Here is a 72,089-nt window from a genome sequence, read left to right on the forward strand (position 1 = left end):
GTCCACCCATAATTCCTGAAAAATGGGCAAAAAAAAGGTGTGAATGCCCAACCATACATCATCAAAAGCAGGAGCGGATGTGTTCGGCTACAAGAAGGTGTGACAGTCCGACCATGGTTTGTAAAAAGCCGGTAAGAAAAGGTGCGAATGTCCGACAATGTATGATCAAAAGAGAGAGCGGAGGTTTTCGGATACACGAAAGTTTGAATGTCCTACCATAGTTTGTAAATAGCGGGTAAGAAAAGGTTCGAATGCCCGACTATACACCATAAAAAGCGGGAGCGGAGGTGTTCCGCTGTAAGACGGTGTGAATGTCCGACCATAGTTGGTAAAAAGCGGGTAAGAAAAGGTTAAAATACCCGACTGTACACAATCAATAGCGGGAGCGGAGTTGTTCGGCTACAAGAAGGTGTGAAAGTCCGACCATGGTTTGTAAAAAGCAGTTAAGAAAAGGTTCGAATATCCAAACCAAACATAATCAAAAGCGGGAGCAGAGCAGTTCGACTGCAAGTAGGTGTGAATGTCCAGCCATAATTACTCACAAACGGGGGAAGAAAAGGTAGTATTGCCAGACCATACATGATCAAAACAGGGAGCGGAGGTTCAGCTGCAAGGTGTGAATGTCTGACTATAGTTTGTAAAAAGCGGGTAAGACAAGGTGCGAATGCCCAACAATGTATGATCAAAAGAGAGAGCGGAGGTGTTCGGCTGCAAGGTCTGAATGTCCAACCATAATTTGTAAAAACCGGGTAAGAAAAGGCTCGAAAGCCCGACTATACATCATCAAAAGCGGGAGCGGAGGTGTTCAGCTGCAAGAAGGTGTGAATGTTCGACTAAAGTTTGTAAAAAGCAGGTAAGACAAGGAGCGATGTCCCGACATTGTATGATCAAAAGCGGGAGCGGAGGTGTCCAGCTGTGAGTAGGTGTGAATGTCCGACCATAATTGCTGAAAAATGTGTTAGAAAAGGTAAGAATACTGGACCATCAAAAGCGGGAGAGGTGGTGTTCGGCTGCAAGAAGGTGTGAAAGTCCGACAATGGTTTGTAAAAAGCGGGTAAAAAAAGGTTCGAATGCCCGAATATACATCATCAAAAGCGGAAGCGGAGGTGTTCGGATGCAAGAAGGTGTGAACGTCCGACCAAAGTTTGTAAAAAGCAGTGAAAAGCGAGAAAAAGCATTTCGTGAGTTTGCATGATTTGGGATTTTGCTTATAAAATGCATTACTTCACTCAAACTATTTTAAAACTGATTTGTCCTTCATATTTACCATGTCTAGAAATATTTAAACAAAAAAACAACGTTGTACTTTGCAGTAAAAGAAAGAGCAAATCTAAAGTTTCAGGAATCCGAGTATAAGCCTGCTTTCATGAGTTCTGCACGATTTCGGATTTTGCTATAAAATGAATTGCTTTGCTCAAACCAAGTTAAAACTGCTTTGTCCTTCCATATTCATCAATGATCGACTTCAACAAGTACAACATTGGACTTTGCAGTAGAAGAAGTTGAAATCCATCTACACATTGATAAATATGAAGGACAAAGCAGTTCCCACTTGCCCATAAGAAAATAAGCTTATTCTCGGATTCCTGATCCTTCAGTGTTGCTCTTTCTTCTACTGCAAAGTACAATGTTGTTCTTTGTTGAAGTCGATCTAGACATTGATAAATATGAAGGAAAAAGCAGTTTTAACTTGGTTTGAGTGAATGAATTCATTTTATACATAAAATCCGAAATCGTGCAGAACTCATGAAAATAAGCTTATTCTCGGATTCCTAAAACTTTTGATTGGCTCTTTCTTTTACTGCAAAGTACAACGTTGTTTTTTTGTTTAAATATATCGAGACATTGATAAATATGAAGGTAAAAGCCGTTTTAACATAGTTTGAGTGAAGGAATTGATTTTATAGATAAAATCCCAAATCATGCAGAACTCCTCAAAAGGGGCGTATGGCTTAATCACAAGTTTGGTTCTTTCTCATTCAGGGTAGTATGAGGAAGTTTATGCTTGAAATATATGTAGAAATGGGTACATATGAAGGACAAAGCAGTGTTAACTTAGTTTGAGTGAAGGAATTCATTTTATACATAAAATCCCAAATCATGCAGAACGTATGAAAAGAAGCTTATTCTCGGATTCCTAATCCTTCAGTGTTGCTCTTTCTTCTACTGCAAAATACAATGTTGTTCTTTGTTGAAGTCGATCTAGACATTGATAAATATGAAGGAAAAAGCAGTTTTAACTTGGTTTGAGTGAATGAATTCATTTTATACATAAAATCCGAAATCGTGCAGAACACATGAAAATAAGCTTATTCTCGGATTCCTAAAACTTTTGATTTGCTCTTTCTTTTATTGCAAAGTACAACGTTGTTTTTTTGTTTAAATCTATCGAGACATTGATAAATATGAAGGTAAAAGCCATTTTAACATAGTTTGAGTGAAGGAATTAATTTTATAGATAAAATCCCAAATCATGCAGAACTCCTCAAAAGGGAGGTATGGCTTAATCACAAGTGTGGCTCTTTCTCATTCAGGGTAATATGAGGAAGTTTATGCTTGAAATATATGTAGAAATGGGTACATATGAAGGACAAAGCAGTGTTAACTTAGTTTGCGTGAAGAAATTCATTTTATACATAAAATCCGAAATCGTGCAGAACTCATGAAAATAAGCTTATTCTCGGATTCCTAAAACTTTTGATTTGCACTTTCTTTTACTGCAAAGTACAACGTTGTTTTTTGTTGAAATCTATCTAGACATTGATAAATACCAGCCGAAACTCTGCTGCCGCTTTTGATAATTTATGGTTGGGCATTCTTACCTTTTCTTACCCGCTTTTTACAAATTATGATCTTACATTCACACCTACTTGCAGTCGAACACCTTCTCATCCACTTATGATCATGTGCGGTTGGGCTTTCGCACCTTTTCTTACCCATTTTTCAGTAATTATGGGTGGACATTCAGACCTTCTTGCACCCGAAAACCTCCGCTCCTCTTTTGATCATACATTGTCGGGCATTCACACCTTGTCTTACCCGCTTTTTACAAACTTTAGTCGGACATTCAAACCTTCTTGCAGCTGAACCACCTCCGCTCCCTGTTTTGATCATATATGGTCTGGCAATAGTACCTTTTCTTACCCGTTTGTGAGTAATTATGGCTGGACATTCACACATTCTTGCAGCTGAAGACCTCCTCTCCCGCTAATGATCATGTAAGGTTTGATATTCGAACATTTTCTTTCATGTTTTAAAACAATTATTAATGGACATTCACACCTACTTGCAGCCGAACACCACCTCTCCCGCTTTTGATGATGTATGGACCGGCATTCTTACCTTTTCTAACACATTTTTCAACAATTATGGTTGGAGAATCGCATTTGATGGTGTATAGTCGGGATTTCTCACCCTTTCTCATCAGCTTTTTGCAAATTATTCTCTGACATTCACACCTACTTGCAGTCGAACAGCTCTGCTCCCGCTTTTGATTATGTTTGGTTAGATATTCGAACCTTTTCTTAACTAGTTTTTTACAAACTTTGGTGGGACGTTCACACCTTCTTGCAGCGGAACACCTACGCTTCCGGTTTTGATAGTGTATATTCGGGCATACAAACCTTTTCTTACCCGCTTTTTACAAACCATGGTCGGACTTTCACACCTTCTCTTAGCTGAACAACTCCGCTCCCTCTTTTGATTGTGTACAGTCGGGTATTTTAACCTTTTCTTACCCGCTTTTTACCAACTATGATCGGACATTCACACCGTCTTACAGCGGAACACCTCCGCTCCCTCTTTTGATGGTGTATGTTCGGGCATTCGAACCTTTTCTTACCCGCTTTTTACAAACCAGGGTCGGAGTTTCACACCTTTTAGTAGCCGAACAACTCCGCTCCCGCTATTGATTGTGTACAGTCGGGTATTTTAACCTTTTCTTACCCGCTTTTTAGCAACTATGGTCTGACATTCACACCTTCTTACAGCGGAACACCTCCGCTCCCTCTTTTGATGGTGTATGTTCGGGCATTCGAACCTTTTCTTACCCGCTTTTTACAAACTATGGTGGGACATTCAAACCTTCTTGTATCCGAAAACCTCCGCTCTCTCTTTTGATCATACATTGTCGGACATTCGCACCTTTTCTTATCCGCTTTTTACAAACCATGGTCGGACTTTCACACCTTCTTGTAGCCGAACACATCCGCTCCCGCTATTGATTGTGTACAGTCGGGTATTTTAACCTTTTCTTACCCGCTTTTTACCAACTATAGTCGGACATTCACACCTTCGTACAGCGGAACACCTCCGCTCCCTCTTTTGATGGTGTATGTTCGGGTATTCAAACCTTTTCTTACCCGCTTTTTCCAAACTATGGTCGGCTATTCACAGCTTCCTCTCCACCATACTTGTATGGTTGGATATTCACACTCACTTGCATCCAAAGACCTCTGCCCCAAATTTTGTTGATATTTAGTCGGACATTCGCACCTTACCCGCTTTTGGCAAACTATGGCCTTCTTGCAGCCAAACACCTCTGATCTCGCTTTTGATGATGTAAGGTTGGGCATTCAGACCTTGCTTCACCTGCTTTTCACCAAATATAGTCGGACATTCACATCTTCTTGCAGCCGAACACATCCGCTCCACCTTTTAGTGTTCTATCACACCTTTTTTTCACCGCATTTTATACATTATGGTCGGAAATTTTCAACCACTCTCATCCGAAGACCTCTCCTCCCGCTTTCTTTAATATATTTGAACTTTAGTCGGACATTCAAACCTTCTTGCAGCTGAACCACCTCCGCTCCATGTTTTGATCATATATGGTCTGGCAATACTACCTTTTCTTATCCGTTTGTGAGTAATTATGGCTGGACATTCACACCTACTTGCAGCCGAACACAACCTCTCTCGCTTTTGATGATGTATGGACCGGCATTTTTACCTTTTCTAACACATTTTTCAGCAATTATGGTCGGACATTCACACCTACTCACAGCCGAACAACTCCGCTCCCGCATTTGATGATGTATGGTTGGATATTCGAACCTTTTCTTAACTGCTTTTTACATATTTTGGTTGGACGTTCACACCTTCTTGTAGCCGAACACTTCCACTCCTGCTTTTGATGATTCGAACAACTCCGCTCCCGCATTTGAATGTGTATAGTCGGGCATTCTCACCCTTTCTCATCAGCTTTTTGCAAATTATGATCTGACATTCACACCTACTTGCAGTCGAACAGCTCTGCTCCCGCTTTTGATTATGTTTGGTTGGATATTCGAACCTTTTCTTAACTGCTTTTTACAAACTTTGGTTGGACGTTCACACCTTCTTGTAGCCGAACACATGCACTACTGCTTTTGATGATGTATGGTTGGGCATTCGCACCTTTTTTTTACCCATTTTTCAGGTATTATGGGTGGACATTCACACCTTCTTGCAGCTGAACACCTCCTCTCCCACTTATGATCATGTGTGGTTTGATTTTCGAAAATTTTCTTTCATGTTTTCTAGCAATTATTGATGGACATTTAGACCTTCTTGCAGCTGAACACCACCTCTCCCGATTTTGATTATGTATGGACCGGCATTTTTAGCTTTTCTAACACATTTTTCAGCAATTATGGTTGGAGATTCACAACTACTCACAGCCAAATAACTCCACTACCGCATTTGATGGTGTATAGTCGGGCATTCTCACCCTTTCTCATCAGCTTTTTGCAAATTATGATCTGACATTCACACCTACTTCCAGTCGAACAGCTCTGCTCCCGCTTTTGATTATGTTTGGTTAGATATTTGAACCTTTTCTTAACTGCTTTTTACAAACTTTGGTCGGACGTTCACAATATCTTGCAGCCGAACACCTCCGCTTCCGCTTTTGATGGTGTATATTCGGGCATACGAACCTTTTCTTACCCGCTTTTTAGAAACCAAGGTCGGACTTTCACACCTTCTCTTAGCTGAACAACTCCGCTCCCTCTTTTGATTGTGTACAGTCGGGTAATTTAACCTTTTCTTACCTGCTTTTTACCATCTATGGTCGGACATTCACACCGTCTTACAGCGGAACACCTCCGCTCCCTCTTTTGATGATGTATGGTTAGGCATTCGCACCTTTTCTTACCCATTTTTCAGTAATTATGGGTAGACATTCACACCTTCTTGCAGCTGAACACCTCCTCTCCCGCTTATGATCATGTGCAGTTTGATATTCGAAAATTTTCTTTCATGTTTTCTAGCAATTATTGATGGACATTCAGACCGTCTTGCAGCTGAACACCTCCGCTCCCACTTTTGATGGTGTATAGTCGGGCATTCGAGCCTTTTCTTCCCCGGTTTTTACAAATTATGGTTGGACATTCAGACCTTCTTGCAGCCGAGAACCTCCACTCCCTCTTTTGATCATACATTGTCGGGCATTCGCACCTTTTCTTACCCACTTTTTACAAACCATGGTCGGACTTTCACACCTTTTAGGAGCCGAACAACTCCGCTCCCGCTATTGATTGTGTACAGTCGGGTATTTTAACCTTTTCTTACCCGCTTTTTAGCAACTATGGTTGGACATTCACACCTTCTTACAGCAGAACACCTCCGCTCCCTGTTTTGATTATGTATGGTTTGACATTCGCACCTTCTCTCACTCGCCTTTTACTATGGTCGGCCATTCACAGCTTCCTCTCCACCATACTTGTATGGTGGGATATTCACACCCACCTGCATCCGAAGACCTCCGCCCCCACTTTTGTTGATATTTAGTCGGTCATTCGCACCTTACCCGCTTTTGGCAAACTATGGCCTTCTTGCAGCCAAACACCTCTGATCTCGCTTTTGATGATGTAAGGTTGGGCATTCAGACCTTGCTTCACCTGCTTTTCACCAAATATAGTCGGACATTAACACCTTCTTGCAGCCGAACACTTCCGCTCCACCTTTTAGTGTTCTATCACACCTTTTTTTCACCGCATTTTATACATTATGGTTGGAAATCTTCAACCACTCTCATCCGAAGACCTCTCCTCCCGCTTTTGTTAATATATTTGAACTTTAGTCGGACATTCAAACCTTCCTGCAGCTTAACCACCTCCGCTCCCTGTTTTGATCATATATGGTCTGGCAATACTACCTTTTCTTACCCGTTTGTGAGTAATTATGGCTGGACATTCACACCTACTTGCAGCCGAACACAACCTCTCTCGCTTTTGATGATGTATGGACCGGCATTCTTACCTTTTCTAACACATTTTTCAGCAATTATGGTCGGAGATTCACACCTACTCACAGCCGAACAACTCCGCTCCCGCATTTGATGGTGTATAGTCGGGCATTCTCACCCTTTCTCATCAGCTTTTTGCAAATTATGATCTGACATTCACACCTACTTGCAGTCGAACAGATCTGCTCCCGCTTTTGATTATGTATGGTTGGATATTCGAACCTTTTCTTAACTGCTTTTTACAAACTTTGGTCGGACGTTCACACCTTCTTGTAGCCGAACACATGCACTCCTGCTTTTGATGATGTATGGTTGGGCATTCGCACCTTTTTTTTTACCCATTTTTCAGGTATTATGGGTGGACATTCACACCTTCTTGCAGCTGAACACCTCCTCTCCCACTTATGATCATGTGTGGTTTGATTTTCGAAAATGTTCTTTCATGTTTTCTAGCAATTATTGATGGACATTTAGACCTTCTTGCAGCTGAACACCACCTCTCCCGATTTTGATTATGTATGGTCCGGCATTTTTACCTTTTCTAACACATTTTTCAGCAATTATGGTTGGAGATTCACACCTACTCACAGCCGAACAACTCCGCTACCGCATTTGATGGTGTATAGTCGGGCATTCTCACCCTTTCTCATCAGCTTTTTGCAAATTATGATCTGACATTCACACCTACTTCCAGTCGAACAGCTCTGCTCCCGCTTTTGATTATGTTTGGTTAGATATTCAAACCTTTTCTTAACTGCTTTTTACAAACTTTGGTCGGACGTTCACAATATCTTGCAGCCGAACACCTCCGCTTCCGCTTTTGATGGTGTATATTCGGGCATACGAACCTTTTCTTACCCGCTTTTTACAAACCAAGGTCGGACTTTCACACCTTCTCTTAGCTGAACAACTCCGCTCCCTCTTTTGATTGTGTACAGTCGGGTAATTTAACCTTTTCTTACTCGCTTTTTACCATCTATGGTCGGACATTCACACCGTCTTACAGCGGAACACCTCCGCTCCCTCTTTTGATGATGTATGGTTAGGCATTCGCACCTTTTCTTACCCATTTTTCAGTAATTATGGGTAGACATTCACACCTTCTTGCAGCTGAACACCTCCTCTCCCGCTTATGATCATGTGCAGTTTGATATTCGAAAATTTTCTTTCATGTTTTCTAGCAATTATTGATGGACATTCAGACCGTCTTGCAGCTGAACACCTCCGCTCCCACTTTTGATGGTGTATAGTCGGGCTTTCGAGCCTTTTCTTCCCCGGTTTTTACAAATTATGGTTGGACATTCAGACCTTCTTGCAGCCGAAAACCTCCACTCCCTCTTTTGATCATACATTGTCGGGCATTCGCACCTTTTCTTACCCGCTTTTTACAAACCATGGTCGGACTTTCACACCTTTTAGTAGCCGAACAACTCCGCTCCTGCTATTGATTGTGTACAGTCGGGTATTTTAACCTTTTCTTACCCGCTTTTTACCAACTATGGTTGGACATTCACACCTTCTTACAGCAGAACACCTCCGCTCCCTGTTTTGATTATGTATGGTTTGACATTCGCACCTTCTCTCACCCGCCTTTTACTATGGTCGGCCATTCACAGCTTCCTCTCCACCATACTTGTATGGTGGGATATTCACACCCACTTGCATCCGAAGACCTCCGCCCCCACTTTTGTTGATATTTAGTCGGTCATTCGCACCTTACCCGCTTTTGGCAAACTATGGCCTTCTTGCAGCCAAACACCTCTGATCTCGCTTTTGATGATGTAAGGTTGGGCATTCAGACCTTGCTTCACCTGCTTTTCACCAAATATAGTCGGACATTCACACCTTCTTGCAGCCGAACACTTCCGCTTTTAGTGTTCTATGAGGCATTCACATATTTTTTTTCACCGTATTTTATAGATTATGGTTGGAAATTCTCACCCACTCTCATTCGAAGACCTCTCCTTCCGCTTTTGTTAATATATAGTCGGGCCTTCGAACCTTTTCTTACCCGCTTTTTACAAATTATGGTCGAACATTCACTCCTACTTGCAGCTGAATACTTCCGCTCCACCTTTTAGGTATGTATGGTTGGCATTTGCACCTCTTTTTATACTGATTGCTGAAGATTAAGTTGTTCTTTCTCAAACTACAAATTTTTTTTAATTGTTGAAACTTGATTTGAAGTGGATAAATAAGGAGGACAAACAGTTTTAAGTCAGGCCGATAGAAGGAATTAATTTTATAGCAAAATCTGTATTTCGTCATATGTCGAGAGATGCTTATTTCTGAAGAAGTTCTTTCTCATTCTACAAAGTACAACGTTGTTTATCGTTGAAACTTGATTAGACATGAATATATATGAAGGACAAAGCAGTCTTAACTTGGTTTGAGTTAATGAATTCTTTTTATAGGAGAATCCGAATTCGTGCATAACTCATAAAATAGAGCTTATTTTCGGATTCCTGAAGAATGAGTCTGGTTCTTTCTCATAATACAAAGTTTGTTGTTTATTGTTGAAACTTCATCAGAAGTGAGGAAATAAATGAATGCCTATCAACAAATGTGGGATCTAAACTCTAGTGCTTCCTCTAAAATAATTTCCTTTCTCAATTTAGAAATGTGTGTGTGTAAGTCACAACACCCGTGACACCAAAACGGCTTTCTTTTCTCTACACTCTGCACTATGAGCACACACACCAAATCAGAAAGGCTTTTTTCTCTCTTTTCTACATTATGGACTGTGGGGACACAAAACCGCTCTCTCTCTTTTTTTTTTTTTATCGTGTGCCAGGGCGTTGTCTCACGTATTAGATTATGCTTAAGATACGAATGGGTTTATCAGTCACATCAGAATCCATACATACTGATCGTCCCGTAATAAAATGGTCGGATCTTATCAAACACACTTTGTTTCTTGTGACAATCAAGTCAGCGAAACAGCGTATACACGTCAAGACACTGAATCAAGTTTGCCACAAGAACTCATAAGTTTGGCAGTATTGCTCTGCCGTCAGCAATCATACACCCATTTTATTTTCGTGAGACATGTGCAAACACCTGTTCATCTACTGTTCTATCACTATGAATTAGTGATCTATTATCAATAAGGATACTTCTACAACTACTATCAAAGTATGTCCGGACTTCTTATGTTGTCAGTTGCTATATATGAATAAGTGGGTAGCTACTGACAAGCATTAAGCATGTCACACAGCCCAAACATATAACATTTCAGGACACACCACACAGTTAACAACCACAGTGAAGTGTCAAAGCCCAAACATGTAATGAAAAAATGAAAGGTATGACCTTTTAGAAGATATACAGCTTTACATGCTAGGGCAAGTACCTTTAGTTGTAGGAGGGGATTTTAACTGTATCTTGAGCAGGAAAGATAGAAAAAGAGCAGGGGTAGATTTTAAAGTGGATAAGACTTCGATTTTACTTCAGGGCATATGCAGGGATTTTAAGCTTACTGACTGTTTTAAAACCATGCATCCCAGAGAGGAGGGCTTCACCTGGTTTAGTCATGATGGCACCAGAGCCTCTCGCATTGATTATTTCTTTACTAGAGATTGCCCACCCACTGATGTTAGATTAACCCCTGTTTTCTTTTCAGACCACCTTATGCTCTCCTGCACCCTTTCACCCCCTTCTGGTGTGACGGTAGGAAGTGGTCTGTGGAAACTCAACTGTTCCCTGTTGGAGGATGAAATCATAGTCAGTCAGTACAGGGAATGTTATAAAGAGTGGCAGACCCTTCAAGACCTCTACGAAACACATGCACAATGGTGGGAAATGGTGAAGGAAACGACCCAGACTTTTTTTAAACAGCAAGGTAAACGTAAAAAAAGGAAAGAGAATAGATGTATGATGGGACTACATAAACGCTTACAGCGCTACTTTAAACTAAATCAGTGTGGCATAGACTTTAAAGAAGAAATCAAAGATGTCAAAAAGGAAATGTCAGTTTTAGCAGAAATAAAGAGTAAAGGAATTTTTGTAAGAAGCAGGGAGCAGGAAATTGAGGAAGGTGAAAAAGAAAGAAAGTTATAAATAAAAAGGAGTGTATTCAAAATCTAAAAAGAGAAGATGGGTTTTTAACAAAATCCACACAAGAGATGATTGAAACTGTACATACCTTTTATAGTAACATGTACAAAGAGAAACCAGTGCACTTGGAAACATCGGCAGAAATCTTAAAATTCGTTGACAAAACCGTAAAAGAGAATGCACACTTGACACAGAATTTTACTGCTTTAGAGTTAAAAAAATGCCTAACAGGTTTTAAGAGAAGTCGAGCTCCGGGTTTAGACGGGCTTCCTGCAGAATTCTATCTGACCTATTGGGACCTTTTATCATCAGACATTTTAGATGTTTTTAAAGATTTTGAAAAACTCGACCGACTGCCTGACAGTTTTAGAGTGGGAATAGTGACTCTACTTTATAAAAAAAATGATAAGACTGACCTAAAGAATTGGAGGCCCATCACACTTTTAAACTTTGACTGTAAACATTTTAGCAAGGTTTTAGCGACACGGATGTCCTCTGTTTTAGAGGAGGTAATTCACCCAGACCAAGCTTGTGCCATCTCAGGGAGACAACTCACCGACAGCCTCGTACTGATTCGAGACATCATTGATTACGCTAGAGACAGAAACACCCGGCTTGTCATCTTAAATTTAGACTTTGAAAAAGCATTTGATCGGGTCTCGCATCAATATCTCTTTCAGGTGTTGCAGCCATCGAAAAGGGCCCGATTGTTCCTACTTGGTGAGCTTTGCTTGGTTGAGACGCTTGCCCCCCCCCCCTGCTCCTCGGCTGACCAAGTAGAAACAATCTATTCGATGGCTGCCTTGTCTTTTACTCTGTGCAAAAGACAAGGCAGCCACAAACACCACAGGAACACCGTATTGAGGCTTTGTTCTGACCATTCATTCGGTGTCGCGTTTCTTTCAAGCAATTCTCCCGGTTAGCCCGCACTCGGCTCGCTCCCAGAGCCGTGTTAAAGTCCACTTCGCATTCACTCTCTTTTCTCAGCAGATTAAAAGAAAGTTTCATCTTGGGCTCCCTGAAACTTCCATCCTACACCGCTGTTTGCTTTTTCACAAGAGCAGAGGAGAGCGCACCGTTCCCAGCGGCACTGCAGTACCGGGTCGAGGCTTGGAGTGAACGGAGCAAGCTTCTTTTTCAACTCCTATTCTTAAAAATCCATTTAATATGTTGTCCTCGTATAGAGGACATATTAAACTGATAAGAACAGATACTACACTTGATCTTAGCCAAAAGGCCGAGAAGCGATAACTGTCCACTGTTTCAGGTCCGAGGGCCCTTGCTGGCACAATGCGCACTTGTAGCAGTGTTCTTTTTATGGCCATAGGTGGCCAGAGTGTCACGTTGCACCTCCGCCCACCCGCTGCACTGAGCACTCTTCAGCCCTTTTAAATGGTATAACTTTGCACTCCCGCATGCTCCAGCAAGCACCATTCAAGCAACAACTTTGCACTCCAGCTTCGAACATCGGCACAGTCGCAACAAGTAAGGCGACTCTACTCAGAGAAGTCACTCTGCAAAGTAGCAAGATTTCTTTTGCACAGACAGAAAGGGCTTCACCCGCAAAGGTAAAGCCTGCCAATAATAGAAACAACTCATTAGTGCTGCTCTCCACGGAAGTCTTTAGTAAAAGGCGAAAGACTTGTATGTTATGAAGAGAAACCAGAGTACGATTATCCGTCACTGCGGGAGCAGGGCATCAGGCGTGGTGAGCTTTGCTTGGTTGAGACGCTTGGTTGAGTCGATGGCTGCCTTGTCTTTTACTCTATGCAAAAGACAAGGCAGCAACAAAAACACCACGAGAATCCCGTATTGAGGCTTTGTTCTGACCGCTCATTCAGTGTCGCGTTTCTTTCAAGCAATTCTCCCGGTTAGCCCACACTCGGCTCGCTCCCATAGCCGTGTTAAAGTCTACTTCGCATTCACTCTCTTTTCTCTCTTGGGATTGGGATTGGGATTTTATCTATAAAATGAATTCCTTCACTCAAACTATGTTAAAACTGCTTTGTCGTTCATATTTACCATGTCTAGAAAGATTTATACAAAAAAAACAACGTTGTACTTTGCAGTAAAAGAAAGAGCAAATCTAAAGTTTCAGGAATCCGAGAATAAGCTTACTTTCATGAGTGCTTCACGATTTCGGATTTTGCTATAAAATGAATTCCTTCACTCAAACTAAAATAAAACTGCTAAACCGCTAATCTGTTACATGTAAGGCAGATGTCAAATTCACCGAAATAGGATCTAAGGGTATTCGGCCAATCGAGCTGTAGCAGCTTCGGTAAAAGAGTATAAGTTGAAGAGTTTGTGAATAAAGGTGTGCGCACACATAGTGAACTGTAGGAAAATAGGCAGGGAGCAATGCCGGCTGGGGTATATGTTCTTGTATGTTGTCTGACTGTTTGATTTGAATGTGTTGTGTAAGTGTCCTGTTGAATGTTTGGGCTTTGACACTTCACTGTGGTTGTTAACTGTGTGGTGTGTCCTGAAATGTTATATGTTTGGGCTGTGTGACATGCTTAATGCTTGTCAGTAGCTACCCACTTATTCATATATAGCAACTGACAACATAAGAAGTCTGGACATACTTTGATAGTAGTTGTAGAAGTATCCTTATTGATAATAGATAAACTAATTCATAGTGATAGAACAGTAGATGAACAGGTGCCTGCACGTCTCACGAAAATAAAATGGGTGTATGATTGCTGACGGCAGAGCAATACTGCCAAACTTATGAGTGCTTGTGGCAAACTTGATTCAGTGTCTTGACGTGTATACGCTGTTTCGCTGACTTGATTGTCACAAGAAACAAAGTGTGTTTGATAAGATCCGACCATTTTATTACGGGAGGATCAGTATGTATGGATTCTGATGTGACTGATAAACCCATTCGTATCTTAAGCATAATCTAATACGTGAGACAACGCCCTGGCACACAATCAAAAAAAAAAAGAGAGAGCGGTTTTGTGTCCCCACAGTCCATAATGTAGAAAAGAGAGAAAAAAGCCTTTCTGATTTGGTGTGTGTGCTCATAGTGCAGAGTGTAGAGAAAAGAGAGAAAAGAAAGCCGTTTTGGTGTCACGGGTGTTGTGACTTACACACACACATTTCTGAATTGAGAAAAGAAATTATTTTAGAGGAAGCAGTAGAGTTTAGATCCCACATTTGTTGATAGGCATTCATTTATTTCTTCACTTCTGATGAAGTTTCAACAATAAACAACAAACTTTGTATTATGAGAAAGAACCAGACTCATTCTTCAGGAATCCGAAAATAAGCACGAATTCGGATTCTCCTATAAAACGAATTAATTAACTCAAACCAAGTTAAGACTGCTTTTTCCTTCATATTTATTCATGTCTAATCAAGTTTCAACGATAAACAACGTTGTACTTTGTAGAATGAGAAAGAACTTCTTCAGCAATAAGCATCTCTCGACATATGACGAAATACAGATTTTGCTATAAAATTAATTTCTTCTATCAGCGTGACTTAAAACTGTTTGTCCTCCTTATTTATCCACTTCAAATCAAGTTTCAACAATTAAAAAAAAATTGTAGTTTGAGAAAGAACAACTTAATCTTCAGCAATCAGTATAAAAAGAGGGCAACAAAAGGTGCAAATGCCAACCATACATCACTAAAAGGTGGAGCGGAAGTATTCAGCGTCAAGTAGGTGTGAATGTTCGACCAAAATTTGTAAAAAGTGGGTAAGAAAAGGTTCGAATGCCCGACTAAATATTAACAAAAGCGGGAGGAGAGGTCTTCGGATGAGAGTGGGTGAGAATTTCCTACCATACAAGTATGGTGGAGAGGAAGCTGTGATTGGCCGACAATAGTAAAAAGCAGGTGAGAAAAGGTGCGAATGTCAAAACATACATGATCAAAACAGGGAGCGGAGGTGTTTGGCTGCAACAAGGTGTGAATGTCTACCCATAATTAATGAAAAACGGGCAACAAGTAGGTTCGAAATTCCAACCATACATCATCAAAAGCAGGAGTGGATGTGTTCGGCTTCAAGAAGGTATGAATGTCCATCAATAATTGCTATAAAACATGAAAGAAAATTTTCGAATATCAAACCGCACATAATCGTAAGCGGGAGAGGAGGTGTTCCGCTGCAAGAAGGTGTGAATATCCACCCATAATTACTGAAAAATGGGTAAGAAAAGGTGCGAATGCCCAACCATACATCATCAAAAGCAGGAGTGGATGTGTTCGGCTACAAGAAGGTTTGAATGTCCGACCATAGTTTGTAAAAAGCGGGTAAGAACAGGTTTGTATGCCCGACTGTACACAATCAAAAGAGGGAGCGGAGTTGTTCAGCTACAAGAAGGTGTGAAAGTCCGACCATGGTTTGTAAAAAGCGGGTAAGAACAGGTTCGTATGCCCGAATATACACCATCAAATGCGGGAGCGGAGGTGTTCGGCTGTGAGTAGGTGTGAATCTCCAACCATAATTGCTGAAAAATGTGTTAGAAAAGGTAAGAATGCCGGTCCATACATCATCAAAAGCGGGAGAAGTGGTGTTCGGCTGCAAGTAGGTGTGAATGTCCAGCCATAATTACTCACAAATGGGCCAGGACGAAAGCCACACTGCATCTCCTGAATCCGAGGCTCGATTATCCGACGGATCCTCCTCTCCAATACCCCCGAATAGACCTTACCAGGGAGGCTGAGGAGTGTGATACCCCTATAGTTGGAACACACCCTCCGGTCCCCCTTTTTAAAGAGGGGGACCACCACCCCAATCTGCCAGTCCAGAGGCACTGTCCCCGATGTCCACGCGATGCTGCAGAGGCGTGTCAGCCAAGACAGCCCTACAACATCCAGAGCCTTGAGAAACTCAGGACGGACCTCATCCACCCCCGGGGCCTTGCCACCGAGGAGCTTTTTGACCACCTCGGCAACCTCAGCCCCAGAAATGGGAGGCCCTGTCTCCGAGCTCTCCGACTCTGCCTCTTCCGAGCACGTGTTGGTAGGATTGAGGAGTTCCTCGAAGTACTCCCCCCACCGACTCACAACATCCCTAGTTGAGGTCAGCAAAGCCCCGTCCCCACTGTAAACAGTGTTGACTGTGAGCCGCTTCCCCCCCCTGAGACGCCGGATGGTGGACCAGAATCTCTTCGAGGCCGTCCGGAAATCGTTCTCCATGGTCTCACCGAACTCCTCCCAGGCCCGAGTTTTTGCCTCAGCAACCGCCGAAGCCGCAGCCCGTCTGGCCTGTCGGTACCTATCAGCTGCTTCCAGGGTCCCACTGGCCAAAAAGGCCCGATAGGACTCCTTCTTCAGCTTGACGGCTTCCCTCACCACTGGTGTCCACCAGCAGGTTCGAGGGTTGCCGCCACGACAGGCACCGACCACCTTACGGCCACAACTCCGATCAGCTGCCTCGGCAATGGAGTCACGGAACATGGCCCATTCGGACTCAATGTCCCCCACCTCCCCCGGGATATGGTTGAAGCTCTGCCGGAGGTGGGAGTTAAAGCTCCTTCTGACGGGGGATTCTGACAAACGCTCCCAGCAGACCCTCACAATACGTTTGGGCCTGCCAGGTCTGATCGGCATCCTCCCCCACCAGCGGAGCCAACTCACCACCAGGTGGTGATCAGTTGACAGCTCCGCCCCTCTCTTCACCCGAGTGTCCAGGACATACGGCCGCAAGTCCGATGATACAACCACAAAGTCGATCATCGAACTGCGGCCAAGGGTGTCCTGGTGCCAAGTGCACATATGGACACCCTTATGTCTGAACATGGTGTTCGTTATGGACAGTCCATGACCAGCACAGAAGTCCAACAACATAACACCACTCTGGTTCAGATCGGGGGGGCCGTTCCTCCCAATCACACCCCTCCAGGTCTCACTGTCATTGCCCACGTGAGCATTGAAGTCCCCCAGCAGAACGAGGGAGTCTCCGGTAGGAGCATTCTCCAGTGCCTCCCCCAGAGACTCCAAAAAGGGTGGGTACTCTGAACTGCTGTTTGGCGCATAGGCACAAACAAGTCAGGACTCGTCCCCCCACCCGAAGGCGGAGGGAGGCTACCCTCTCGTTCACTGGGGTAAACCCCAATGTACTGGCACACAGCCGGGGGGCAATAAGTATGCCCACACCTGCTCTGCGCCTCTCACCACGGGCAACTCCAGAGTGGAAGAGAGTCCAACCCCTCTCAAGAGGACTGGTTCCAGAGCCCAAGCCGTGCGACGAGGTGAGTCCGACTATATCTAGCCGGAACCGCTCAGCCTCGCGCACCAGCTCCGGCTCCTTCCCCAACAGAGAGGTGACATTCCACGTCCCAAGAGCTAGCTTCAGTAGCCGAGGATCAGACCGCCAAGGCCTCTGCCTTCGGCCGCTACCCAGCTCACATCGCACCCAACCCCCTTGGCCCCTCCCACGGGTGGTGAGCCCGTCGGAAGAGGGGGACCCACGTCATCATTTCGGGCTATGCCCGACCGAGCCCCATGGGCACAGACCCGGCCACCAGGCGCCCGCTGCCGGGCCCCACCCCCGGGCCTGGCTCCGGGGGGAGGCCCCGGTGTCCCATATCCGGGCAAGGGATCACGAGGTCCAAATTTTTTGTTCATCATAAGGGGTCTTTTGAGCTGTTCTTTGTCTGGTCCCTCATCTAGGATCTGTTTGCCTTGGGTGACCCTACCAGGGGCTTAAAGCCCCGGGCAACATAGCTCCCAGACTCATTGGGGCACGCAAACTCCCCCACCACGATAAGGTGACAGCTCAGGAGGGAGAATCCCGACTATACACCATCAAATGCGGTAGCGGAGATGTTCGGCTGTGAGTAGGTGTGATTCTCCAACCATAATTGCTGAAAAATGTGTTATAAAAGGTAAGAATGCCGGTCCATACATCATCAAAAGCGGGAGAGGTGGTGTTCGGCTGCAAGTAGGTGTGAATGTCCATCAATAATTGCTTTAAAACATGAAACAAAATTTTCGAATATCAAACCTTACATGATCATTAGCGGGAGAGGAGGTGTTCAGCTGCAAGAAGGTGTGAATATCCACCCATAATTACTGAAAAATGGGTAGGAAAAGATGCGAATGTCCAACCATAAATCATCAAAAGCAGGAGTGGAGTTGTTCAGCTACAAGAAGGTATGAAAGTCCAACCATGGTTTGTAAAAAGCGGGTAAGAAAAGGTTCGAATACCCGAATATATACCATCAAAAGCGGAAGCGGAGGTGTTCGGCTGCAAGAAGGTGTGAACGTCCGACCAAAGTTTGTAAAAAGCAGTTAAAAAAAGGTTTGAATATCCAACCGAACATAATCAAAAGCGGGAGCAGAGCTGTTCGACTGCAAGTAGGTGTGAATGTCAGATCATAATTGCTGAAAAATGTGATAGAAAAGACTAGAATGCCGGACAATACATCATCAAAAGCGGGAGAGGTGGTTTTTCGGCTGCAAGTAGGTGTGAATGTCCAGCCATAATCACTCACAAACGGGGGAAGAAAAGGTAGTATTTCCAGACCACACATGATCAAAACAGGGAATGGAGGTGGTTCAGCTGCAAGGTGTGAATGTCTGACTAAAGTTTGTAAAAACCGTGTAAGACAAGGGGCGAATGCCCGACAATGTATGATCAAAAGAGGGAGCGGAGGTTTTCGGCTGCAAGGTCTGAATGTCCAACCACAATTTGTAAAAATCGGGGAAGAAAAGGCTCGAAAGCCCGACTATACACCATCAAAAGCGGGAGCAGAGGTGTTCAGTTGCAAGAAGGTCTGAATATCCGACCAAAAATTAATGAAAAATGGGTAAGAAAAGGTGCAAATGCCAAATAATACATCATCAAAAGCAGGAGCGGATGTGTTCGGCTACAAGAAGGTTTGAATGTCCAACCATAGTAAGTAATAGGCGGGTAAGAAAAGGCTCGAATGCCACACTATATACCATCAAAAGCGGAAGCGGAGGTGTTCGGCTGCAAGACGGTGTGAACGTCCGACCAAAGTTTGTAAAAAGCAGTTAAGAAAATGTTCGAATATCCAACCAAACATAATCAAAAGCGGGAGCAGAGCTGTTCGACTGCAAGTAGGTGTGAATATCAGATCATAATTTGCAAAAAGCTGTTGAGAAAGGGTGAGAATGCCCGACTATACACTATCAAATGTGGGAGCGGAGTTGTTCGGCTGTGAGTAGGTGTGATTCTACAACCATAATTGCTGAAAAATGTGTTAGAAAAGGTAAGAATGCCGGACCATATATCACCAAAAGCGGGAGAGGTTGTGTTCGGCTGCAAGTAGGTGTGAATGTCCAGCCATAATTACTCACAAACGGGTAAGAAAGGGTACTAATGCCAGACCATATATGATCAAAACAGGGAGCGGAGGTGGTTCAGCTGCAAGAAGGTTTGAATGTCCGACTAAAGTTTGTAAAAAGCGGGTAAGACAAGGTGTGAATTCCCGACAATGTATGATCAAAAGAGGAGTGGAGGTTTTCGGCTGCAAGAAGGTCTGAATGTCCACCCATAATTACTGAAAAATGGGTAAGAAAAGGTGCGAAAGCCCAACCGCACATGATCATAAGTGGATGAGAAGGTGTTCGACTGCAAGTAGGTGTGAATGTAAGATCATAATTTGTAAAAAGCGGGTAAGAAAAGGTAAGAATGCCCAACCATAAATTATCAAAAGCGGCAGCAGAGTTTCGACTGGTATTTATCAATGTCTAGATAGATTTCAACAAAAAACAACGTTGTACTTTGCAGTAAAAGAAAGTGCAAATCAAAAGTTTTAGGAATCCGAGAATAAGCTTATTTTCATGAGTTCTGCACGATTTCGGATTTTATGTATAAAATTAATTCCTTCACGCAAACTAAGTTAACACTGCTTTGTCATTCATATGTACCCATTTCTACATATATTTCAAGCATAAACTTCCTCATACTACCCTGAATGAGAAAGAGCAACACTTGTGATTAAGCCATACGCCCCTTTTGAGGAGTTCTGCATGGTTTGGGATTTTATCTATAAAATTAATTCCTTCACTCAAACTATGTTAAAACGGCTTTTACCTTCATATTTATCAATGTCTCGATAGATTTAAACAAAAAAACAACGTTGTACTTTGCAATAAAAGAAAGAGCAAATCAAAAGTTTTAGGAATCCGAGAATAAGCTTATTTTCATGAGTTCTGCACGATTTCGGATTTTATGTATAAAATGAATTCATTCACTCAAACCAAGTTAAAACTGCTTTTTCCTTCATATTTATCAATGTCTAGATCGACTTCAACAAAGAACAACATTGTATTTTGCAGTAGAAGAAAGAGCAAAACTGAAGGATCAGGAATCCGAGAATAAGCTTCTTTTCATAAGTTCTGCATGATTTGGGATTTTATGTATAAAATTAATTCCTTCACTCAAACTAAGTTAACACTGCTTTGTCCTTCATATGTACCCATTTCTACATATATTTCAAGCATAAACTTCCTCATACTACCCTGAATGAGAAAGAGCCACACTTGTGATTAAGCCATACGCCCCTTTTGAGGAGTTCTGCATGATTTGGGATTTTATCTATAAAATCAATTCCTTCACTCAAACTATGTTAAAACGGCTTTTACCTTCATATTTATCAATGTCTCGATAGATTTAAACAAAAAAACAACGTTGTACTTTGCAGTAAAAGAAAGAGCCAATCAAAAGTTTTAGAAATCCGAGAATAAGCTTATTTTCATGAGTTCTGCACGATTTCGGATTTTATGTATAAAATGAATTCATTCACTCAAACCAAGTTAAAACTGCTTTTTCATTCATATTTATCAATGTCTAGATCGACTTCAACAAAGAACAACATTGTATTTTGCAGTAGAAGAAAGAGCAAAACTGAAGGATCAGGAATCCGAGAATAAGCTTATTTTCTTATGGGCAAGTGGGAACTGCTTTGTCCTTCGTATTTATCAATGTGTAGATGGATTTCAACTTCTTCTACTGCAAAGTCCAATGTTTTTCTTTGTTGAAGTCGATCTAGACATTGATGAATATGGAAGGACAAAGCAGTTTTAACTTGGTTTGAGCAAAGCAATTCATTTTATAGCAAAATCCGAAATCGTGCAGAACTCATGAAAGCAGGCTTATACTCGGATTCCTGAAACTTTAGATTTGCTCTTTCTTTTACTGCAAAGTACAACGTTGTTTTTTTGTTTAAATCTTTCTAGACATGGTAAATATGAAGGACAAATCAGTTTTAACATAGTTTGAGTGAAGTAATGCATTTTATAAGCAAAATCCCAAATCATGCAAAACTCACGAAAAGCTTTTTCTCGCTTTTCACTGCTTTTTACAAACTTTGGTCGGACGTTCACACCTTCTTGCATCCGAACACCTCCGCTTCCGCTTTTGATGATGTATATTCGGGCATTCGAACCTTTTATTACCCGCTTTTTACAAACCATTGTTGTACTTTCACACCTTCTTGCAGCCGAACACCACCTCTCCCGCTTTTGATGATGTATGGTCCAGTATTCTTACCTTTTCTAACACATTTTTCAGCAATTATGGTCGGACATTCACACCTACTCACAGCTGGACACCTCCGCTCCCGCTTTTGATCATACAATGTCGGGACATCGCTCCTTGTCTTACCAGCTTTTTACAAACTTTAGTCGAACATTCACACCTTCTTGCAGCTGAACACCTCCGCTCCCGCTTTTGATGATGTATAGTCGGGCTTTCGAGCCTTTTCTTACCCGGTTTTTACAAATTATGGTTGGACATTCAGACCTTGCAGCCGAACACCTCCGCTCTCTCTTTTGATCATACATTGTCGGGCATTCGCACCTTGTCTTACCCGCTTTTTACAAACTATAGTCAGACATTCACACCTTGCAGCTGAACCTCCGCTCCCTGTTTTGATCATGTATGGTCTGGCAATACTACCTTTTCTTCCCCCGTTTGTGATTAATTATGGCTGGACATTCAAACCTACTTGCAGTCTAACAGATCTGCTCCCGCTTTTGATTATGTTTGGTTGGATATTCGAACCTTTTCTTAACTGCTTTTTACAAACCATGGTCGTACTTTTACACCGTCTTGTAGCCGAACAACTCCGCACTCGCTATTGATTTTGTACAGTCGGGTATTTTAACCTTTTCTTACCCGCTTTTTACCAACTATGGTCGGACATTCACACCGTCTTACAGCGGAACACCTCCGCTCCCGCTTTTTATGGTGTATAGTCGGGCATTTGAACCTTTTCTTACCCGCTATTTACAAACTATGGTAGGACATTCAAACTTTCGTGTATCCGAAAACCTCCGCTCTCTCTTTTGATCATACATTGTCGGACATTCGCACCTTTTCTTACCGGCTTTTTACAAACCATGGTCGGACTGTCACACCTTCTTGTAGCCGAACACATCCGCTCCCGCTATTGATTGTGTACAGTCGGGTATATTAACCTTTTCTTACCCGCTTTTTACCAAGTATGGTTGGACATTCACACCTTCGTACAGCGGAACACCTCCGCTCCCTCTTTTGATGGTGTATGTTCGGGTATTCAAACCTTTTCTTACCCGCTTTTTCCAAACTATGGTCGGCTATTCACAGCTTCCTCTCCATCCACCATACTTGTATGGTGGGATATTCACACCCACTTGCATCCGAAGACCTCCGCCCCAAATTTTGTTGATATTTAGTCGGACATTCGCACCTTACCCGCTTTTGGCAAACTATGGCCTTCTTGCAGCCAAACAACTCTGATCTTGCTTTTGATGATGTAAGGTTGGGCATTCAGACCTTGCTTCACCTGCTTTTCACCAAATATAGTCGGACATTCACACCTTCTTGCAGCCGAACACTTCCGCTCCACCTTTTAGTGTTCTATCACACCTTTTTTTTCACCGCATTTTATACATTATGGTTGGAAATTTTCAACCACTCTCATCCGAAGACCTCTCCTCCCGCTTTTGTTAATATATTTGAACTTTAGTTTGACATTCAAACCTTCTTGCAGCTGAACCACCTCCGCTCCCTGTTTTGATCATATATGGTCTGGCTACTACCTTTTCTTACCCGTTTGTGAGTAATTATGGCTGGACATTCACACCTACTTGCAGTCGAACACAACCTCTCTCGCTTTTGATGATGTATGGACCGGCATTTTTACCTTTTCTAACACATTTTTCAGCAATTATGGTCGGAGATTCACACCTACTCACAGCCGAACAACTCCGCTCCCGCATTTGATGATGTATAGTCGGGCATTCTCACCCTTTCTCATCAGCTTTTTGCAAATTATGATCTGACATTCACACCTACTTGCAGTCGAACAGCTCTGCTCCCGCTTTTGATTATGTTTGGTTGGATATTCGAACCTTTTCTTAACTTCTTTTTACATATTTTGGTTGGATGTTCACACCTTCTTGTAGCCGAACACTTCCACTCCTGCTTTTGATGATGTATGGTTGGGCATTCACACCTTTTTTTTGCCCATTTTTCAGGAATTATGGGTGGATATTCACACCTTGCAGCTGAACACCTCCTATCCCACTTATGATCATGTGCGGTTTGATTTTCGAAAAGTTTCTTTCATGTTTTCTAGCAATTATTGATGGACATGTAGACCTTCTTGCAGCTGAACACCTCCGCTCCCGCTTTTGATGATACATTGTCAGGCATTCGCACCTTGTCTTACCCACTTTTTACAAACTTTAGTCGAACAGTCACACCTTTTTGCAGCCGAACACCACCTCTCCCGCTTTTGATGATGTATGGTCCAGCATTCTTACCTTTTCTAACACATTCTTCAGCAATTATGGTCGGACATTCACACCTACTCAGAGCCGAACACCTCCGCTCCCGCATTTGATGGTGTATAGTCGGGCATTCTCACCCTTTCTCATCAGCTTTTTACAAATTATGATCTGACATTCACACCTGCTTTTGATAACGTATTGTTAGGCATTCGCACCTTTTTTTTTACCCATTTTTCATGAATTATGGGTGGACATTCACACCTTCTTGCAGCCGAACACCTCCTCTACCGCTTATGATCATGTGCGGTTTGATATTCGAAAATTTACTTTCTTGTTTTAAAGCAATTATTGATGGACATTCAAACCTTCTTTTTGATGGTGTATAGTTGGGCTTTCGAGCCTTTTCTTCCCGGTTTTTACAAACCATGGTCGGACTTTCACACCTTCTTGTAGCCGTACAACTCCGCTCCCGCTATTGATTGTGTACAGTCGGGTATTTTAACCTTTTCTTACCCGCTTTTTACCAACTATGGTCGGACATTCACACTGTCTTACAGCGGAACACCTCTGCTCCCGCTTTTGATGGTGTATAGTCGGGCATTCGAACCTTTTCTTACCCGCTTTTTACAAACTATGGTGGGACATTCAAACCTTCTTGTATCCGAAAACCTCCGCTCTCTCTTTTGATCATACATTGTCGGACATTCGCACCTTTTCTTACCCGCTTTTTACAAACCATGGTCGGACTTTCACATCTTCTTGTAGCCGAACACATCCGCTCCCGCTATTGATTTTGTACAGTCGGGTATTTTAACCTTTTCTTACCCGCTTTTTACAAACCATTGTTGGACTTTCACACCTTCTTGCAGCCGAACACCACCTCTCCCGCTTTTGATGATGTATGGTCCAGTATTCTTACCTTTTCTAACACATTTTTCAGCAATTATGGTCGGACATTCACACCTACTCACAGCTGGACACCTCCGCTCCCGCTTTTGATCATACAATGTCGGGACATCGCTCCTTGTCTTACCAGCTTTTTACAAACTTTAGTCGAACATTCACACCTTCTTGCAGCTGAACACCTCCGCTCCCGCTTTTGATGATGTATAGTCGGGCTTTCGAGCCTTTTCTTACCCGGTTTTTACAAATTATGGTTGGACATTCAGACCTTGCAGCCGAACACCTCCGCTCTCTCTTTTGATCATACATTGTCGGGCATTCGCACCTTGTCTTACCCGCTTTTTACAAACTATAGTCAGACATTCACACCTTGCAGCTGAACCTCCGCTCCCTGTTTTGATCATGTATGGTCTGGCAATACTACCTTTTCTTCCCCCGTTTGTGAGTAATTATGGCTGGACAGTCACACCTACTTGCAGTCGAACAACTCCGCTCCCGCATTTGATGATGTATAGTCGGGCATTCTCACCCTTTCTCATCAGCTTTTTGCAAATTATGATCTGACATTCACACCTACTTGCAGTCGAACAGCTCTGCTCCCGCTTTTGATTATGTTTGGTTGGATATTCGAACCTTTTCTTAACTTCTTTTTACATATTTTGGTTGGACGTTCACACCTTCTTGTAGCCGAACACTTCCACTCCTGCTTTTGATGATGTATGGTTGGGCATTCACACCTTTTTTTTGCCCATTTTTCAGGAATTATGGGTGGACATTCACACCTTGCAGCTGAACACCTCCTATCCCACTTATGATCATGTGCGGTTTGATTTTCGAAAAGTTTCTTTCATGTTTTCTAGCAATTATTGATGGACATGTAGACCTTCTTGCAGCTGAACACCTCCGCTCCCGCTTTTGATCATACATTGTCAGGCATTCGCACCTTGTCTTACCCACTTTTTACAAACTTTAGTCGAACAGTCACACCTTTTTGCAGCCGAACACCACCTCTCCCGCTTTTGATGATGTATGGTCCAGCATTCTTACCTTTTCTAACACATTCTTCAGCAATTATGGTCGGACATTCACACCTACTCAGAGCCGAACACCTCCGCTCCCGCATTTGATGGTGTATAGTCGGGCATTCTCACCCTTTCTCATCAGCTTTTTACAAATTATGATCTGACATTCACACCTGCTTTTGATAATGTATTGTTAGGCATTCGCACCTTTTTTTTTACCCATTTTTCATGAATTATGGGTGGACATTCACACCTTCTTGCAGCCGAACACCTCCTCTACTGCTTATGATCATGTGCGGTTTGATATTCGAAAATTTACTTTCTTGTTTTAAAGCAATTATTGATGGACATTCAAACCTTCTTTTTGATGGTGTATAGTCGGGCTTTCGAGCCTTTTCTTCCCGGTTTTTACAAACCATGGTCGGACTTTCACACCTTCTTGTAGCCGTACAACTCCGCTCCCGCTATTGATTGTGTACAGTCGGGTATTTTAACCTTTTCTTACCCGCTTTTTACCAACTATGGTCGGACATTCACACCGTCTTACAGCGGAACACCTCTGCTCCCGCTTTTGATGGTGTATAGTCGGGCATTCCAACCTTTTCTTACCCGCTTTTTACAAACTATGGTGGGACATTCAAACCTTCTTGTATCCGAAAACCTCCGCTCTCTCTTTTGATCATACATTGTCGGACATTCGCACCTTTTCTTACCCGCTTTTTACAAACCATGGTCGGACTTTCACATCTTCTTGTAGCCGAACACATCCGCTCCCGCTATTGATTGTGTACAGTCGGGTATTTTAACCTTTTCTTACCCGCTTTTTACCAAGTATGGTCGGACATTCACACCTTCGTACAGCGGAACACCTCCGCTCCCTCTTTTGATGGTGTATGTTCGGGCATTCAAACCTTTTCTTACCCGCTTTTTCCAAACTATGGTCGGCTATTTACAGCTTCCTCTCCACCATACTTGTATGGTGGGATATTCACACCCACTTGCATCCGAAGACCTCCGCCCCAAATTTTGTTGATATTTAGTCGGACATTCGCACCTTACCCGCTTTTGGAAAACTATGGCCTTCTTGCAGCCAAACACCTCTGATCTCGCTTTTGATGATATAAGGTTGGGCATTCAGACCTTGCTTCACCTGCTTTTCACCAAATATAGTCGGACATTCACACCTTCTTGCAGCCGAACACTTCCGCTTTTAGTATTCTATGAGGCATTCACATATTTTTTTTCACCGTATTTTATAGATTATGGTTGGAAATTCTCACCCACTCTCATCCGAAGACCTCTCCTCCCGCTTTTGTTAATATATAGTCGGGCATTCGAACCTTTTCTTACCCGCTTTTTACAAATTATAGTCGAACATTCACACCTACTTGCAGCTGAATACTTCCGCTCCACCTTGTAGGTATGTATGGTTGGCATTTGCACCTCTTTTTATACTGATTGCTGAAGATTAAGTTGTACTTTCTCAAACTACAACTTTTTTTTATTTGTTGAAACTTGATTTGAAGTGGATAAATAAGGAGGACAAACAGTTTTAAGTCAGGCTGATAGAAGGAATTAATTTTATAGCAAAATCTGTACTTCGTCATATGTCGAGAGATGCTTATTGCTGAAGAAGTTCTTTCTCATTCTACAAAGTACAACGTTGTTTATCGTTGAAACTTGATTAGACATGAATAAATATGAAGGACAAAGCAGTCTTAACTTGGTTTGAGTTAATGAATTCGTTTTATAGGAGAATCCGAATTCGTGCATAACTCATAAAATAGAGCTTATTTTCGGATTCCTGAAGAATGATTCTGGTTCTTTCTAATAATACAAAGTTTGTTGTTTATTGTTGAAACTTCATCAGAAGTGAAGAAATAAATGAATGCCTATCAACAAATTGACCTTCTGTTGACCTTCGGGGAGGTGAGTATCTTCACTAGACTCACCTGTCTGCTCTTCCTCCTCATTTAGCGTAGCTCCACCCTCTGCCTGTGAATTCTCACAGACTTCAACACTGAGTGGTGAGGCCTCTACAGGCCCCTCCCCTTTTTGCTCCTCACTTCCAATCCAAGCTTTTGGCGGGAAGTTTGAATTTATTGGGTCAACCTCTTCACTTTGTTCACCAACTGCCACCTTTGGTCCTTCTCTTTGTTGGCTTGACTGTGGCTTTACCGTCTTTAATTTGTTGGCAAAAGATTTAGGGCAATCTCTGAAGAGGTGATTTAATTCTCCACAGAGATTACATTTCCTGCCATTTGGACACTCTCCAAAAGTTTGCCCAATTTCTCTGCTCTTCCCACATAACACCTTGGTACAAGCCTCAACCAGGTGCCCATGCTCACCACACTTGCGGCAGAACTTGGGCTGCCCCTGGTAGTGGATGTAACCTCGGTTTTCAAGGTGGCCAGAGTGTCGCCCACCCGCTGCACTGAGCACTCTTCAGCCCTTTTAAATGGTATAACTTTGCACTCCCGCACGCTCCAGCAAGCACCATTCAAGCAACAACTTTGCACTCCAGCTTCGAACATCGGCACAGTCGCAACAAGTAAGGCGACTCTACTCAGAGAAGTCACTCTGCACAGTAACAAGATTTCTTTTGCACAGACAGAAAGGGCTTCACCCGCAAAGGTAAAGCCTGCCAAAAATAGAAACAACTCATTAGTGCTGCTCTCCACAGAAATCTTTAGTAAAAGGCGAAAGACTTGTACGTTATGAAGAGAAACCAGAGTACGATTATCCGTCACTGCGGGAGCAGGGCATCAGGCTTGTTGGCATAGCCACCTTCCCCATGGTGAGCTTTGCTTGGTTGAGACGCTTGCTCCCCCCCCCCCCTTGCTCCTCGGCTGACCAAGTAGGAACAATCGGGCCCTATTCGATGGCTGCCTTGTCTTTTACTCTGTGCAAAAGACAAGGCAGCAACAAAAACACCACGAGAATCCCGTATTGAGGCTTTGTTCTGACCGCTCATTCGGGGTCGCATTTCTTTCAAGCAATTCTCCTGGTTAGCCCACACTCGGCTCGCTCCCATAGCCGTGTTAAAGTCTACTTCGCATTCACTCTCTTTTCCCATCAGACTCTTAGGATTTTATCTATAAAATGAATTCCTTCACTCAAACTATGTGAAAACTGCTTTGTCCTTAATATTTACCATGTCTAGAAAGATTTAAACAAAAAAAACAACGTTGTACTTTGCAGTAAAAGAAAGAGCAAATCTAAAGTTTCAGGAATCCAAGAATAAGCTTACTTTCATGAGTTCTTCACGATTTCGGATTTTGCTATAAAATGAATTCCTTCACTCAAACTAAATTAAAACTGCTAAACCGCTAATCTGTTATATGTAAGGCAGATGTCAAATTCACCGAAATAGGATCAAAGGGTATTCGGCCAATCGAGCTGTAGCAACTTCGGTAAAAGAGTATAAGTTGAAGAGTTTGTGAATAAAGGTGTGCGCACACATAGTGTGCTGTACGAAAATAGGCAGGGAGCAATGCCGGCTGGGGTATATGTTCTTGTATGTTGTCTGACTGTTTGATTTGAATGTGTTGTGTAAGTGTCCTGTTGAATGTTACATGTTTGGGCTTTGACACGCTTCACTGTGGTTGTTAACTGTGTGGTGTGTCCTGAAATGTTATATGTTTGGGCTGTGTGACATGCTTAATGCTTGTCAGTAGCTACCCACTTATTCATATACTATCAAAGTATGTCCGGACTTCTTATGTTGTCAGTTCCCATCAAAAGCGGAAGCGGAGGTCTTCGGATGCAAGTGGGTGTGAATATCCCACCATACAAGTATGGTGGAGAGGAAGCTGTGAATGGCCGACCATAGTAAAAGGCGGGTGAGAGAAGGTGCGAATGCCTAACCATACATCATCAAAAGAGGGAGCGGAGGTGTTCCGCTGTAAGACGGTGTGAATGTCCGACCATAGATGGTAAAAAGCGGGTAAGAAAAGGTTAAATTACCCGACTGTACACAATCAAAAGAGGGAGCGGAGTTGTTCAGCTAAGAGAAGGTGTGAAAGTCCGACCTTGGTTTGTAAAAAGCGGGTAAGAAAAGGTTCGTATGCCCGAATATACACCATCAAAAGCGGAAGCGGAGGTGTTCGGCTGCAAGATATTGTGAACGTCCGACCAAAGTTTGTAAAAAGCAGTTAAGAAAAGGTTCGAATATCTAACCAAACATAATCAAAAGCGGGAGCAGAGCTGTTCGACTGGAAGTAGGTGTGAATGTCAGATCATAATTTGCAAAAAGCTGATGAGAAAGGGTGAGAATGCCCGACTATACATCATCAAATGCGGGAGCGGAGTTGTTCGGCTGTGAGTAGGTGTGAATCTCCGACCATAATTGCTGAAAAATGTGTTAGAATAGGTAAAAATGCCGGTCCATACATCATCAAAAGCGAGAGAGGTTGTGTTCGGCTGCAAGTAGGTGTGAATGTCCAGCCATAATTACTCACAAACGGGTAAGAAAAGGTAGTATTGCCAGACCATATATGTTCAAAACAGGGAGCGGAGGTGGTTCAGCTGCAAGAAGGTTTGAATGTCCGACTAAAGTTCAAATATATTAAAGAAAGCGGGAGGAGAGGTCTTCGGATGAGAGTGGTTGAAAATTTCCAACCATAATGTATAAAATGCGGCGAAAAAAAGGTGTGATAGAACACTAAAAGGTGGAGCGGAAGTGTTCGGCTGCAAGAAGGTGTGAATATCCGACTATATTTGGTGAAAAGCAGGTGAAGCAAGGTCTGAATGCCCAACCTTACATCATCAAAAGCGAGATCAGAGGTGTTTGGCTGCAAGAAGGCCATAGTTTGCCAAAAGCGGGTAAGGTGCGAATGTCCGACTAAATTCAATCAACAAAATTTGGGGCAGAGGTCTTCGGATGCAAGTGGGTGTGAATATCCAACCATACAAGTATGGTGGAGAGGAAGCTGTGAATAGCCGACCATAGTTTGGAAAAAGCGGGTAAGAAAAGGTTTGAATACCCGAACATACACCATCAAAAGAGGGAGCGGAGGTGTTCCGCTGTACGAAGGTGTGAATGTCCGACCATAGTTGGTAAAAAGCGGGTAAGAAAAGGTTAAAATACCCGACTGTACACAATCAATAGAGGGAGCGGAGTTGTTCGGCTACTAAAAGGTGTGAAAGTCCGACCCTGGTTTGTAAAAAGCGGGTAAGAAAAGGTTCGAATGCCCGAACATACACCAACAAAAGAGGGAGCGGAGGTGTTCGGCTGCAAGAAGGTGTGAACGTCCGACCAAAGTTTGTAAAAAAGCAGTTAAGAAAAGGTTCGAATATCTAACCAAACATAATCAAAAGCGGGAGCAGAGCTGTTCGACTGCAAGTAGGTGTGAATGTCAGAGAATAATTTGCAAAAAGCTGATGAGAAAGGGTGAGAAATCCCGACTATACACCATCAAATGCGGTAGCGGAGTTGTTCGGCTGTGAGTAGGTGTGATTCTCCAACCATAATTGCTGAAAAATGTGTTAGAAAAGGTAAGAATGCCGGTCCATACATCATCAAAAGCGGGAGAGGTGGTGTTCGGCTGCAAGTAGGTGTGAATGTCCATTAATAATTGCTTTAAAACATGAAAGAAAATTTTCGAATATCAAACCTTACATGATCATTAGCGGGAGAGGAGGTGTTCAGCTGCAAGAAGATGTGAATATCCACCCATAATTACTGAAAAATGGGTAGGAAAAGATGCGAATGTCCAACCATAAATCATCAAAAGCAGGAGTGGAGTTGTTCAGCTACAAGAAGGTATGAAAGTCCAACCATGGTTTGTAAAAAGCGGGTAAGAGAAGGTTCGAATACCCGAATATATACCATCAAAAGCGGAAGTGGGGGTGTTCGGCTGCAAGAAGGTGTGAACGTCCGACCAAATATTGTAAAAAGCAGTTAAGAAAAGGTTTGAATATCCAACCGAACATAATCAAAAGCGGGAGCAGAGCTGTTCGACTGCAAGTAGGTGTGAATGTCAGATCATAATTGCTGAAAAATGTGATAGAAAAGACTAGAATGCCAGACAATACATCATCAAAAGCGGGAGAGGTGGTTTTTCGGCTGCAAGTAGGTGTGAATGTCCAGCCATAATTACTCACAAACGGGGGAAGAAAAGGTAGTATTTCCAGACCACACATGATCAAAACAGGGAATGGAGGTGGTTCAGCTGCAAGGTGTGAATGTCTGACTAAAGTTTGTAAAAACCGTGTAAGACAAGGGGCGAATGCCCGACAATGTATGATCAAAAGAGGGAGCGGAGGTTTTCGGCTGCAAGGTCTGAATGTCCAACCATAATTTGTAAAAATCGGGGAAGAAAAGGCTCGAAAGCCCGACTATACACCATCAAAAGCGGGAGCAGAGGTGTTCAGGTGCAAGCAGGTCTGAATGTCCAACCAATAATTACTGAAAAATGGGTAAGAAAAGGTGCGAATGCCAAATCATACATCATCAAAAGCAGGAGCGGATGTGTTCGGCTACAAGAAGGTTTGAATGTCCAACCATAGTAAGTAATAGGCGGGTAAGAAAAGGCTCGAATGCCCGACTATATACCATCAAAAGCGGAAGCGGAGGTGTTCGGCTGCAAGACGGTGTGAACGTCCGACCAAAGTTTGTAAAAAGCAGTTAAGAAAATGTTCGAATATCCAACCAAACATAATCAAAAGCGGGAGCAGAGCTGTTCGACTGCAAGTAGGTGTGAATATCAGATCATAATTTGCAAAAGCTGATGAGAAAGGGTGAGAATGCCCGACTATACACCATCAAATGCGGGAGCGGAGTTGTTCGGCTGTGAGTAGGTGTGAATCTCCGACCATAATTGCTGAAAAATGTGTTAGAAAAGGTAAGAATGCCGGTCCATACATCATCAAAAGCGAGAGAGGTTGTGTTCGGCTGTAAGTAGGTGTGAATGTCCAGCCATAATTACTCACAAACGGGTAAGAAAAGGTACTATTGCCAGACCATATAAAGTTTGTAAAAAGCGGGTAAGACAAGGTGTGAATTCCCGACAATGTATGATCAAAAGAGGAGTGGAGGTTTTCGGCTGCAAGAAGGTGTGAATATCCGACTATATTTGGTGAAAAGCAGGTGAAGCAAGGTCTGAATGCCCAACCTTACATCATCAAAAGCGAGATCAGAGGTGTTTGGCTGCAAGAAGGCCATAGTTTGCCAAAAGCGGGTAAGGTGCGAATGTCCGACTAAATATCAACAAAATTTGGGGCAGAGGTCTTCGGATGCAAGTGGGTGTGAATATCCAACCATACAAGTATGGTGGAGAGGAAGCTGTGAATAGCCGACCATAGTTTGGAAAAAGCGGGTAAGAAAAGGTTTGAATACCCGAACATACACCATCAAAAGAGGGAGCGGAGGTGTTCCGCTGTACGAAGGTGTGAATGTCCGACCATAGTTGGTAAAAAGCGGGTAAGAAAAGGTTAAAATACCCGACTGTACACAATCAATAGAGGGAGCGGAGTTGTTCGGCTACTAAAAGGTGTGAAAGTCCGACCCTGGTTTGTAAAAAGCGGGTAAGAAAAGGTTCGAATGCCCGAACATACACCAACAAAAGAGGGAGCGGAGGTGTTCGGCTGCAAGAAGGTGTGAACGTCCGACCAAAGTTTGTAAAAAAGCAGTTAAGAAAAGGTTCGAATATCTAACCAAACATAATCAAAAGCGGGAGCAGAGCTGTTCGACTGCAAGTAGGTGTGAATGTCAGAGAATAATTTGCAAAAAGCTGATGAGAAAGGGTGAGAAATCCCGACTATACACCATCAAATGCGGTAGCGGAGTTGTTCGGCTGTGAGTAGGTGTGATTCTCCAACCATAATTGCTGAAAAATGTGTTAGAAAAGGTAAGAATGCCGGTCCATACATCATCAAAAGCGGGAGAGGTGGTGTTCGGCTGCAAGTAGGTGTGAATGTCCATTAATAATTGCTTTAAAACATGAAAGAAAATTTTCGAATATCAAACCTTACATGATCATTAGCGGGAGAGGAGGTGTTCAGCTGCAAGAAGATGTGAATATCCACCCATAATTACTGAAAAATGGGTAGGAAAAGATGCGAATGTCCAACCATAAATCATCAAAAGCAGGAGTGGAGTTGTTCAGCTACAAGAAGGTATGAAAGTCCAACCATGGTTTGTAAAAAGCGGGTAAGAGAAGGTTCGAATACCCGAATATATACCATCAAAAGCGGAAGTGGGGGTGTTCGGCTGCAAGAAGGTGTGAACGTCCGACCAAATATTGTAAAAAGCAGTTAAGAAAAGGTTTGAATATCCAACCGAACATAATCAAAAGCGGGAGCAGAGCTGTTCGACTGCAAGTAGGTGTGAATGTCAGATCATAATTGCTGAAAAATGTGATAGAAAAGACTAGAATGCCAGACAATACATCATCAAAAGCGGGAGAGGTGGTTTTTCGGCTGCAAGTAGGTGTGAATGTCCAGCCATAATTACTCACAAACGGGGGAAGAAAAGGTAGTATTTCCAGACCACACATGATCAAAACAGGGAATGGAGGTGGTTCAGCTGCAAGGTGTGAATGTCTGACTAAAGTTTGTAAAAACCGTGTAAGACAAGGGGCGAATGCCCGACAATGTATGATCAAAAGAGGGAGCGGAGGTTTTCGGCTGCAAGGTCTGAATGTCCAACCATAATTTGTAAAAATCGGGGAAGAAAAGGCTCGAAAGCCCGACTATACACCATCAAAAGCGGGAGCAGAGGTGTTCAGGTGCAAGCAGGTCTGAATGTCCAACCAATAATTACTGAAAAATGGGTAAGAAAAGGTGCGAATGCCAAATCATACATCATCAAAAGCAGGAGCGGATGTGTTCGGCTACAAGAAGGTTTGAATGTCCAACCATAGTAAGTAATAGGCGGGTAAGAAAAGGCTCGAATGCCCGACTATATACCATCAAAAGCGGAAGCGGAGGTGTTCGGCTGCAAGACGGTGTGAACGTCCGACCAAAGTTTGTAAAAAGCAGTTAAGAAAATGTTCGAATATCCAACCAAACATAATCAAAAGCGGGAGCAGAGCTGTTCGACTGCAAGTAGGTGTGAATATCAGATCATAATTTGCAAAAAGCTGATGAGAAAGGGTGAGAATGCCCGACTATACACCATCAAATGCGGGAGCGGAGTTGTTCGGCTGTGAGTAGGTGTGAATCTCCGACCATAATTGCTGAAAAATGTGTTAGAAAAGGTAAGAATGCCGGTCCATACATCATCAAAAGCGAGAGAGGTTGTGTTCGGCTGTAAGTAGGTGTGAATGTCCATTAATAATTGCTTTAAAACATGAAAGGAAATTTTCGAATATCAAACCTTACATGATCATTAGCGGGAGAGGAGGTGTTCAGCTGCAAGAAGATGTGAATATCCACCCATAATTACTGAAAAATGGGTAGGAAAAGATGCGAATGTCCAACCATAAATCATCAAAAGCAGGAGTGGAGTTGTTCAGCTACAAGAAGGTATGAAAGTCCAACCATGGTTTGTAAAAAGCGGGTAAGAAAAGGTTCGAATACCCGAATATATACCATCAAAAGCGGAAGCGGAGGTGTTCGGCTGCAAGAAGGTGTGAACGTCCGACCAAAGTTTGTAAAAAGCAGTTAAGAAAAGGTTTGAATATCCAACCGAACATAATCAAAAGCGGGAGCAGAGCTGTTCGACTGCAAGTAGGTGTGAATGTCAGATCATAATTGCTGAAAAATGTGATAGAAAAGACTAGAATGCCGGACAATACATCATCAAAAGCGGGAGAGGTGGTTTTTCGGCTGCAAGTAGGTGTGAATGTCCAGCCATAATCACTCACAAATGGGGGAAGAAAAGGTAGTATTTCCAGACCACACATGATCAAAACAGGGAATGGAGGTGGTTCAGCTGCAAGGTGTGAATGTCTGACTAAAGTTTGTAAAAACCGTGTAAGACAAGGGGCGAATGCCCGACAATGTATGATCAAAAGAGGGAGCGGAGGTTTTCGGCTGCAAGGTCTGAATGTCCAACCACAATTTGTAAAAATCGGGGAAGAAAAGGCTCGAAAGCCCGACTATACACCATCAAAAGCGGGAGCAGAGGTGTTCAGGTGGAAGAAGGTCTGAATATCCGACCAAAAATTAATGAAAAATGGGTAAGAAAAGGTGCAAATGCCAAATAATACATCATCAAAAGCAGGAGCGGATGTGTTCGGCTACAAGAAGGTTTGAATGTCCAACCATAGTAAGTAATAGGCGGGTAAGAAAAGGCTCGAATGCCCGACTATATACCATCAAAAGCGGAAGCGGAGGTGTTCGGCTGCAAGACGGTGTGAACGTCCGACCAAAGTTTGTAAAAAGCAGTTAAGAAAATGTTCGAATATCCAACCAAACATAATCAAAAGCGGGAGCAGAGCTGTTCGACTGCAAGTAGGTGTGAATATCAGATCATAATTTGCAAAAAGCTGTTGAGAAAGGGTGAGAATGCCCGACTATACACTATCAAATGTGGGAGCGGAGTTGTTCAGCTGTGAGTAGGTGTGATTCTACAACCATAATTGCTGAAAAATGTGTTAGAAAAGGTAAGAATGCCGGACCATATATCACCAAAAGCGGGAGAGGTTGTGTTCGGCTGCAAGTAGGTGTGAATGTCCAGCCATAATTACTCACAAACGGGTAAGAAAGGGTACTATTGCCAGACCATATAAAGTTTGTAAAAAGCGGGTAAGACAAGGTGTGAATTCCCGACAATGTATGATCAAAAGAGGAGTGGAGGTTTTCGGCTGCAAGAAGGTCTGAATGTCCACCCATAATTACTGAAAAATGGGTAAGAAAAGGTGGGAAAGCCCAACCGCACATGATCATAAGTGGATGAGAAGGTGTTCGACTGCAAGTAGGTGTGAATGTAAGATCATAATTTGTAAAAAGCGGGTAAGAAAAGGTAAGAATGCCCAACCATAAATTATCAAAAGCGGCAGCAGAGTTTCGACTGGTATTTATCAATGTCTAGATAGATTTCAACAAAAAACAACGTTGTACTTTGCAGTAAAAGAAAGTGCAAATCAAAAGTTTTAGGAATCCGAGAATAAGCTTATTTTCATGAGTTCTGCACGATTTCGGATTTTATGTATAAAATGAATTCCTTCACGCAAACTAAGTTAACACTGCTTTGTCATTCATATGTACCCATTTCTACATATATTTCAAGCATAAACTTCCTCATACTACCCTGAATGAGAAAGAGCAACACTTGTGATTAAGCCATACGCCCCTTTTGAGGAGTTCTGCATGGTTTGGGATTTTATCTATAAAATTAATTCCTTCACTCAAACTATGTTAAAACGGCTTTTACCTTCATATTTATCAATGTCTCGATAGATTTAAACAAAAAAACAACGTTGTACTTTGCAATAAAAGAAAGAGCAAATCAAAAGTTTTAGGAATCCGAGAATAAGCTTATTTTCATGAGTTCTGCACGATTTCGGATTTTATGTATAAAATGAATTCATTCACTCAAACCAAGTTAAAACTGCTTTTTCCTTCATATTTATTAATGTCTAGATCGACTTCAACAAAGAACAACATTGTATTTTGCAGTAGAAGAAAGAGCAAAACTGAAGGATCAGGAATCCGAGAATAAGCTTCTTTTCATACGTTCTGCATGATTTGGGATTTTATGTATAAAATTAATTCCTTCACTCAAACTAAGTTAACACTGCTTTGTCCTTCATATGTACCCATTTCTACATATATTTCAAGCATAAACTTCCTCATACTACCCTGAATGAGAAAGAGCCACACTTGTGATTAAGCCATACGCCCCTTTTGAGGAGTTCTGCATGATTTGGGATTTTATCTATAAAATCAATTCCTTCACTCAAACTATGTTAAAACGGCTTTTACCTTCATATTTATCAATGTCTCGATAGATTTAAAAAAAAAAACAACGTTGTACTTTGCAGTAAAAGAAAGAGCCAATCAAAAGTTTTAGGAATCCGAGAATAAGCTTATTTTCATGAGTTCTGCACGATTTCGGATTTTATGTATAAAATGAATTCATTCACTCAAACCAAGTTAAAACTGCTTTTTCATTCATATTTATCAATGTCTAGATCGACTTCAACAAAGAACAACATTGTATTTTGCAGTAGAAGAAAGAGCAAAACTGAAGGATCAGGAATCCGAGAATAAGCTTATTTTCTTATGGGCAAGTGGGAACTGCTTTGTCCTTCGTATTTATCAAGGTGTAGATGGATTTCAACTTCTTCTACTGCAAAGTCCAATGTTTTTCTTTGTTGAAGTCGATCTAGACATTGATGAATATGGAAGGACAAAGCAGTTTTAACTTGGTTTGAGCAAAGCAATTCATTTTATAGCAAAATCCGAAATCGTGCAGAACTCATGAAAGCAGGCTTATACTCGGATTCCTGAAACTTTAGATTTGCTCTTTCTTTTACTGCAAAGTACAACGTTGTTTTTTTTGTTTAAATCTTTCTAGACATGGTAAATATGAAGGACAAATCAGTTTTAACATAGTTTGAGTGAAGTAATGCATTTTATAAGCAAAATCCCAAATCATGCAAAACTCACGAAAAGCTTTTTCTCGCTTTTCACTGCTTTTTACAAACTTTGGTCGGACGTTCACACCTTCTTGCATCCGAACACCTCCGCTTCCGCTTTTGATGATGTATATTCGGGCATTCGAACCTTTTATTACCCGCTTTTTACAAACCATTGTTGGACTTTCACACCTTCTTGCAGCCGAACACCACCTCTCCCGCTTTTGATGATATATGGTCCAGTATTCTTACCTTTTCTAACACATTTTTCAGCAATTATGGTCGGACATTCACGCCTACTCACAGCTGGACACCTCCGCTCCCGCTTTTGATCATACAATGTCGGGACATCGCTCCTTGTCTTACCAGCTTTTTACAAACTTTAGTCGAACATTCACACCTTCTTGCAGCTGAACACCTCCGCTCCCGCTTTTGATGATGTATAGTCGGGCTTTCGAGCCTTTTCTTACCCGGTTTTTACAAATTATGGTTGGACATTCAGACCTTGCAGCCGAACACCTCCGCTCTCTCTTTTGATCATACATTGTCGGGCATTCGCACCTTGTCTTACCCGCTTTTTACAAACTATAGTCAGACATTCACACCTTGCAGCTGAACCTCCGCTCCCTGTTTTGATCATGTATGGTCTGGCAATACTACCTTTTCTTCCCCCGTTTGTGAGTAATTATGGCTGGACATTCACACCTACTTGCAGTCGAACAGCTCTGCTCCCGCTTTTGATTATGTTTGGTTGGATATTCGAACCTTTTCTTAACTGCTTTTTACAAACCATGGTCGTACTTTCACACCGTCTTGTAGCCGAACAACTCCGCTCTCGCTATTGATTTTGTACAGTCGGGTATTTTAACCTTTTCTTACCCGCTTTTTACCAACTATGGTCGGACATTCACACCGTCTTACAGCGGAACACCTCCGCTCCCGCTTTTTATGGTGTATAGTCGGGCATTTGAACCTTTTCTTACCCGCTATTTACAAACTATGGTAGGACATTCAAACTTTCGTGTATCCGAAAACCTCCGCTCTCTCTTTTGATCATACATTGTCGGACATTCGCACCTTTTCTTACCGGCTTTTTACAAACCATGGTCGGACTGTCACACCTTCTTGTAGCCGAACACATCCGCTCCCGCTATTGATTGTGTACAGTCGGGTATATTAACCTTTTCTTACCCGCTTTTTACCAAGTATGGTTGGACATTCACACCTTCGTACAGCGGAACACATCCGCTCCCTCTTTTGATGGTGTATGTTCGGGCATTCAAACCTTTTCTTACCCGCTTTTTCCAAACTATGGTCGGCTATTCACAGCTTCCTCTCCACCCACCATACTTGTATGGTGGGATATTAACACCCACTTGCATCCGAAGACCTCCGCCCCAAATTTTGTTGATATTTAGTCGGACATTCGCACCTTACCCGCTTTTGGCAAACTATGGCCTTCTTGCAGCCAAACAACTCTGATCTTGCTTTTGATGATGTAAGGTTGGGCATTCAGACCTTGCTTCACCTGCTTTTCACCAAATATAGTCGGACATTCACACCTTCTTGCAGCCGAACACTTCCGCTCCACCTTTTAGTGTTCTATCACACCTTTTTTTTCACCGCATTTTATACATTATGGTTGGAAATTTTCAACCACTCTCATCCGAAGACCTCTCCTCCCGCTTTTGTTAATATATTTGAACTTTAGTTTGACATTCAAACCTTCTTGCAGCTGAACCACCTCCGCTCCCTGTTTTGATCATATATGGTCTGGCTACTACCTTTTCTTACCCGTTTGTGAGTAATTATGGCTGGACATTCACACCTACTTGCAGTCGAACACAACCTCTCTCGCTTTTGATGATGTATGGACCGGCATTTTTACCTTTTCTAACACATTTTTCAGCAATTATGGTCGGAGATTCACACCTACTCACAGCCGAACAACTCCGCTCCCGCTTTTGATGATGTATAGTCGGGCATTCTCACCCTTTCTCATCAGCTTTTTGCAAATTATGATCTGACATTCACACCTACTTGCAGTCGAACAGCTCTGCTCCCGCTTTTGATTATGTTTGGATGGATATTCGAACCTTTTCTTAACTTCTTTTTACATATTTTGGTTGGACGTTCACACCTTCTTGTAGCCGAACACTTCCACTCCTGCTTTTGATGATGTATGGTTGGGCATTCACACCTTTTTTTTGCCCATTTTTCAGGAATTATGGGTGGACATTCACACCTTGCAGCTGAACACCTCCTATCCCACTTATGATCATGTGCGGTTTGATTTTCGAAAAGTTTCTTTCATGTTTTCTAGCAATTATTGATGGACATGTAGACCTTCTTGCAGCTGAACACCTCCGCTCCCGCTTTTGATCATACATTGTCAGGCATTCGCACCTTGTCTTACCCACTTTTTACAAACTTTAGTCGAACAGTCACACCTTTTTGCAGCCGAACACCACCTCTCCCGCTTTTGATGATGTATGGTCCAGCATTCTTACCTTTTCTAACACATTCTTCAGCAATTATGGTCGGACATTCACACCTACTCAGAGCCGAACACCTCCGCTCCCGCATTTGATGGTGTATAGTCGGGCATTCTCACCCTTTCTCATCAGCTTTTTACAAATTATGATCTGACATTCACACCTGCTTTTGATAATGTATTGTTAGGCATTCGCACCTTTTTTTTTACCCATTTTTCATGAATTATGGGTGGACATTCACACCTTCTTGCAGCCGAACACCTCCTCTCCCGCTTATGATCATGTGCGGTTTGATATTCGAAAATTTACTTTCTTGTTTTAAAGCAATTATTGATGGACATTCAAACCTTCTTTTTGATGGTGTATAGTCGGGCTTTCGAGCCTTTTCTTCCCGGTTTTTACAAACCATGGTCGGACTTTCACACCTTCTTGTAGCCGAACAACTCCGCTCCCGCTATTGATTGTGTACAGTCGGGTATTTTAACCTTTTCTTACCCGCTTTTTACCAACTATGGTCGGACATTCACACCGTCTTACAGCGGAACACCTCTATTCCCGCTTTTGATGGTGTATAGTCGGGCATTCGAACCTTTTCTTACCCGCTTTTTACAAACTATGGTGGGACATTCAAACCTTCTTGTATCCGAAAACCTCCGCTCTCTCTTTTGATCATACATTGTCGGACATTCGCACCTTTTCTTACCCGCTTTTTACAAACCATGGTCGGACTTTCACATCTTCTTGTAGCCGAACACATCCGCTCCCGCTATTGATTGTGTACAGTCGGGTATTTTAACCTTTTCTTACCCGCTTTTTACCAAGTATGGTCGGACATTCACACCTTCGTACAGCGGAACACCTCCGCTCCCTCTTCTGATGGTGTATGTTCGGGCATTCAAACCTTTTCTTACCCGCTTTTTCCAAACTATGGTCGGCTATTTACAGCTTCCTCTCCACCATACTTGTATGGTGGGATATTCACACCCACTTGCATCCGAAGACCTCCGCCCCAAATTTGGTTGATATTTAGTCGGACATTCGCACCTTACCCGCTTTTGGAAAACTATGGCCTTCTTGCAGCCAAACACCTCTGATCTCGCTTTTGATGATATAAGGTTGGGCATTCAGACCTTGCTTCACCTGCTTTTCACCAAATATAGTCGGACATTCACACCTTCTTGCAGCCGAACACTTCCGCTTTTAGTGTTCTATGAGGCATTCACATATTTTTTTTCAACGTATTTTATAGATTATGGTTGGAAATTCTCACCCACTCTCATCCGAAGACCTCTCCTCCCGCTTTTGTTAATATATAGTCGGGCATTCGAACCTTTTCTTACCCGCTTTTTACAAATTATAGTCGAACATTCACACCTACTTGCAGCTGAATACTTCCGCTCCACCTTGTAGGTATGTATGGTTGGCATTTGCACCTCTTTTTATACTGATTGCTGAAGATTAAGTTGTACTTTCTCAAACTACAACTTTTTTTTATTTGTTGAAACTTGATTTGAAGTGGATAAATAAGGAGGACAAACAGTTTTAAGTCAGGCTGATAGAAGGAATTAATTTTATAGCAAAATCTGTACTTCGTCATATGTCGAGAGATGCTTATTGCTGAAGAAGTTCTTTCTCATTCTACAAAGTACAACGTTGTTTATCGTTGAAACTTGATTAGACATGAATAAATATGAAGGACAAAGCAGTCTTAACTTGGTTTGAGTTAATGAATTCGTTTTATAGGAGAATCCGAATTCGTGCATAACTCATAAAATAGAGCTTATTTTCGGATTCCTGAAGAATGATTCTGGTTCTTTCTAATAATACAAAGTTTGTTGTTTATTGTTGAAACTTCATCAGAAGTGAAGAAATAAATGAATGCCTATCAACAAATTGACCTTCTGTTGACCTTCGGGGAGGTGAGTATCTTCACTAGACTCACCTGTCTGCTCTTCCTCCTCATTTAGCGTAGCTCCACCCTCTGCCTGTGAATTCTCACAGACTTCAACACTGAGTGGTGAGGCCTCTACAGGCCCCTCCCCTTTTTGCTCCTCACTTCCAATCCAAGCTTTTGGCGGGAAGTTTGAATTTATTGGGTCAACCTCTTCACTTTGTTCACCAACTGCCACCTTTGGTCCTTCTCTTTGTTGGCTTGACTGTGGCTTTACCGTCTTTAATTTGTTGGCAAAAGATTTAGGGCAATCTCTGAAGAGGTGATTTAATTCTCCACAGAGATTACATTTCCTGCCATTTGGACACTCTCCAAAAGTTTGCCCAATTTCTCTGCTCTTCCCACATAACACCTTGGTACAAGCCTCAACCAGGTGCCCATGCTCACCACACTTGCGGCAGAACTTGGGCTGCCCCTGGTAGTGGATGTAACCTCGGTTTTCAAGGTGGCCAGAGTGTCGCCCACCCGCTGCACTGAGCACTCTTCAGCCCTTTTAAATGGTATAACTTTGCACTCCCGCACGCTCCAGCAAGCACCATTCAAGCAACAACTTTGCACTCCAGCTTCGAACATCGGCACAGTCGCAACAAGTAAGGCGACTCTACTCAGAGAAGTCACTCTGCACAGTAACAAGATTTCTTTTGCACAGACAGAAAGGGCTTCACCCGCAAAGGTAAAGCCTGCCAAAAATAGAAACAACTCATTAGTGCTGCTCTCCACAGAAATCTTTAGTAAAAGGCGAAAGACTTGTACGTTATGAAGAGAAACCAGAGTACGATTATCCGTCACTGCGGGAGCAGGGCATCAGGCTTGTTGGCATAGCCACCTTCCCCATGGTGAGCTTTGCTTGGTTGAGACACTTGCTCCCCCCCCCCTTGCTCCTCGGCTGACCAAGTAGGAACAATCGGGCCCTATTCGATGGCTGCCATGTCTTTTACTCTGTGCAAAAGACAAGGCAGCAACAAAAACACCACGAGAATCCCGTATTGAGGCTTTGTTCTGACCGCTCATTCGGGGTCGCATTTCTTTCAAGCAATTCTCCTGGTTAGCCCACACTCGGCTCGCTCCCATAGCCGTGTTAAAGTCTACTTCGCATTCACTCTCTTTTCCCATCAGACTCTTGGGATTTTATCTATAAAATGAATTCCTTCACTCAAACTATGTGAAAACTGCTTTGTCCTTAATATTTACCATGTCTAGAAAGATTTAAACAAAAAAAACAACGTGTACTTTGCAGTAAAAGAAAGAGCAAATCTAAAGTTTCAGGAATCCGAGAATAAGCTTACTTTCATGAGTTCTTCACGATTTCGGATTTTGCTATAAAATGAATTCCTTCACTCAAACTAAATTAAAACTGCTAAACCGCTAATCTGTTATATGTAAGGCAGATGTCAAATTCACCGAAATAGGATCAAAGGGTATTCGGCCAATCGAGCTGTAGCAACTTCGGTAAAAGAGTATAAGTTGAAGAGTTTGTGAATAAAGGTGTGCGCACACATAGTGTGCTGTACGAAAATAGGCAGGGAGCAATGCCGGCTGGGGTATATGTTCTTGTATGTTGTCTGACTGTTTGATTTGAATGTGTTGTGTAAGTGTCTTGTTGAATGTTACATGTTTGGGCTTTGACACGCTTCACTGTGGTTGTTAACTGTGTGGTGTGTCCTGAAATGTTATATGTTTGGGCTGTGTGACATGCTTAATGCTTGTCAGTAGCTACCCACTTATTCATATACTATCAAAGTATGTCCGGACTTCTTATGTTGTCAGTTCCCATCAAAAGCGGAAGCGGAGGTCTTCGGATGCAAGTGGGTGTGAATATCCCACCATACAAGTATGGTGGAGAGGAAGCTGTGAATGGCCGACCATAGTAAAAGGCGGGTGAGAGAAGGTGCGAATGCCTAACCATACATCATCAAAAGAGGGAGCGGAGGTGTTCCGCTGTAAGACGGTGTGAATGTCCGACCATAGATGGTAAAAAGCGGGTAAGAAAAGGTTAAATTACCCGACTGTACACAATCAAAAGAGGGAGCGGAGTTGTTCAGCTAAGAGAAGGTGTGAAAGTCCGACCTTGGTTTGTAAAAAGCGGGTAAGAAAAGGTTCGTATGCCCGAATATACACCATCAAAAGCGGAAGCGGAGGTGTTCGGCTGCAAGATATTGTGAACGTCCGACCAAAGTTTGTAAAAAGCAGTTAAGAAAAGGTTCGAATATCTAACCAAACATAATCAAAAGCGGGAGCAGAGCTGTTCGACTGGAAGTAGGTGTGAATGTCAGATCATAATTTTCAAAAAGCTGATGAGAAAGGGTGAGAATGCCCGACTATACATCATCAAATGCGGGAGCGGAGTTGTTCGGCTGTGAGTAGGTGTGAATCTCCGACCATAATTGCTGAAAAATGTGTTAGAATAGGTAAAAATGCCGGTCCATACATCATCAAAAGCGAGAGAGGTTGTGTTCGGCTGCAAGTAGGTGTGAATGTCCAGCCATAATTACTCACAAACGGGTAAGAAAAGGTAGTATTGCCAGACCATATATGATCAAAACAGGGAGCGGAGGTGGTTCAGCTGCAAGAAGGTTTGAATGTCCGACTAAAGTTCAAATATATTAAAGAAAGCGGGAGGAGAGGTCTTCGGATGAGAGTGGTTGAAAATTTCCAACCATAATGTATAAAATGCGGTGAAAAAAAGGTGTGATAGAACACTAAAAGGTGGAGCGGAAGTGTTCAGCTGCAAGAAGGTGTGAATATCCGACTATATTTGGTGAAAAGCAGGTGAAGCAAGGTCTGAATGCCCAACCTTACATCATCAAAAGCGAGATCAGAGGTGTTTGGCTGCAAGAAGGCCATAGTTTGCCAAAAGCGGGTAAGGTGCGAATGTCCGACTAAATATCAACAAAATTTGGGGCAGAGGTCTTCGGATGCAAGTGGGTGTGAATATCCAACCATACAAGTATGGTGGAGAGGAAGCTGTGAATAGCCGACCATAGTTTGGAAAAAGCGGGTAAGAAAAGGTTTGAATACCCGAACATACACCATCAAAAGAGGGAGCGGAGGTGTTCCACTGTACGAAGGTGTGAATGTCCGACCATAGTTGGTAAAAAGCGGGTAAGAAAAGGTTAAAATACCCGACTGTACACAATCAATAGCGGGAGCGGAGTTGTTCGGCTACTAAAAGGTGTGAAAGTCCGACCCTGGTTTGTAAAAAGCGGGTAAGAAAAGGTTCGAATGCCCGAACATACACCAACAAAAGAGGGAGCGGAGGTGTTCGGCTGCAAGAAGGTGTGAACGTCCGACCAAAGTTTGTAAAAAAGCAGTTAAGAAAAGGTTCGAATATCTAACCAAACATAATCAAAAGCGGGAGCAGAGCTGTTCGACTGCAAGTAGGTGTGAATGTCAGAGAATAATTTGCAAAAAGCTGATGAGAAAGGGTGAGAAATCCCGACTATACACCATCAAATGCGGTAGCGGAGTTGTTCGGCTGTGAGTAGGTGTGATTCTCCAACCATAATTGCTGAAAAATGTGTTAGAAAAGGTAAGAATGCCGGTCCATACATCATCAAAAGCGGGAGAGGTGGTGTTCGGCTGCAAGTAGGTGTGAATGTCCATTAATAATTGCTTTAAAACATGAAAGAAAATTTTCGAATATCAAACCTTACATGATCATTAGCGGGAGAGGAGGTGTTCAGCTGCAAGAAGATGTGAATATCCACCCATAATTACTGAAAAATGGGTAGGAAAAGATGCGAATGTCCAACCATAAATCATCAAAAGCAGGAGTGGAGTTGTTCAGCTACAAGAAGGTATGAAAGTCCAACCATGGTTTGTAAAAAGCGGGTAAGAGAAGGTTCGAATACCCGAATATATACCATCAAAAGCGGAAGTGGGGGTGTTCGGCTGCAAGAAGGTGTGAACGTCCGACCAAATATTGTAAAAAGCAGTTAAGAAAAGGTTTGAATATCCAACCGAACATAATCAAAAGCGGGAGCAGAGCTGTTCGACTGCAAGTAGGTGTGAATGTCAGATCATAATTGCTGAAAAATGTGATAGAAAAGACTAGAATGCCGGACAATACATCATCAAAAGCGGGAGAGGTGGTTTTTCGGCTGCAAGTAGGTGTGAATGTCCAGCCATAATTACTCACAAACGGGGGAAGAAAAGGTAGTATTTCCAGACCACACATGATCAAAACAGGGAATGGAGGTGGTTCAGCTGCAAGGTGTGAATGTCTGACTAAAGTTTGTAAAAACCGTGTAAGACAAGGGGCGAATGCCCGACAATGTATGATCAAAAGAGGAGGCGGAGGTTTTCGGCTGCAAGGTCTGAATGTCCAACCATAATTTGTAAAAATCGGGGAAGAAAAGGCTCGAAAGCCCGACTATACACCATCAAAAGCGGGAGCAGAGGTGTTCAGGTGCAAGCAGGTCTGAATGTCCGACCAATAATTACTGAAAAATGGGTAAGAAAAGGTGCGAATGCCAAATCATACATCATCAAAAGCAGGAGCGGATGTGTTCGGCTACAAGAAGGTTTGAATGTCCAACCATAGTAAGTAATAGGTGGGTAAGAAAAGGCTCGAATGCCCGACTATACACCATCAAAAGCGGAAGCGGAGGTGTTCGGCTGCAAGATATTGTGAACGTCCGACCAAAGTTTGTAAAAAGCAGTTAAGAAAAGGTTCGAATATCTAACCAAACATAATCAAAAGCGGGAGCAGAGCTGTTCGACTGCAAGTAGGTGTGAATATCAGATCATAATTTGCAAAAAGCTGATGAGAAAGGGTGAGAATGCCCGACTATACACCATCAAATGCGGGAGCGGAGTTGTTCGGCTGTGAGTAGGTGTGAATCTCCGACCATAATTGCTGAAAAATGTGTTAGAAAAGGTAAGAATGCCGGTCCATACATCATCAAAAGCGAGAGAGGTTGTGTTCGGCTGCAAGTAGGTGTGAATGTCCATTAATAATTGCTTTAAAACATGAAAGAAAATTTTCGAATATCAAACCTTACATGATCATTAGCGGGAGAGGAGGTGTTCAGCTGCAAGAAGATGTGAATATCCACCCATAATTACTGAAAAATGGGTAGGAAAAGATGCGAATGTCCAACCATAAATCATCAAAAGCAGGAGTGGAGTTGTTCAGCTACAAGAAGGTATGAAAGTCCAACCATGGTTTGTAAAAAGCGGGTAAGAAAAGGTTCGAATACCCGAATATATACCATCAAAAGCGGAAGCGGAGGTGTTCGGCTGCAAGACGGTGTGAACGTCCGACCAAAGTTTGTAAAAAGCAGTTAAGAAAAGGTTTGAATATCCAACCGAACATAATCAAAAGCGGGAGCAGAGCTGTTCGACTGCAAGTAGGTGTGAATGTCAGATCATAATTGCTGAAAAATGTGATAGAAAAGACTAGAATGCCGGACAATACATCATCAAAAGCGAGAGAGGTGGTTTTTCGGCTGCAAGTAGGTGTGAATGTCCAGCCATAATCACTCACAAACGGGGGAAGAAAAGGTAGTATTTCCAGACCACACATGATCAAAACAGGGAATGGAGGTGGTTCAGCTGCAAGGTGTGAATGTCTGACTAAAGTTTGTAAAAACCGTGTAAGACAAGGGGCGAATGCCCGACAATGTATGATCAAAAGAGGGAGCGGAGGTTTTCGGCTGCAAGGTCTGAATGTCCAACCACAATTTGTAAAAATCGGGGAAGAAAAGGCTCGAAAGCCCGACTATACACCATCAAAAGCGGGAGCAGAGGTGTTCAGGTGCAAGAAGGTCTGAATATCCGACCAAAAATTAATGAAAAATGGGTAAGAAAAGGTGCAAATGCCAAATAATACATCATCAAAAGCAGGAGCGGATGTGTTCGGCTACAAGAAGGTTTGAATGTCCAACCATAGTAAGTAATAGGCGGGTAAGAAAAGGCTCGAATGCCCGACTATATACCATCAAAAGCGGAAGCGGAGGTGTTCGGCTGCAAGACGGTGTGAACGTCCGACCAAAGTTTGTAAAAAGCAGTTAAGAAAATGTTCGAATATCCAACCAAACATCAAAAGCGGGAGCAGAGCTGTTCGACTGCAAGTAGGTGTGAATATCAGATCATAATTTGCAAAAAGCTGTTGAGAAAGGGTGAGAATGCCCGACTATACACTATCAAATGTGGGAGCGGAGTTGTTCGGCTGTGAGTAGGTGTGATTCTACAACCATAATTGCTGAAAAATGTGTTAGAAAAGGTAAGAATGCCGGACCATATATCACCAAAAGCGGGAGAGGTTGTGTTCGGCTGCAAGTAGGTGTGAATGTCCAGCCATAATTACTCACAAACGGGTAAGAAAGGGTACTATTGCCAGACCATATATGATCAAAACAGGGAGCGGAGGTGGTTCAGCTGCAAGAAGGTTTGAATGTCCGACTAAAGTTTGTAAAAAGCGGGTAAGACAAGGTGTGAATTCCCGACAATGTATGATCAAAAGAGGAGTGGAGGATTTCGGCTGCAAGAAGGTCTGAATGTCCACCCATAATTACTGAAAAATGGGTAAGAAAAGGTGCGAAAGCCCAACCGCACATGATCATAAGTGGATGAGAAGGTGTTCGACTGCAAGTAGGTGTGAATGTAAGATCATAATTTGTAAAAAGCGGGTAAGAAAAGGTAAGAATGCCCAACCATAAATTATCAAAAGCGGCAGCAGAGTTTCGACTGGTATTTATCAATGTCTAGATAGATTTCAACAAAAAACAACGTTGTACTTTGCAGTAAAAGAAAGTGCAAATCAAAAGTTTTAGGAATCCGAGAATAAGCTTATTTTCATGAGTTCTGCACGATTTCGGATTTTATGTATAAAATGAATTCCTTCACGCAAACTAAGTTAACACTGCTTTGTCATTCATATGTACCCATTTCTACATATATTTCAAGCATAAACTTCCTCATACTACCCTGAATGAGAAAGAGCAACACTTGTGATTAAGCCATACGCCCCTTTTGAGGAGTTCTGCATGGTTTGGGATTTTATCTATAAAATTAATTCCTTCACTCAAACTATGTTAAAACGGCTTTTACCTTCATATTTATCAATGTCTCGATAGATTTAAACAAAAAAACAACGTTGTACTTTGCAATAAAAGAAAGAGCAAATCAAAAGTTTTAGGAATCCGAGAATAAGCTTATTTTCATGAGTTCTGCACGATTTCGGATTTTATGTATAAAATGAATTCATTCACTCAAACCAAGTTAAAACTGCTTTTTCCTTCATATTTATTAATGTCTAGATCGACTTCAACAAAGAACAACATTGTATTTTGCAGTAGAAGAAAGAGCAAAACTGAAGGATCAGGAATCCGAGAATAAGCTTCTTTTCATACGTTCTGCATGATTTGGGATTTTATGTATAAAATTAATTCCTTCACTCAAACTAAGTTAACACTGCTTTGTCCTTCATATGTACCCATTTCTACATATATTTCAAGCATAAACTTCCTCATACTACCCTGAATGAGAAAGAGCCACACTTGTGATTAAGCCATACGCCCCTTTTGAGGAGTTCTGCATGATTTGGGATTTTATCTATAAAATCAATTCCTTCACTCAAACTATGTTAAAACGGCTTTTACCTTCATATTTATCAATGTCTCGATAGATTTAAACAAAAAAACAACGTTGTACTTTGCAGTAAAAGAAAGAGCCAATCAAAAGTTTTAGGAATCCGAGAATAAGCTTATTTTCATGAGTTCTGCACGATTTCGGATTTTATGTATAAAATGAATTCATTCACTCAAACCAAGTTAAAACTGCTTTTTCATTCATATTTATCAATGTCTAGATCGACTTCAACAAAGAACAACATTGTATTTTGCAGTAGAAGAAAGAGCAAAACTGAAGGATCAGGAATCCGAGAATAAGCTTATTTTCTTATGGGCAAGTGGGAACTGCTTTGTCCTTCGTATTTATCAATGTGTAGATGGATTTCAACTTCTTCTACTGCAAAGTCCAATGTTTTTCTTTGTTGAAGTCGATCTAGACATTGATGAATATGGAAGGACAAAGCAGTTTTAACTTGGTTTGAGCAAAGCAATTCATTTTATAGCAAAATCCGAAATCGTGCAGAACTCATGAAAGCAGGCTTATACTCGGATTCCTGAAACTTTAGATTTGCTCTTTCTTTTACTGCAAAGTACAACGTTGTTTTTTTGTTTAAATCTTTCTAGACATGGTAAATATGAAGGACAAATCAGTTTTAACATAGTTTGAGTGAAGTAATGCATTTTATAAGCAAAATCCCAAATCATGCAAAACTCACGAAAAGCTTTTTCTCGCTTTTCACTGCTTTTTACAAACTTTGGTCGGACGTTCACACCTTCTTGCATCCGAACACCTCCGCTTCCGCTTTTGATGATGTATATTCGGGCATTCGAACCTTTTATTACCCGCTTTTTACAAACCATTGTTGGACTTTCACACCTTCTTGCAGCCGAACACCACCTCTCCCGCTTTTGATGATGTATGGTCCAGTATTCTTACCTTTTCTAACACATTTTTCAGCAATTATGGTCGGACATTCACACCTACTCACAGCTGGACACCTCCGCTCCCGCTTTTGATCATACAATGTCGGGACATCGCTCCTTGTCTTACCAGCTTTTTACAAACTTTAGTCGAACATTCACACCTTCTTGCAGCTGAACACCTCCGCTCCCGCTTTTGATGATGTATAGTCGGGCTTTCGAGCCTTTTCTTACCCGGTTTTTACAAATTATGGTTGGACATTCAGACCTTGCAGCCGAACACCTCCGCTCTCTCTTTTGATCATACATTGTCGGGCATTCGCACCTTGTCTTACCCGCTTTTTACAAACTATAGTCAGACATTCACACCTTGCAGCTGAACCTCCGCTCCCTGTTTTGATCATGTATGGTCTGGCAATACTACCTTTTCTTCCCCCGTTTGTGATTAATTATAGCTGGACATTCAAACCTACTTGCAGTCGAACAGATCTGCTCCCGCTTTTGATTATGTTTGGTTGGATATTCGAACCTTTTCTTAACTGCTTTTTACAAACCATGGTCGTACTTTCACACCGTCTTGTAGCCGAACAACTCCGCTCTCGCTATTGATTTTGTACAGTCGGGTATTTTAACCTTTTCTTACCCGCTTTTTACCAACTATGGTCGGACATTCACACCGTCTTACAGCGGAACACCTCCGCTCCCGCTTTTTATGGTGTATAGTCGGGCATTTGAACCTTTTCTTACCCGCTATTTACAAACTATGGTAGGACATTCAAACTTTCGTGTATCCGAAAACCTCCGCTCTCTCTTTTGATCATACATTGTCGGACATTCGCACCTTTTCTTACCGGCTTTTTACAAACCATGGTCGGACTGTCACACCTTCTTGTAGCCGAACACATCCGCTCCCGCTATTGATTGTGTACAGTCGGGTATATTAACCTTTTCTTACCCGCTTTTTACCAAGTATGGTTGGACATTCACACCTTCGTACAGCGGAACACCTCCGCTCCCTCTTTTGATGGTGTATGTTCGGGCATTCAAACCTTTTCTTACCCGCTTTTTCCAAACTATGGTCGGCTATTCACAGCTTCCTCTACACCCACCATACTTGTATGGTGGGATATTCACACCCACTTGCATCCGAAGACCTCCGCCCCAAATTTTGTTGATATTTAGTCGGACATTCGCACCTTACCCGCTTTTGGCAAACTATGGCCTTCTTGCAGCCAAACAACTCTGATCTTGCTTTTGATGATGTAAGGTTGGGCATTCAGACCTTGCTTCACCTGCTTTTCACCAAATATAGTCGGACATTCACACCTTCTTGCAGCCGAACACTTCCGCTCCACCTTTTAGTGTTCTATCACACCTTTTTTTTCACCGCATTTTATACATTATGGTTGGAAATTTTCAACCACTCTCATCCGAAGACCTCTCCTCCCGCTTTTGTTAATATATTTGAACTTTAGTTTGACATTCAAACCTTCTTGCAGCTGAACCACCTCCGCTCCCTGTTTTGATCATATATGGTCTGGCTACTACCTTTTCTTACCCGTTTGTGAGTAATTATGGCTGGACATTCACACCTACTTGCAGTCGAACACAACCTCTCTCGCTTTTGATGATGTATGGACCGGCATTTTTACCTTTTCTAACACATTTTTCAGCAATTATGGTCGGAGATTCACACCTACTCACAGCCGAACAACTCCGCTCCCGCATTTGATGATGTATAGTCGGGATTTCTCACCCTTTCTCATCAGCTTTTTGCAAATTATGATCTGACATTCACACCTACTTGCAGTCGAACAGCTCTGCTCCCGCTTTTGATTATGTTTGGTTGGATATTCGAACCTTTTCTTAACTTCTTTTTACATATTTTGGTTGGACGTTCACACCTTCTTGTAGCCGAACACTTCCACTCCTGCTTTTGATGATGTATGGTTGGGCATTCACACCTTTTTTTTGCCCATTTTTCAGGAATTATGGTTGGACATTCACACCTTGCAGCTGAACACCTCCTATCCCACTTATGATCATGTGCGGTTTGATTTTCGAAAAGTTTCTTTCATGTTTTCTAGCAATTATTGATGGACATGTAGACCTTCTTGCAGCAGAACACCTCCGCTCCCGCTTTTGATCATACATTGTCAGGCATTCGCACCTTGTCTTACCCACTTTTTACAAACTTTAGTCGAACAGTCACACCTTTTTGCAGCCGAACACCACCTCTCCCGCTTTTGATGATGTATGGTCCAGCATTCTTACCTTTTCTAACACATTCTTCAGCAATTATGGTCGGACATTCACACCTACTCAGAGCCGAACACCTCCGCTCCCGCATTTGATGGTGTATAGTCGGGCATTCTCACCCTTTCTCATCAGCTTTTTACAAATTATGATCTGACATTCACACCTGCTTTTGATAATGTATTGTTAGGCATTCGCACCTTTTTTTTTACCCATTTTTCATGAATTATGGGTGGACATTCACACCTTCTTGCAGCCGAACACCTCCTCTACCGCTTATGATCATGTGCGGTTTGATATTCGAAAATTTACTTTCTTGTTTTAAAGCAATTATTGATGGACATTCAAACCTTCTTTTTGATGGTGTATAGTCGGGCTTTCGAGCCTTTTCTTCCCGGTTTTTACAAACCATGGTCGGACTTTCACACCTTCTTGTAGCCGTACAACTCCGCTCCCGCTATTGATTGTGTACAGTCGGGTATTTTAACCTTTTCTTACCCGCTTTTTACCAACTATGGTCGGACATTCACACCGTCTTACAGCGGAACACCTGTGCTCCCGCTTTTGATGGTGTATAGTCGGGCATTCGAACCTTTTCTTACCCGCTTTTTACAAACTATGGTGGGACATTCAAACCTTCTTGTATCCGAAAACCTCCGCTCTCTCTTTTGATCATACATTGTCGGACATTCGCACCTTTTCTTACCCGCTTTTTACAAACCATGGTCGGACTTTCACATCTTCTTGTATCCGAACACATCCGCTCCCGCTATTGATTGTGTACAGTCGGGTATTTTAACCTTTTCTTACCCGCTTTTTACAAACCATTGTTGGACTTTCACACCTTCTTGCAGCCAAACACGACCTCTCCCGCTTTTGATGATATATGGTCCAGTATTCTTACCTTTTCTAACACATTTTTCAGCAATTATGGTCGGACATTCACACCTACTCACAGCTGGACACCTCCGCTCCCGCTTTTGATCATACAATGTCGGGACATCGCTCCTTGTCTTACCAGCTTTTTACAAACTTTAGTCGAACATTCACACCTTCTTGCAGCTGAACACCTCCGCTCCCGCTTTAGATGATGTATAGTCGGGCTTTCGAGCCTTTTCTTACCCGGTTTTTACAAATTATGGTTGGACATTCAGACCTTGCAGCCGAACACCTCCGCTCTCTCTTTTGATCATACATTGTCGGGCATTCGCACCTTGTCTTACCCGCTTTTTACAAACTATAGTCAGACATTCACACCTTGCAGCTGAACCTCCGCTCCTTGTTTTGATCATGTATGGTCTGGCAATACTACCTTTTCTTCCCCCGTTTGTGAGTAATTATGGCTGGACATTCACACCTACTTGCAGTCGAACAGCTCTGCTCCCGCTTTTGATTATGTTTGGTTGGATATTCGAACCTTTTCTTAACTGCTTTTTACAAACCATGGTCGTACTTTCACACCGTCTTGTAGCCGAACAACTCCGCTCCCGCTATTGATTTTGTGCAGTCGGGTATTTTAACCTTTTCTTACCCGCTTTTTACCAACTATGGTCGGACATTCACACCGTCTTACAGCGGAACACCTCCGCTCCCGCTTTTTATGGTGTATAGTCGGGCATTTGAACCTTTTCTTACCCGCTATTTACAAACTATGGTAGGACATTCAAACTTTCGTGTATCCGAAAACCTCCGCTCTCTCTTTTGATCATACATTGTCGGACATTCGCACCTTTTCTTACCAGCTTTTTACAAACCATGGTCGGACTGTCACACCTTCTTGTAGCCGAACACATCCGCTCCCGCTATTGATTGTGTACAGTCGGGTATATTAACCTTTTCTTACCCGCTTTTTACCAAGTATGGTTGGACATTCACACCTTCGTACAGCGGAACACCTCCGCTCCCTCTTTTGATGGTGTATGTTCGGGCATTCAAACCTTTTCTTACCCGCTTTTTCCAAACTATGGTCGGCTATTCACAGCTTCCTCTCCACCCACCATACTTGTATGGTGGGATATTCACACCCACTTGCATCCGAAGACCTCCGCCCCAAATTTTGTTGATATTTAGTCGGACATTCGCACCTTACCCGCTTTTGGCAAACTATGGCCTTCTTGCAGCCAAACAACTCTGATCTTGCTTTTGATGATGTAAGGTTGGGCATTCAGACCTTGCTTCACCTGCTTTTCACCAAATATAGTCGGACATTCACACCTTCTTGCAGCCGAACACTTCCGCTCCACCTTTTAGTGTTCTATCACACCTTTTTTTTCACCGCATTTTATACATTATGGTTGGAAATTTTCAACCACTCTCATCCGAAGACCTCTCCTCCCGCTTTTGTTAATATATTTGAACTTTAGTTTGACATTCAAACCTTCTTGCAGCTGAACCACCTCCGCTCCCTGTTTTGATCATATATGGTCTGGCTACTACCTTTTCTTACCCGTTTGTGAGTAATTATGGCTGGACATTCACACCTACTTGCAGTCGAACACAACCTCTCTCGCTTTTGATGATGTATGGACCGGCATTTTTACCTTTTCTAACACATTTTTCAGCAATTATGGTCGGAGATTCACACCTACTCACAGCCGAACAACTCCGCTCCCGCATTTGATGATGTATAGTCGGGCATTCTCACCCTTTCTCATCAGCTTTTTGCAAATTATGATCTGACATTCACACCTACTTGCAGTCGAACAGCTCTGCTCCCGCTTTTGATTATGTTTGGTTGGATATTCGAACCTTTTCTTAACTTCTTTTTACATATTTTGGTTGGACGTTCACACCTTCTTGTAGCCGAACACTTCCACTCCTGCTTTTGATGATGTATGGTTGGGCATTCACACCTTTTTTTTGCCCATTTTTCAGGAATTATGGGTGGACATTCACACCTTGCAGCTGAACACCTCCTATCCCACTTATGATCATGTGCGGTTTGATTTTCGAAAAGTTTCTTTCATGTTTTCTAGCAATTATTGATGGACATGTAGACCTTCTTGCAGCTGAACACCTCCGCTCCCGCTTTTGATCATACATTGTCAGGCATTTGCACCTTGTCTTACCCACTTTTTACAAACTTTAGTCGAACAGTCACACCTTTTTGCAGCCGAACACCACCTCTCCCGCTTTTGATGATGTATGGTCCAGCATTCTTACCTTTTCTAACACATTCTTCAGCAATTATGGTCGGACATTCACACCTACTCAGAGCCGAACACCTCCGCTCCCGCATTTGATGGTGTATAGTCGGGCATTCTCACCCTTTCTCATCAGCTTTTTACAAATTATGATCTGACATTCACACCTGCTTTTGATAATGTATTGTTAGGCATTCGCACCTTTTTTTTTACCCATTTTTCATGAATTATGGGTGGACATTCACACCTTCTTGCAGCCGAACACCTCCTCTACCGCTTATGATCATGTGCGGTTTGATATTCGAAAATTTACTTTCTTGTTTTAAAGCAATTATTGATGGACATTCAAACCTTCTTTTTGATGGTGTATAGTCGGGCTTTCGAGCCTTTTCTTCCCGGTTTTTACAAACCATGGTCGGACTTTCACACCTTCTTGTAGCCGTACAACTCCGCTCCCGCTATTGATTGTGTACAGTCGGGTATTTTAACCTTTTCTTACCCGCTTTTTACCAACTATGGTCGGACATTCACACTGTCTTACAGCGGAACACCTCTGCTCCCGCTTTTGATGGTGTATAGTCGGGCATTCGAACCTTTTCTTACCCGCTTTTTACAAACTTTGGTGGGACATTCAAACCTTCTTGTATCCGAAAACCTCCGCTCTCTCTTTTGATCATACATTGTCGGACATTCGCACCTTTTCTTACCCGCTTTTTACAAACCATGGTCGGACTTTCACATCTTCTTGTATCCGAACACATCCGCTCCCGCTATTGATTGTGTACAGTCGGTTATTTTAACCTTTTCTTACCCGCTTTTTACAAACCATTGTTGGACTTTCACACCTTCTTGCAGCCGAACACCACCTCTCCCGCTTTTGATGATATATGGTCCAGTATTCTTACCTTTTCTAACACATTTTTAAGCAATTATGGTCGGACATTCACACCTACTCACAGCTGGACACCTCCGCTCCCGCTTTTGATCATACAATGTCGGGACATCGCTCCTTGTCTTACCAGCTTTTTACAAACTTTAGTCGAACATTCACACCTTCTTGCAGCTGAACACCTCCGCTCCCGCTTTTGATGATGTATAGTCGGGCTTTCGAGCCTTTTCTTACCCGGTTTTTACAAATTATGGTTGGACATTCAGACCTTGCAGCCGAACACCTCCGCTCTCTCTTTTGATCATACATTGTCGGGTATTCGCACCTTGTCTTACCCGCTTTTTACAAACTATAGTCAGACATTCACACCTTGCAGCTGAACCTCCGCTCCCTGTTTTGATCATGTATGGTCTGGCAATACTACCTTTTCTTCCCCCGTTTGTGAGTAATTATGGCTGGACATTCACACCTACTTGCAGTCGAACAGCTCTGCTCCCGCTTTTGATTATGTTTGGTTGGATATTCGAACCTTTTCTTAACTGCTTTTTACAAACCATGGTCGTACTTTCACACCGTCTTGTAGCCGAACAACTCCGCTCCCGCTATTGATTTTGTACAGTCGGGTATTTTAACCTTTTCTTACCCGCTTTTTACCAACTATGGTCGGACATTCACACCGTCTTACAGCGGAACACCTCCGCTCCCGCTTTTTATGGTGTATAGTCGGGCATTTGAACCTTTTCTTACCCGCTATTTACAAACTATGGTAGGACATTCAAACTTTCGTGTATCCGAAAACCTCCGCTCTCTCTTTTGATCATACATTGTCGGACATTCGCACCTTTTCTTACCGGCTTTTTACAAACCATGGTCGGACTGTCACACCTTCTTGTAGCCGAACACATCCGCTCCCGCTATTGATTGTGTACAGTCGGGTATATTAACCTTTTCTTACCCGCTTTTTACCAAGTATGGTTGGACATTCACACCTTCGTACAGCGGAACACCTCCGCTCCCTCTTTTGATGGTGTATGTTCGGGCATTCAAACCTTTTCTTACCCGCTTTTTCCAAACTATGGTCGGCTATTCACAGCTTCCTCTCCACCCACCATACTTGTATGGTGGGATATTCACACCCACTTGCATCCGAAGACCTCCGCCCCAAATTTTGTTGATATTTAGTCGGACATTCGCACCTTACCCGCTTTTGGCAAACTATGGCCTTCTTGCAGCCAAACAACTCTGATCTTGCTTTTGATGATGTAAGGTTGGGCATTCAGACCTTGCTTCACCTGCTTTTCACCAAATATAGTCGGACATTCACACCTTCTTGCAGCCGAACACTTCCGCTCCACCTTTTAGTGTTCTATCACACCTTTTTTTTCACCGCATTTTATACATTATGGTTGGAAATTTTCAACCACTCTCATCCGAAGACCTCTCCTCCCGCTTTTGTTAATATATTTGAACTTTAGTTTGACATTCAAACCTTCTTGCAGCTGAACCACCTCCGCTCCCTGTTTTGATCATATATGGTCTGGCTACTACCTTTTCTTACCCGTTTGTGAGTAATTATGGCTGGACATTCACACCTACTTGCAGTCGAACACAACCTCTCTCGCTTTTGATGATGTATGGACCGGCATTTTTACCTTTTCTAACACATTTTTCAGCAATTATGGTCGGAGATTCACACCTACTCACAGCCGAACAACTCCGCTCCCGCTTTTGATGATGTATAGTCGGGCATTCTCACCCTTTCTCATCAGCTTTTTGCAAATTATGATCTGACATTCACACCTACTTGCAGTCGAACAGCTCTGCTCCCGCTTTTGATTATGTTTGGTTGGATATTCGAACCTTTTCTTAACTTCTTTTTACATATTTTGGTTGGACGTTCACACCTTCTTGTAGCCGAACACTTCCACTCCTGCTTTTGATGATGTATGGTTGGGCATTCACACCTTTTTTTTGCCCATTTTTCAGGAATTATGGGTGGACATTCACACCTTGCAGCTGAACACCTCCTATCCCACTTATGATCATGTGCGGTTTGATTTTCGAAAAGTTTCTTTCACGTTTTCTAGCAATTATTGATGGACATGTAGACCTTCTTGCAGCAGAAAACCTCCGCTCCCGCTTTTGATCATACATTGTCAGGCATTCGCACCTTGTCTTACCCACTTTTTACAAACTTTAGTCGAACAGTCACACCTTTTTGCAGCCGAACACCACCTCTCCCGCTTTTGATGATGTATGGTCCAGCATTCTTACCTTTTCTAACACATTCTTCAGCAATTATGGTCGGACATTCACACCTACTCAGAGCCGAACACCTCCGCTCCCGCATTTGATGGTGTATAGTCGGGCATTCTCACCCTTTCTCATCAGCTTTTTACAAATTATGATCTGACATTCACACCTGCTTTTGATAATGTATTGTTAGGCATTCGCACCTTTTTTTTTTACCCATTTTTCATGAATTATGGGTGGACATTCACACCTTCTTGCAGCCGAACACCTCCTCTACCGCTTATGATCATGTGCGGTTTGATATTCGAAAATTTACTTTCTTGTTTTAAAGCAATTATTGATGGACATTCAAACCTTCTTTTTGATGGTGTATAGTCGGGCTTTCGAGCCTTTTCTTCCCGGTTTTTACAAACCATGGTCGGACTTTCACACCTTCTTGTAGCCGAACAACTCCGCTCCCGCTATTGATTGTGTACAGTCGGGTATTTTAACCTTTTCTTACCCGCTTTTTACCAACTATGGTCGGACATTCACACCGTCTTACAGCGGAACACCTCTGCTCCCGCTTTTGATGGTGTATAGTCGGGCATTCGAACCTTTTCTTACCCGCTTTTTACAAACTATGGTGGGACATTCAAACCTTCTTGTATCCGAAAACCTCCGCTCTCTCTTTTGATCATACATTGTCGGACATTCGCACCTTTTCTTACCCGCTTTTTACAAACCATGGTCGGACTTTCACATCTTCTTGTAGCCGAACACATCCGCTCCCGCTATTGATTGTGTACAGTCGGGTATTTTAACCTTTTCTTACCCGCTTTTTACAAACCATTGTTGGACTTTCACACCTTCTTGCAGCCGAACACCACCTCTCCCGCTTTTGATGATGTATGGCCCAGTATTCTTACCTTTTCTAACACATTTTTCAGCAATTATGGTCGGACATTCACACCTACTCACAGCTGGACACCTCCGCTCCCGCTTTTGATCATACAATGTCGGGACATCGCTCCTTGTCTTACCAGCTTTTTACAAACTTTAGTCGAACATTCACACCTTCTTGCAGCTGAACACCTCCGCTCCCGCTTTTGATGATGTATAGTCGGGCTTTCGAGCGTTTTCTTACCCGGTTTTTACAAATTATGGTTGGACATTCAGACCTTGCAGCCAAACACCTCCGCTCTCTCTTTTGATCATACATTGTCGGACATTCGCACCTTTTCTTACCGGCTTTTTACAAACCATGGTCGGACTGTCACACCTTCTTGTAGCCGAACACATCCGCTCCCGCTATTGATTGTGTACAGTCGGGTATATTAACCTTTTCTTACCCGCTTTTTACCAAGTATGGTTGGACATTCACACCTTCGTACAGCGGAACACCTCCGCTCCCTCTTTTGATGGTGTATGTTCGGGCATTCAAACCTTTTCTTACCCGCTTTTTCCAAACTATGGTCGGCTATTCACAGCTTCCTCTCCACCCACCATACTTGTATGGTGGGATATTCACACCCACTTGCATCCGAAGACCTCCGCCCCAAATTTTGTTGATATTTAGTCGGACATTCGCACCTTACCCGCTTTTGGCAAACTATGGCCTTCTTGCAGCCAAACAACTCTGATCTTGCTTTTGATGATGTAAGGTTGGGCATTCAGACCTTGCTTCACCTGCTTTTCACCAAATATAGTCGGACATTCACACCTTCTTGCAGCCGAACACTTCCGCTCCACCTTTTAGTGTTCTATCACACCTTTTTTTTCACCGCATTTTATACATTATGGTTGGAAATTTTCAACCACTCTCATCCGAAGACCTCTCCTCCCGCTTTTGTTAATATATTTGAACTTTAGTTTGACATTCAAACCTTCTTGCAGCTGAACCACCTCCGCTCCCTGTTTTGATCATATATGGTCTGGCTACTACCTTTTCTTACCCGTTTGTGAGTAATTATGGCTGGACATTCACACCTACTTGCAGTCGAACACAACCTCTCTCGCTTTTGATGATGTATGGACCGGCATTTTTACCTTTTCTAACACATTTTTCAGCAATTATGGTCGGAGATTCACACCTACTCACAGCCGAACAACTCCGCTCCCGCTTTTGATGATGTATAGTCGGGCATTCTCACCCTTTCTCATCAGCTTTTTGCAAATTATGATCTGACATTCACACCTACTTGCAGTCGAACAGCTCTGCTCCCGCTTTTGATTATGTTTGGTTGGATATTCGAACCTTTTCTTAACTTCTTTTTACATATTTTGGTTGGACGTTCACACCTTCTTGTAGCCGAACACTTCCACTCCTGCTTTTGATGATGTATGGTTGGGCATTCACACCTTTTTTTTGCCCATTTTTCAGGAATTATGGGTGGACATTCACACCTTGCAGCTGAACACCTCCTATCCCACTTATGATCATGTGCGGTTTGATTTTCGAAAAGTTTCTTTCACGTTTTCTAGCAATTATTGATGGACATGTAGACCTTCTTGCAGCAGAAAACCTCCGCTCCCGCTTTTGATCATACATTGTCAGGCATTCGCACCTTGTCTTACCCACTTTTTACAAACTTTAGTCGAACAGTCACACCTTTTTGCAGCCGAACACCACCTCTCCCGCTTTTGATGATGTATGGTCCAGCATTCTTACCTTTTCTAACACATTCTTCAGCAATTATGGTCGGACATTCACACCTACTCAGAGCCGAACACCTCCGCTCCCGCATTTGATGGTGTATAGTCGGGCATTCTCACCCTTTCTCATCAGCTTTTTACAAATTATGATCTGACATTCACACCTGCTTTTGATAATGTATTGTTAGGCATTCGCACCTTTTTTTTTTACCCATTTTTCATGAATTATGGGTGGACATTCACACCTTCTTGCAGCCGAACACCTCCTCTACCGCTTATGATCATGTGCGGTTTGATATTCGAAAATTTACTTTCTTGTTTTAAAGCAATTATTGATGGACATTCAAACCTTCTTTTTGATGGTGTATAGTCGGGCTTTCGAGCCTTTTCTTCCCGGTTTTTACAAACCATGGTCGGACTTTCACACCTTCTTGTAGCCGAACAACTCCGCTCCCGCTATTGATTGTGTACAGTCGGGTATTTTAACCTTTTCTTACCCGCTTTTTACCAACTATGGTCGGACATTCACACCGTCTTACAGCGGAACACCTCTGCTCCCGCTTTTGATGGTGTATAGTCGGGCATTCGAACCTTTTCTTACCCGCTTTTTACAAACTATGGTGGGACATTCAAACCTTCTTGTATCCGAAAACCTCCGCTCTCTCTTTTGATCATACATTGTCGGACATTCGCACCTTTTCTTACCCGCTTTTTACAAACCATGGTCGGACTTTCACATCTTCTTGTAGCCGAACACATCCGCTCCCGCTATTGATTGTGTACAGTCGGGTATTTTAACCTTTTCTTACCCGCTTTTTACAAACCATTGTTGGACTTTCACACCTTCTTGCAGCCGAACACCACCTCTCCCGCTTTTGATGATGTATGGCCCAGTATTCTTACCTTTTCTAACACATTTTTCAGCAATTATGGTCGGACATTCACACCTACTCACAGCTGGACACCTCCGCTCCCGCTTTTGATCATACAATGTCGGGACATCGCTCCTTGTCTTACCAGCTTTTTACAAACTTTAGTCGAACATTCACACCTTCTTGCAGCTGAACACCTCCGCTCCCGCTTTTGATGATGTATAGTCGGGCTTTCGAGCGTTTTCTTACCCGGTTTTTACAAATTATGGTTGGACATTCAGACCTTGCAGCCAAACACCTCCGCTCTCTCTTTTGATCATACATTGTCGGGCATTCGCACCTTGTCTTACCCGCTTTTTACAAACTATAGTCAGACATTCACACCTTGCAGCTGAACCTCCGCTCCCTGTTTTGATCATGTATGGTCTGGCAATATTACCTTTTCTTCCCCCGTTTGTGAGTAATTATGGCTGGACATTCACACCTACTTGCAGTCAAACAGCTCTGCTCCCGCTTTTGATTATGTTTGGTTGGATATTCGAACCTTTTCTTAACTGCTTTTTACAAACCATGGTCGTACTTTCACACCTTCTTGTAGCCGAACAACTCCGCTCCCGCTATTGATTTTGTACAGTCGGGTATTTTAACCTTTTCTTACCCGCTTTTTACCAACTATGGTCGGACATTCACAACGTCTTACAGCGGAACACCTCCGCTCCCGCTTTTTATGGTGTATAGTCGGGCATTTGAACCTTTTCTTACCCGCTATTTACAAACTATGGTAGGACATTCAAACTTTCGTGTATCCGAAAACCTCCGCTCTCTCTTTTGATCATACATTGTCGGACATTCGCACCTTTTCTTACCGGCTTTTTACAAACCATGGTCGGACTGTCACACCTTCTTGTAGCCGAACACATCCGCTCCCGCTATTGATTGTGTACAGTCGGGTATATTAACCTTTTCTTACCCGCTTTTTACCAAGTATGGTTGGACATTCACACCTTCGTACAGCGGAACACCTCCGCTCCCTCTTTTGATGGTGTATGTTCGGGCATTCAAACCTTTTCTTACCCGCTTTTTCCAAACTATGGTCGGCTATTCACAGCTTCCTCTCCACCCACCATACTTGTATGGTGGGATATTCACACCCACTTGCATCCGAAGACCTCCGCCCCAAATTTTGTTGATATTTAGTCGGACATTCGCACCTTACCCGCTTTTGGCAAACTATGGCCTTCTTGCAGCCAAACAACTCTGATCTTGCTTTTGATGATGTAAGGTTGGGCATTCAGACCTTGCTTCACCTGCTTTTCACCAAATATAGTCGGACATTCACACCTTCTTGCAGCCGAACACTTCCGCTCCACCTTTTAGTGTTCTATCACACCTTTTTTTTCACCGCATTTTATACATTATGGTTGGAAATTTTCAACCACTCTCATCCGAAGACCTCTCCTCCCGCTTTTGTTAATATATTTGAACTTTAGTTTGACATTCAAACCTTCTTGTAGCTGAACCACCTCCGCTCCCTGTTTTGATCATATATGGTCTGGCTACTACCTTTTCTTACCCGTTTGTGAGTAATTATGGCTGGACATTCACACCTACTTGCAGTCGAACACAACCTCTCTCGCTTTTGATGATGTATGGACCGGCATTTTTACCTTTTCTAACACATTTTTCAGCAATTATGGTCGGAGATTCACACCTACTCACAGCCGAACAACTCCGCTCCCGCATTTGATGATGTATAGTCGGGCATTCTCACCCTTTCTCATCAGCTTTTTGCAAATTATGATCTGACATTCACACCTACTTGCAGTCGAACAGCTCTGCTCCCGCTTTTGATTATGTTTGGTTGGATATTCGAACCTTTTCTTAACTTCTTTTTACATATTTTGGTTGGACGTTCACACCTTCTTGTAGCCGAACACTTCCACTCCTGCTTTTGATGATGTATGGTTGGGCATTCACACCTTGCAGCTGAACACCTGTCTTACCCGCTTTTTACAAACTTTAGTCAGAAATTCACACCCTGCAGCTGAACCACCTCCACTCCCTGTTTTGATCATGTATGGTCTGGCAATACTACCTTTTCTTACCCATTTGTGAGTAATTATGGCTGGACATTCACACCTACTTGCAGCCGAACACCACCTCTCCGAGCTTTTGATGATGTATTGTCCGGCATTCTAGTCTTTTCTAACACATTTTTCAGCAATTATGGTCGGACATTCACACCTACTCACAGCCGAACACTTCCGCTCCCGCAATTGATTGTGTACAGTCGGGTATGTCAACCTTTTCTTACCTGCTTTTTACCAACTATGGTCGGACATTCACACCGTCTTACAGCGGAACCCCTCCGCTCCCTCTTTTGATCATACATTGTCGCGCATTCGCACCTTGTCTTACCCGCTTTTTATAAACTTTAGTCAGACATTCAGACCTTGCGGCTGAACCACCTCCGCTCCCTGTTTTGATCGTGTATGGTCTGGCAAAACTACCTTTTCTTACCCGTTTGTGAGTAATTATGGCTGGACATTCACACCTACTTGCAGCCGAACACCACCTCTCCCAGCTTTTGATGATGTATTGTCCGGCATTCTAGTCTTTTCTAACACATTTTTCAGCAATTATGGTCGGACATTCACACCTACTCACAGCCGAACACTTCCGCTCCCGCAATTGATTGTGTACAGTCGGGTATGTCAACCTTTTCTTACCTGCTTTTTACCAACTATGGTCGGACATTCACACCGTCTTACAGCGGAACCCCTCCGCTCCCTCTTTTGATCATACATTGTCGCGCATTCGCACCTTGTCTTACCCGCTTTTTATAAACTTTAGTCAGACATTCAGACCTTGCGGCTGAACCACCTCCGCTCCCTGTTTTGATCGTGTATGGTCTGGCAAAACTACCTTTTCTTACCCGTTTGTGAGTAATTATGGCTGGACATTCACACCTACTTGCAGCCGAACACCACCTCTCCCAGCTTTTGATGATGTATTGTCCGGCATTCTAGTCTTTTCTAACACATTTTTCAGCAATTATGGTCGGACATTCACACCTACTCACAGCCGAACAACTCCGCTCCCGCATTTGATGGTGTATAGTCGGGCATTCTCACCCTTTCTCATCAGCTTCTTGCAAATTATGATCTTACATTCACACCTACTTGCAGTCGAACAGCTCTGCTCCCGCTTTTGATTATGTTTGGTTGGATATTCGAACCTTTTCTTAACTGCTTTTTAAAAACTTTGGTCAGACGTTCACACCTTCTTGCAGCCGAAAACCTCCGCTCCCTCTTTTGATCATACATTGTCGGGCATTCGCACTTTGTCTTACCCGCTATTTACAAACTTTAGTCAGAAATTCACACCCTGCAGCTGAACAACCTCCACTCCCTGTTTTGATCATGTATGGTCTGGCGGGTAAGCGGGTCGGCTACTGACCTGGAGCCTTGGCGTAGTGAGAGCAATCGGTTGCCCGCCTCTTTACCACGAACAGGATGGTCGAAGACCCCTCTCATCTCCACCACGAACCGCCGGTAGGAGGAGCAGAGCTGGGGGTTGCCCTCCCACATAGCCAGCGCCCAAGAACCCAAGAACATTCCTCCGGCCCATAACCCTCCCAGTCAACCAAATACTGGAAACCCCTGCCTCGACGTCTGACATTCAGAATCCGATTAATTGAGTAAGCAGGATGGCCATCCACGACCAGGGGGGGGAGGAGGAGGTTCAGCTGGAGGACCAAGTGCACAAGAGGTGACTGGCTTTAAGAGGGACACATGAAACGTGGGGTGTACCTTAAGGGAGTCTGGGAGCTTAAGGCGCACAGCCGAGGGATTAATGATTCTGACCGCTGGAAAAGGACCAATGAAACGAGGGGACAGCTTACGGGATTCTACCTGCAAAGGCAGGTCCCTGGTGGATAACCACACCATCTGCCCAGGCTGATAATTAGGAGCGGGCGAACGCCTACACTCTGCGAACTCGTCGCAAGTGTTCCTGAACAGAAGGGACGGACACATCATCCTCCTGGGAAGGGAACAAAGGGGGTTGAAAACCATACATTACCATGAATGGCGACATACCAGTAGCAGATGTGGAGAGACTGTTGTGAGCATACTCCACCCACGGTAGCTGAACACTCCAGGAGGATGGGTTACGTGCACACACACATCTTAAAGCGGCCTCCAGGTCTTGGTTGGCCCGTTCTGTCTGGCCGTTCGACTGAGGATGGTACCCAGACGATAGACTAACCCTCGCCCCCAATGCGCCACAGAACGCTCGCCAAACCTGGGAAAAAAACTGGGGTCCCCGATCAGAAACGATGTCCATGGGGATACCATGGTGACGAAAAACATGATGAACCAAGAGTTCAGCAGTCTCCAGAGCAGAAGGGAGCTTCGACAGTGGTACAAAATGCACAGCCTTAGAAAAACGATCGACAATAGTAAGGATGACAGAGTTACCTGCAGAAGGAGGTAGACCAGAGACAAAATCCTACGCGATGTGAGGGAATGGGGAGAGGGTTCAGCAAGCAAGCGGGCCGTTGGTGCGAGGCCTTCCCTCGGGCACAGACAGAGCACGCTGCCACAAACTGATTGGTGTCACAGACCAGCGTGGGCCACCAGGACCGCTGTCGAATAAGCTCAAGTGTGCGTGCCGCCCCAGGATGGCAGGCCAATCTGGAGGAGTGCCCCCACTGCAGCACCTGAGACCTAACGTTCTCGGGAACGAACAAAGAGTTAGGTGGTCCGATCTCTGGACGGGGACAACGGGAAAGGGCCCTCTTAACCTGCTGCTCAACCTCCCAATGGACCGCTCCCACAAAACAGCTTGGAGGGAGCACAGGCTCAGAGGGATCAGTCAATGGCTGTCTCTCTGTCTGACGGGAAAGGGCATCAGGCTTTAAATTATGGGAACCAGGTCTATAAGAGAGAGTAAAATTAAATCTGCCTAAAAAAGTGCCCATCTGGCCTGTCGAGAATTGAGACGTTTGGCTTGCTGAAGGTAGGCCAAGTTCTTATGGTCCGTCCAAACCACAAATGGAATTTCTGCTCCCTCCAGCCAGTGTCTCCACTCCTCTAATGCCAGAACGACTGCTAAAAGCTCCCGGTTACCCACATCACAGTTGCGCTCAGCTGGAGACAGCCGGCGAGAAAAATAAGCACACGGATGCAACTTCTGTTGTGAGATCTGCGAAAGCACTGCTCCCACACCACTGTCAGAGGCATCCACCTCCACTACGAACTGCTTAGAGGTATCAGGGTGGATGAGAACAGGCGCAGAGGAAAACAGCTCTTTAAGTCTTGAGAATGCCTGGGCAGCTTCAGAGGTCCAGGTAAAAGGGCTGGAGGTGGAGGTAAGTTGGGTGAGTGGAGCAGCCACCTTACTAAAATTCCTAATAAAGCGCCGGTAAAAATTAGCAAAATCAAGGAAACGCTGAAGTTGCTTGCGGTTCTCAGGTACTGGCCACTCAACCACCGCCCTTACCTTGGCTGGATCACAGCGAATCTGACCTCTTTCAATGACAAAGCCCAAAAAAGAGACTGACTGGACATGAAACTCGCATTTCTCAGCCTTGACAAATAATCTTTTCTCAAGCAATCTTTGGAGAACTAATCTGACATGCTTGCTATGTTCCTCCAGTGTGCTAGAAAAAACTAAAATGTTGTCCAGATAAACAAAAACAAAACGGTTGAGCATGTCACGGAGTACATCATTAACTAAGGATTGAAAAACTGCCGGTGCATTAGTTAACCCAAAAGGCATGGCCAAGTACTCAAAATGGATCAAGAGGTGTGTTGAACGCCGTTTTCCACTCATCCCCCTCACGAATACGGACAAGATGGTATGCATTCCGAAGATCTAGTTTGAAGAAGACAGTGGCTTGATGAAGGGAGTGAAAAGCTGAATCCAATAGTGGCAGGGGATATTTATTCTTGACAGTGATAGCGTTCAGACCACGATAGTCAATGCAGGGGCGCAAGGTCTTGTCTTTCTTAGACACAAAAAAACCCCCAGCACCTACAGGGGAGGAAGAGGGGTGAATGATACCTGCTGCCAATGACTCCTTTATGTACCTCTCCATAGTCTCTCTCTCGGGACGGGAGAGGTTGTAAAGGCGGCTGGAGGGGAGAGGGGACCCAGGCAGTAAGTCTATGTGGCAGTCATAGGGACGGTGTGGTGGGAGAGAGAGAGCTTGATGTTTGCTAAATACCTCAGCCAAGTTATGATAACAAGGAGGAACCCCAGAAAGATCAGGAGAGACGGGAGGAACTATGGCAGGAGGACTCAAGGCTGGAACAGCAGATCTAAGACAATTATTGTGGCATGCTACACTCCAGCTAAATATTGTGCTCTGTGTCCAGTCAATGTTGGGATTGTGCAGTCTAAGCCAGGGGAGACCTAAAACCACAGGAGTATGAGGAGCAGGCATAATAAAAAAACTGATAAGCTCATGGTGGTTACCAGAGATAAGTAGAGATAAAGGTACAGTCTGGTGAGAAATTACAGACAACAACATACCGTCTAGAGCATTTACCTTACGAGGTGCTGTAAGTGACACAACAGGAATATTATGTAGTTTAACAAAATCTGCGGCAATAAAATTCTCATCTGCCCCAGAATCCACAAACGGGTTTATAGCCACCTCCTTAGAGTCACAAAACAAAACGGCAGACAACTGAGTACGTGTGGAAGGGAAAAAACCTGAATCTTGGCTCACCTGGATCCCCCCCTCCTCAGGTGAGCCCAGGCTTTTGGCAGATTGGGGCAGTTCTCTCGAACGTGGCCGGGTTGGCCGCAATAAAAACACAGCCTCGCCTGAAGTCTTCGTTGACGCTCAGTCGGAGTCTATCTGGCTCGTCCAAGCTGCATGGGTTCAGGAGGGGGCAGGACAACAGAAGTGTGAGCACCTGCTGGAGTGGACACCTCCACCTGTTGGCCAGAGGCAGAACCAAACAACGGGGTACAGGCGGAAGCGATGCAGCTCTGGTCACGCTCTCGGCGTCTCTCTCGCACTGGCAAGGAGAAATGCTTTCAGTCCCGTGGGGTTTGGTTTTCCGGGCACAAACTGTCGTACAGGACACCGGCCTGTGAATGGAATTATCTGCTCATCTACAAATACCTTCCCTGGCCTAGGCAGATTAAACAGAAACTCTGTTTAAGAGAGGTCTCACCTTCCAGAGGGAATCACGCTTCTTCTCCTCATCAGAGATGTCAAGATCATTTGTGACTTTGATGGACTGCCTGATCTTGAAGAATCTGTCTCGACTCATTGCATCAGCTATAACTGGGACCCTTGTCTTCGCCGCTCAGTACATCCGGATCCTAGGGTATCCGAGTCATGCCATGTACATAGACATGCCAAAGAAGGTTTTCAGCTCCTCTGGTGTGGTTTTTAGACTTCCTCCAGTGATCAACACCTCCGGATTTTTTGTTCGTTCTGACATTTCTTTAAAAACTTGGTCATCGATGTGCTGTTGGAAGTAGTCAGAGGGCTTCCAGTTCTGATGGATGTGTCCAGTGTTGTCATTAGAATTGCTGTCTTCCACAATAGGGTTGAAACTTAAGTGATAAAGAAAGGAGAGGTATAAGTTCAATGTGTGTTAGAACAAGAGTGTGAACTAAAACTGCTCTCATTTCCATTGCTATACAGTGTAATAAACATCAAAACCAGAGCTTACACATTGCTACTGATCCATAACACACGATGGGTGTTTCTCGGCTCAGGCTCAGGCTCCTCAACAGCTGCAGTATCCTCCTCTGAACTTTCATCTTCCTCCTCTCTCTGGGCCTCATCCATCTCATCAAATCTGAATCTCCATCCACAACTCATAGCAAAATCCTCTCTGCCTCACTTAGCCCTCTGCTCCCTGATGTATTAAAAATGGGAGTCCTGATGTCCACTACAAAGGACATTACATAGAGGTTGTGTTTTTAAAGGGTTAAAAATACTGTGTCTTCATAAAAATGTTACTAAATTGAAGTAAAGACTTTGATATTAAAGAAAAAATAGATTTTTAACAATAGAAAAATGATATCTGCAAAACATTGTCGACTAACCTCTCTTGTTGCTGTAAAACACGGACGTTGAAATTCCCGCCATTTTCAAAAGATCCCAACAACTGGGGCATCAAAACAGAGCCCAGGATGTCCTCTGAGAGGGACAGTAGGACTCAGATAGATTTTATAAGTTATGCCTGACTCATGTTCTGCACAGAGGACAATAATTAACTGCCGGGTCTTGGAAGGTTTATGATTTTTAGACACAATTATTACACTGTCCATAGAGTCTCTGTGGCGCAATCGGCCAGCGCATTCAGCTGTTGACCGAAAGTTTGGTGGTTCGAGCCCACCCAGGGAAGAGTGTGTTTACCAACAGATCGTTGGTAACTCAGACATACTGCTGCCATGTCTTCAGAACATGGTGTGCATATATATCTCTTTCTTCGGGCTTTGGCCCCGTCCTTTACAACCAAGTTGGAAACTTTCTCTATCGACTATTCTGCAACCAGTTCTATGTTTGGTAGCAAATCGAAAGCCGCCGGGGTAACGTGTCCCACTGTACCCACAACCTATCAGGCTCTGTGGTTAGAGTGGGTCCTCCAATAACTTCCATTCCTACTCTCGCCACTCCGTACCACC

General features: G+C 43.1%; 4 non-coding genes across 4 annotated transcripts; all 4 read right to left on the minus strand.

Moving 5' to 3' along the window:
- Positions 1 to 12,349: 12,349 nt before the first annotated feature.
- Positions 12,350 to 12,533, minus strand: LOC140274397 (U2 spliceosomal RNA). The gene has a single exon (XR_011908352.1). It is a non-coding gene; the product is annotated as a U2 spliceosomal RNA (small nuclear RNA).
- Positions 12,534 to 12,841: 308 nt separating this feature from the next.
- LOC140274170 (U5 spliceosomal RNA) lies at positions 12,842 to 12,955 on the minus strand. The gene has a single exon (XR_011908147.1). It is a non-coding gene; the product is annotated as a U5 spliceosomal RNA (small nuclear RNA).
- A 15,581-nt stretch (positions 12,956 to 28,536) lies between these two features.
- LOC140274284 (U5 spliceosomal RNA) lies at positions 28,537 to 28,650 on the minus strand. The gene has a single exon (XR_011908252.1). It is a non-coding gene; the product is annotated as a U5 spliceosomal RNA (small nuclear RNA).
- Positions 28,651 to 43,548: 14,898 nt separating this feature from the next.
- On the minus strand, positions 43,549 to 43,662 carry LOC140274285 (U5 spliceosomal RNA). Its single transcript, XR_011908253.1, has one exon. It is a non-coding gene; the product is annotated as a U5 spliceosomal RNA (small nuclear RNA).
- Between the last annotated feature and the right edge of the window lie 28,427 nt (positions 43,663 to 72,089).

Source organism: Leuresthes tenuis, unplaced genomic scaffold (assembly GCF_036924035.1).
Source record: "Leuresthes tenuis unplaced genomic scaffold, fLeuTen1.0.hap1 SCAF_17, whole genome shotgun sequence".
Taxonomy (NCBI): Eukaryota; Metazoa; Chordata; class Actinopteri; order Atheriniformes; family Atherinopsidae; genus Leuresthes; species Leuresthes tenuis.